This window comes from Chrysoperla carnea, chromosome 5, assembly GCF_905475395.1.
Source record: "Chrysoperla carnea chromosome 5, inChrCarn1.1, whole genome shotgun sequence".
Taxonomy (NCBI): Eukaryota; Metazoa; Arthropoda; class Insecta; order Neuroptera; family Chrysopidae; genus Chrysoperla; species Chrysoperla carnea.
Window position 1 is genome coordinate 69911500 of NC_058341.1, and position 72089 is coordinate 69983588.

The 72089-nt window shown below is 29.0% G+C and overlaps 2 protein-coding genes and 1 long non-coding RNA gene across 3 annotated transcripts; 2 read left to right on the forward strand and 1 right to left on the reverse strand.

Moving 5' to 3' along the window:
• Positions 1-14228: 14228 nt before the first annotated feature.
• LOC123301364 (ornithine decarboxylase 1-like) lies at positions 14229-17973 on the forward strand (the record flags this gene model as incomplete). The annotated part of the gene is made up of 4 exons (XM_044884101.1): positions 14229-14299; positions 14375-14423; positions 16197-16526; positions 17576-17973. Coding segments are annotated over exons 1-4 (786 nt in total), but the record flags the coding sequence as incomplete, so codon positions are not given.
• Positions 17974-17989: 16 nt separating this feature from the next.
• Positions 17990-19420, forward strand: LOC123301470. Its single transcript, XR_006535433.1, has 2 exons — positions 17990-18024; positions 19070-19420. It is a non-coding gene; the product is annotated as an uncharacterized LOC123301470 (long non-coding RNA).
• A 20961-nt stretch (positions 19421-40381) lies between these two features.
• Positions 40382-43318, reverse strand: LOC123301365. Its single transcript, XM_044884102.1, has 2 exons — positions 42135-43318; positions 40382-41993 (listed from the first exon to the last, which is right to left on the reverse strand). Exons 1-2 carry the CDS (start codon positions 43316-43318, stop codon positions 40382-40384), a joined length of 2796 nt encoding a protein of 931 aa, XP_044740037.1.
• Between the last annotated feature and the right edge of the window lie 28771 nt (positions 43319-72089).

Sequence of the window (72089 nt, forward strand, 5' to 3'; positions counted from 1 at the left end):
TCTTCGGTAAATTTTCTCTTTAATGCAACCTCACAGAAAAAAATTTAAATCGGCTGCTGTCGAGTCAGATGCCTCCTTACCATTGCAATGGAGTCAGCTGGAGGTCCATCATGTTGGTATATGAGACATGTATCTGTGTCGCTAAAGGACTGTCTTCCAATAGTACGGGTAATGTCTCCTATAAAAAATGCAGTTAAGATTCACCATTGAGTCCAGTGCCGGATTTACCTCTGACGGGGCCCCAAGCAACCTCAAGTTTTTGGGGCCCTCATTGTAAAATACCCCCCCCCCCCGATATTTCAAAATAATGAATAACTTAATTTTGCATAATCAATATATTTTACAGTTAACTTATAATTTACTATCTAACTTACAACTTTTTTCTATTTTTCTCAGTCGCAAATTGATTAATGACATCATCAAAGTCAAGTTTATCATTATTAAGGTTATGCGATAACAATGAAGTAAAAGTGTTTTCATTTTTTAATCAATCATAGTACAATTCTGGTCGTTGAACTAGTTTTGATTCAAAGTTGAAGTGAGTTTTTTTGTGTTATTGAAATCTGAGGTACAATATAATTATCTATTACTCTGTGTGTAAGAGACGATGATGCTTTTAGAATTACAGCTGTTCAGACGAAGACACAAATACGAGCGACCGAAGCGGCAACTATACGCGGGAAATACAGATTTAAACTAATTTCAAATCGTTTGGGGACAATGAATGATCGATATTGTTGACATGGATTTGTTCTTTTTTTCATGTGTTATTATTATTTTTTTTTTTTCGAATGTGTTTTCAAAATTTTCCATTTTTTGGGGCCCCTATCCAAGCGGGGCCCCAAGCAATTGCTTCCTTTGCTTCCCGGTAAATCCGCCACTGATTGAGTCGAGGGGGTAAGAAAATACGGCCAATCTAAAAGTATTTTATTATATTAAAAATACCCTATAAAATTTGTCAATTTTTGTCAATGTCAATTTTTCGAACCAATTAAAACTACTCTGGGTTTTTTGTACCATTTCATATCAAGATTCAACTAAATAGTCCACTTTGAAATAATCGTAGACATTCGATTTCGAATTAGAGGCATCTAAAAATGATCCAGCTCAATATTTCTTCAATAGAGCGTTTTTGGGAAGTAATAACTGTATTAAAAGATGTTCTTGCTCAGTGGGTGAGAAGAACGAAGAACCTAAACATGCAACGATTTTTTTTTTGGCCCAGTTTGTACAAAAGTACATTTGTTTTTTGTATTTCAAACCACTTTTGACTGGTTAAAGGTGTTTTAATATATATAAGGATTAATTATGGCCAAGACATTGCTTGGAGCCTGGTTTTCGCAAGTTTCATGAAAACTTTATCACGGGCCTGAATTTCCATACAATATATTTTCTCAATAGCCTGGTGAACCAGGACCTTCTGGCTGGGCCATGGTCTCTAAATATGGATTTCCGAAGAGTACCTGATTTTTAATAATCTATAAACTTTTTGTTGCCTAGTCCATGTAATATTGCGATTGGTCATTGAGATAGATATGCTATCTAAAATTTTCGACCAAAATTATGGTCAAATTTGAAAGTTCCAATTTTTTTGGCGTAGGTGGAACGCGTTGTTTAAAATATTCTGAAAGCTATTCAAAACCTATTTTCTCTTCTTTATATATCAAAAAGCTATATAATAATAATGGAGTTTATCCACCGTTTCTCGGACATATGCCTATAACAGGGGCCACCCACATCATTATTTGTTAATCTTTATTTATTTAACTACATTCGTATATATACAATTACATTTTATAATGTGGGTGGAATCGGTTACTTCGTTCTTATCCAAGCGAGGACAATGTATTCAATTCTGCACCCCCATTAATTATAATTGTTCACCCTGCCGCTGCCTGGTCTCGAACCCGCATCCTCCCAGTCAGTAGCCAAATGGTCAAAGACTAACGCCTTAGAGCGCTGGATCACTGAGCCGGTTCGATCAATCAAAAAGCTATAAAAGAAAAAACCACCCTCATAATTTTTTCTGGTCAGCGAAATTTTTGACGACTTGTAGATCCTTTCCTAAATCTGTGATTTCAATTTTTTTTAAGTACCTGCATATATATTGATACAAAAATTACGTAATCTGAAAATTTGTTTTTTATGGATATGATTTTTGTAATCGACATCTTTATATAAACAGTCGCACATAAGTAGGAAATTATATTGCAAGTCTTTACAAAAATTTTAAAATTTTTAGCGGGGAGGGGGTTTTGCCGAGTTTTTTGAAAGGTTAGGAAATGTTAAAGTTCGGATTTTAAAACATTGCTTTTATAAAAAAAAAAAAAAAAACTTTTAGCCAAACGAAAGCCGACTTCAAAAGAAAAACTTTTCCAAAATAAATTAATATCCACTAAAAAATGAAAATATAAAGGTACTATATTGTAGTTAAAATTATTGTTATTTTTGGAGTCGGTGTCAGCCAAAGAAACAACTCTGACAGAACAGTTTGCTATATCAGCCTGGCTGACACCGACTGCAAATATAACATTAATTTTAGATACATTATATTATCTTTATTTTTTTATTTTTTAGTGCATATTAATTTATTTTGGAAAAGTTTTTCTTTTGAAGTCGGTTTTCTTTTTGTTAAAAGTTTTTTTTATTTTGTGATTTTTAGTGAATCTGAAGTACATTAACTAATTTGTCACTAAAAAAAGAATCATCGAAATCGGCTGGCGTGATATTGAGTTATTCGTCTTCTTGTCGTGCATACTTAATGCATATTTAAGACTTTTATCATTTTCTCATGGATGCCGGATGTCAGAACTGGACCAATTCCAATTTAGTGAATTGTTTAAAATGGCTGCCATTTTATGCCATTTTGTCCTACGGGGTTAAATTTTTTTTTAAATGTAGCATTTTTTATTGTCTTTTTATTTTATAATAAGTAACTTACCCGTAAAATGACTCCATGATCCATATTTTGACGAAAAACGGAAAATTGAACACTTTCTGGAAATAATTGTTTGGGGGGTGTATGGACTGGTTTTGGGGGGTGTTATTTGCTTTGGCTTCAGAAAACTATTTTTCAAAAAGGTCTGTACGGTTCAAAGCAAAATTTTTAAGTTTTAACCCCCGCGCTATTAGGGGAAAGGGGTGTATGGAATAGATGTATTTTAAAAGATTTTAAAAAGAGGTCAAAATAGTTTTAAATGCTAAAGTAACCCAAAACTCTAGATGTTTGTCAAACAAAAGAAATGCCAAAAAAAACAGTAAAAAAATTTGATAATTTTCACTTCGTATTAAAAAAGAAATGATTGTGACAAATGACAAAATTTTTTTAAGAAATGTACCAACACTGTATCAAATCTTTTACTCGACGAATTAGACGAAAAGTAAGCATAAAATTGTTTTAATATCTGCTTTAGTTTTAGAATTACCGAAGGCTGAATAACTAAACCAATATTTTCAATCTTCGATAATCGAAAACTGAACCAAATATTATTTGTACTTTTCGTATTTTTTCATTATAACATAGTTCATTATCAAAATTGAAAATACCCATAATTAAAAAATTATATTCCTGAAATTATTTTGGAGTTAATTATGAATTTTACATCCTCGACAATAATTTTCATATTTCTTAAAAATAAATTAAAAAGATAGTAACGTATATCAGGCGAATAATTTATAAAAAATATAGGTACTGGTAGGCACAAGTAACATTAGACCACTATACACTAATATTAGGCAAAAAAATTTGCTAATTGCAAGGTCAAAAAAAAAAGAATGATTTATGATTTTAAATACAATAAATTTCCTTGTATTATATTTACGTACATACTTTGCATACTGGTTAGGAACTTGAAGATTATATCGTAAATATAGACGCGGATTTAATATGTTTCTATATTTCGTTGTAATTCAGGAGAAGAGTTAAACAGAAACGAATGACTTTATATCTTAAATCTTTCTTGTTGAATTAAATTTAATGAACCCTTTTGCATTCGCTTCACTTTTGGACCAATAAAAATTTATCCATTTTTCATACGCTTAGTTGCTAATCCAATAGTTGTTAAGGTTTCTTTTACATGTATTTTTGCGCTGAATCGAATAGAATCGGCCCTTTATTTAAAGAGTAATTTCATTTAAAATTTGATTAAAAAACGAAATTATTTAAATTATTAATAAATTTCAAACAAAAAAATCATTGCATATTATATTGCTGAATACTTACAAATGGTAATAAATCACAGGTATTATAAATATTATTGTTATTAAATTAATCTACTTAATAGAAACTGTTATTTTATAATTCTTTTAATAATTGTTAAATCTATTTTAACGTAAATAATCATCGAAGACTAATTCAAATAATAAAATATAGGTCAAGTTTTAATTTTCTCCTTTACAATGTGGTACTCCCGGAATTGCATACATGAGTAAAAACTCTGCTCATTATTCCGCGAGTTAAAAGCACATTAGATACTTATCATAAAAAGCAAGTATTTTAGAATTAATAAGACAATTTAAAAAAAAAATGTATCCCGTAATTAATTCACAAAGATCTACGGTATCCCCTGCTTCTATTGGTATAAAATATTTTAATAATTATAACACCAATTTAAAATAAAAGATAAATATATAATTACTTTTTATTTTCCCTTATTACGGTATATTCCCGTAATATGGTTCACTATCACTGATTTAAGAACATAATTGCGGGATGAAAATAATTAATTAAAATAATTTGAAAAAGCTTTCAAACGATTTATTTATTCATTCCAATCAACATTTATAATATTTAAATATGATAAACTTAAATTTTTCGATTAGTATGAGTATTTGTAATTAGGTTTATTCAAAATTCGATTTTTTTTTTTCATATTTATGTTCTAGAGACTCTGTTGTTAGTTAAAATTAAGAATTTATTAAGTGTTTCTAATTTTTTTATTAAAAAAACTTACTACGTTCTACCCCGTACTACCACGGAATAAAGTACTACCCCGTAATAATGTACATTTACCTTAGTTAAGAAATATCTTCAATTGCTAACGTATGGTTGATTTAATTAAAATAGATTGTATTAAACCACATAGTTTGAATTTTATTGAATACTACAGGTAGTCTTCAGTTGACACTTGGTATAGGGTATGTCACCTAATTAGATCATGAGGGAAAATCAAAATTCTTTCTTTCTGTTGTAATTTCGATCCAACTCCTTTATTAACTAACGATGAAGATTCTTTATTAACTAAGTATGAAGAGTCAATTTGTGTTACTAACAATAAAGGAATATTTTGAATGCGATTAAAAAGAAATGCATATACATGTACAAATTTATTTAATGACTGCGTGGTATTTTTTCTTAATAAAAATACGAACACTACAATGTATAAAGGATTTTCACGTCCACTTTCAGTTCTAAAGCAGATTTTTGGCATAAAGAAAAAAGGAAAATTGGCCAAGTAAAGCAGTTTGAAGTTTGTCTAAAATTACCAACCAACGTTAAAAAATAACTTTTTTTCATTTGTTCATCCATTTAAAACCAATTTATTCAAACATCGAATTTGTAGAAAACATAAAAATAGTCGAACAGCAATCAAGGTCACGAAAAAGTTGATTTTGACGGCTGGATTTTGGATATTTATTTTCTTCAAATTAAGTAAGGGTAAAGTATGTCCGGCGTCTGAGAGTTGTTGCGTTTACTGCATGACAGTGTTCATTACCGAAAAATCTTGCAAAAATTATTAAATTTGAAATTAAAAGACAATTTTTATCAAATTATTTTTCTTGTCCTTTTAGCAATATAAATTATAATTACCAGACAGTTTTACAATTACTAACATCGCGCCAGATATTAATCTAATAATTGGAAGAAAAAACGCATTTAAGGTATTTAAGGTAGTACGAGCACCAAGGCAATTTTAGATTAAGGATTGAAATTATTTATTAACTTATATTCAACTTTGATGATGAATTTTATTATGAATACAGACGAAAAATAACAATAAAATTTTTCGATATTTGCCTTGGTATTTGAAATATCGAAAGCTAAATAATTATAAAAAAAATTCCCATTTTCGATATTTTGAAAATTACTCCAGATATCGAAAAATTTCTCAAAACATTTTTTGTTAATTTTAACCCTAATCTTATATATATAGGAGACTTTCTATAGATATAGATAGTCACTCATCACGATATCTCTGGAACTATAAGACCTAGAGACTTGAAATTTGGCAGGAATATTCCTTTTGCCAAGTAGAGGTCAGCTAAGAACGGATTTTACGAAATTCCACCCACAAGGGGGGTTGCGGGGGTGTTCATGAATAAAAAATTCATATTTTTCAATTATGGCTTTTAATAGTTCAAAACTTGGTCAGAATGTTTTAAATTACATTTAGAAATTTTTTTAACCTTCGGAGGGTAGAAAGGTGTAGCGAGAAAGTGGGAAGGAATTATCGAATATTTACAAATATACTTAAGTGGGATATCAAATAAAAGAGCATGACGTGTACATTACAAAACTGTTATCCAACGCAAGGAAATGTGGAGGGAGGGGTGCAAGTGGGGATGTTGCCCAGCAAAGCGGGCGGGTAACAGCTAGTTATATAATAAAATTCGAAGCGATTCGCTCAATATTACTTATAAGTTAAAAAAAAATTAGTCTAAACAATATCCTACCGGGTTACCCAACGGAAATCTGCTCTTTTATGTTCAGGAGCATGTTTTAAACAGTATCATGCAAAAATTTTCCATGCGAAATTTTCCATATAAACTATTATATTAATAATGACAGTCTTTTTAGGCAAATTAAGCAAATCATAATTTTTGTTAACTTTTAATACTATTTTTTAATTTGTTCATAGTATGTAAATAATCAACAAAGAAATCAAAGTTTAATTCAAAGCTTTTCCTCATAAAATGAGCTTTCAGAGATACAAGAGCATTAACAGCATCATTTGATAGGCGGTTTCTTATTTTATTGACAATTAGTGTTTGTTTTCTTGGGAAGAAAGGACACAAATAAAGTGTATTTCATTTGTGTCCTTGCTTCCCAAGAAAACAAACACTCATTAACATTCAAAGGAAGAGACAACGTTATTATTTATTGGTAATGTATCCCGAAAACGAGAAAACACGCTCATTCTCCGTCGATGCTTGCATAATAGTTATTACAGCTTTGTACATTTTTTAAAGAGTAGGCTTCGTTGCCCAGTAGACTCTAATTACTGAATATATATGTTATATGCCGTTTTTTTTTAAATTACCCAGCTCACGGAAAGGATTTCTCGAGTTTCGAATTTCTCTATTCTTGGTATCTATAGCTATATTAGAAAAATTACACATCACTACTGTGGAGGCCACGCTCCAAGTAGCCAAGAAATGTATTCATATATGATAATATATAATTAATATATAGATAATATATAATATTGAACATCGATAGTTCAATAACGCAAACTACCTAGGAAAAATCTTTGCATAACGAGGAATCACATTTGAAACAGTAAATTTCTTTTAACAAGGCAACCTCAACGTTTGTTAACGTCCTTAAAACATTTTAGATCGCAATAGTATCAAAAAGTAATCCTAAAATATTTCTGGGGATAAAAGAATAACGTAGTTTCTGTGTTGATAATGAAAAAATTACAAAAGTAGAGAAAATTAACTTAAATTTTCAAAAATGCATTACAAAAGTATTGCATTATCGATTTAATAACCACAACGTATAGATTATGCACATCGCCGGCCATGCTATTAAAGTCATTTGTCATAAAAATCCTACTTAAATTTGAAATTAATTAATATCCTTAATTACATTACATAAACTTTAATTTTATCTTTAATTACAAAAAAATCAATGTGAATAAGACTTTTAAAAGCTAGATCAATAATTCTCTAATAAATGTATTTCCTGTATTTATTCGATGCAATAATCAAATTTTTATATAGGTACTTTTAATTAATTATGTCACATAAATAGCATATTAATAGCATAAATTAAAAATATTGGCAACATGTTGTTTAACATAGTAGACATCTCACAACTTTCTACCAAATTTTAACTTAGAGTGACTAATAAGAAAACAGAATTTAAAGGTGGACTCAAGAAAATTTTATGTTTCTCTTCAAATTACCAAATATTTCGATAAACAAGGTATTCATGAAATACGTCACGCAAACAGGGACAAGAAAAGGATCTGCGTGACGACATTTGATATGCTGTAGGAGGCTTTAAGAAAACATGACGTGACGTTTGCAGTTAGTTGTCATTTTAATTTTAACGTTTGTTTTTGCTTGTACGTTTTTATAAATTTTTGATTATTGGGGAGGTCTAGAAATAGTGACGTAATATTTTCGGGATGAGGGGAGAAAAAGGAATTCAAAAAAATGAAATTTTGTGTGGCGTATTTTATGGACAGCGAAGCTGGCAAAAGAAAAGTTTGATAATAAATTTCACTTCCTACACTTTCGTTAGTTAATTAATGTTCATACTTTGACTTAATTTTTGATTCAGTTTTGAACTGTTTCGAAGGTCGACGGAGAGGGAAGAGTTGTGCTATAAATCATTATATTATAAGTAATAAAGTTTTTTGTCGCAATATATAGGTAGGTACTACTCGAGGAGATGTAATAGATGGCTTAGGAAATGATTTGGAGCTATTATTTCATTTCCTTTTTTCGAAAACTGGTGGATTAATGGATGTTTGTAATCAAATGTGAAGTTATTTACAAAAATTATACTGTTTTTTTTTTTCTAAAAAGGGACATGTAACGGAGAACAATAGTTACTAAGTACTGAAAACTGACCTTAAATTGTGTGCTAAGATATTCAAACAACAAACTGTGAGCTCCTTACATCGAAATATTGAATTACCTAGTAATAGACTTAATATTCACTGTGTCGAGTTCCTTGTATATTCCTTTGAAGAATTGAACCTTTAAGGTCAGCTTTCATATCAAACCGTGGCTGACTGATCGATCAACACATAACTCCAACAATTAAACAGATTGGGCTGAAATTTGGCATTCAGATAGTTATTATGACGAACGCATATGCTAAGAACGGATTTTGAAATTCTGTATGGAGAAATGATATAAGACAGATCAATCAAAAACAAACCCCCCTAAATGGGAATAACACCTCTAAAATTCATTTTCAATTTTTTCTTTTATACATGCGAGAAAGATGTTGTTAATCTCCTCTCCCTCGCAAATCTAAAAAAGCTTCCGTTACAATTACTTTGGTTTTTTCACCTCATATAATGTCTTTGGCCCCCGAAAGAAGGCTGTAACGTGGATCAAGATTGAGGCCCCTTGCGAGCACAGCAATTACTTAGACATTCTAAACTAATATCCATGCTACATTACAGGGAGCTCCGTGGCCGAAGGCCACTTAATTGTCTTAGGGATAGAGGTAAATTTGATGTTTTTATTTATGGGGCGGGCTAAGTTAAGGCAAGGAAAAGTTGTTGAAAGATAGCATTTGGCGGATTTGCCTTTCATGCGAGCATACGGTAATAAATGCATAGCATTTATTTCATCTGTTTTTTGGGTAATTTGCGTCAAAACATGTCCCGGCCTGGCTTTTCTGAAGTTTCACCAAAGTCAAAAATATCTTCCCTCTTAAATCGTATCTAAATATACTGGTGTTTTTTTCGGGAGTTTACGAGTATGCACGATGTATTTTTTTTTTTTTTATTGGTAGTTGGTATTGTGATAATTATCTGTATTGCATACGTTGTAAATAAAAGTTTCGAAGCCGAGGTCAATCTATTTTGTACTTTAAATTAAAAAAGCTGCAAGAAGGCGACGCATTGATTGATAATAATTTATTTAGTTAAAAAATATTTGACTGTTTATCATGTTAATGATTAATGCGTCACAAATTATTCAACCGTTAATATGCTTCGATATATCACGAAAAAAATGACCACGAAACCACGAGCGTACGTACGTAACCACACACACACACACATATACTTCATTCCAAATTAGTGTTAATGTCATGGCTTAACCATGAAACGTAAAGATCTGTTGAAAATTTCGTTTTCGAAAATCGGACCCATTAAAATTACTTTCATATACTGGGAAATTAATAATAAAATTAAATATAAAAAATAATCACAAACCAAAAAATACTACAAATAAAAAATTAAATCCAATCAACAAAGCACAAAGTACGTCATAACTAAAAATCCTAAAGGTGATTCTACGTTAGTAAAACCATGAGAAGATAATAATCAAAAATAGTTTTTTTCTTCAAAAATTTGTTATAAATAACAATTCGGACTCCTTTAAGAAAAAAAAGAAGAAAAAGTGAATGATAAAACAAAACATCTTGTTCTTTATTATCTACTTATAAATGTATCTAAAGTAAAACTCTGAATATCATGTTTGCATGTGTTTTAATAAATTAGAAATGATTGGAGATAAACAGATTTCGCTATTTGTTTTGGTATTCAATAATTTAAAGAATTTTTTGAAGTATTCTCTAGAATATTTAGCTGGCGTTTTATGGAATCTACATGCTTGGAAATGAATTTTCATGCTTCGAAAATGGACCCCATCGATTCCTTTAATATTATAAGACGGGTTTGGTATGAAATTGAAGTTCACAAAACTCAATACATGAAGATACCTACAAATTTCCAATCTCTATCTTTTATGGGTTTTGAGAAAATGAACCCAAAAGTTGTTTATTTTGAATAAAGAATAACTTACAATTAGACTTTTGTTCTATCTTTTACCATTTAACAAGACTCAATTGCCTACGCTATAAAAATTTTAGCTCGATATCTTTTTTCGTTTTTGACTTATTGTGTTGATGGAAAGACGGGCAAACGGAAATGGGTTAATTACGCGCTTTTATCAACATCCATACCAAAATTTTGTTTGTAGCGTCAATATTTCTAAGCATTACTTGGAACACTATGATATATTTCATATACAGTAGTAGGGCAAAATTTATGAATATGGGTTTAACAAAAAAAAGTCGCATTTAGCCCTGCTTAGTTAAAAATAAGATTGGCAAAAAATTTATTGAAATGTGGCAGGATGGCCAAAATTTAGAAAAACATCAAAATTCTTTCAGAGAAAAGTACTTTTATTAACTTCCCAGTGGGAACATATTGTACTGGGTCCGATTTTGCAAATTGAAAATTTTGACATATCTCCACGTTTCAAGGCCTTTCGAGTCGAATAGTATGGTTTTTAAAAAGATGTCCGTGTGTGCACATGTATGTATGTATTTATGTATGTTCGGATTCAATTTTCGCCTCGCGTATCTCGAGAACAAATGATGATATTGACATGCCGTTTTTTGTACTGAATGAAAAATTGTACAATTGACATTATTATCACTTATCATTTATATAGTTTTAACGTTATCGGGGGTGCAGGGCTTTACAAGGGCCGAAGCCTCCGCTGGAGGTTTTCAAAAACGCGAAGTGCCCTAAAATGAAAAAAAAAATTAAAAAAAAAAAAACGATATAAAATAATAAAAGTAAAAATAATAGAGGATCTGCAATAGTTTTAATAAAAAAAAAAATTAAAACATGATATTTTTTATCTTTTCACTGGGAAGTTAGTCGTGTGGACCTTTCGGGTCGCAGCTAGACCGCTTTTTTTTATGGAAAAATTACATTAGAGAAAGTTGTTAACAATCAAAACTACAGACAAAAAACGAAAAAAAAGAAGTTATTTGAGTTATAAGGCTATGTTAATTTCTTAACTAGCAACTTTCTTAGCCAACTGTATTTTATTTTTTTTATTTTCAACTCAAAATTATAAAGCTAAAATGATTACAAATTTTTTTTTTATATGTAACTAATGTATTATGAAACTCAAATTTTGTATTTTTTTTATGTAAACAATTTTTATGTAAAACTTTTCAACCACAAATAAAAAAACAAAAAGAAAACAAAATTATTGAAATTTTGGTCCAAACCTTTATTTGATACAACCAGATAATATCAAAATCGAATGAATTTAAAATGTTGACAAAATATTCAATTTTATTACTTAATGAAGATCTAGATAAATTACCCGGTCAATTAAAAAAAAAAATGAGTCAAGGTTAAAAAATTTGCAGCCCTCTGAAATTTGGTAGGATTGTTCAAAACACCATAATAATAATAATAATAGTAATAATAAGACAAAAGAGAGGTACTGCAAGTGGGTCCATAGCACCTAAACCAAAAGTTCTCTGTTCCCTCCTTGAGAACGATCTGCCACCCGAAGACGAGGCGTCTTCAGGTAGGAGGTGCTATTAAAATCAGATGAAGCTAAAGGATTCTGCCACACAGAAAGCCCACAGCTTCTCCGGCGGGATCTCTATCAGGATAGATGGATCCAAGGTTTCGGACCCAAACATTCTAAATCTAACGTCCTGCCGATTTCTGCAGGTGCAAATAACATATAAGGAGGTCTCGTCATCCTCCATACAGTCTCTACAAGTGGGACTATTAGAGTTCCCCGTATTGGTGATGGTTCAATCGACACTGCTCTGTCAAGAGTCCCACCACACTTCTCAACTGTGCTCTACTAAGTTTCAGGCGAGCATAGTTGAATGGCCTAGCTGTGGTTATACAAAGTTTGGCCAGTCACATGCTGACATGTAAATTACAGAGCATCTTGCTATGGTAATGACAGGCTCAGGTGAAAGGGACGTTTAAGACGACCCCTCTCGTGCCAACGAGTCTGCTGCTTCATTCCCTTTAACGCCAGAGTGATCCGGAAACCAGATCAGCCTGACTGTGTTGTTCAGTGTCAAGTGATTCAGCTCCTCGAGGCATTCATGGACTATCCTTGATTGGAATCTTGACGCTTCAAGGGGCCGAAGAGTGGCCGGACTATGTGAGAAGATGCTTAAATTGGCCGGATAAAAATAACAGAGTTGGACTTAAATTCTTCCCCACCTACTTTTTTAACATTTTCCTGAAATATGGGCTTTATTCGTGTCTTTTTTCAAGTAAAATGTGGGCAGGTTATGAAGTGTGTGTGACCTGAGTCAAAAGCACAGCCATTATATGGCTGTGGTTCAAACTTTATTTATTGCTTGCTAGAATGATACCTACCCGCTTCGCTGGATTTCTATAACACTCGAAATAATGGTGGGGATTGTTTTACACCGGTAAAATATATTATTTTTAAAATATATAATAGTTATTACTCATTGAGTAATTGAGTATACCAGAGAAGATGGCCTTGAAGTATTTTATATTGACTATTTTTACAGAAATCTGTAATTTATGGTAATTTCAAATGTCAAAATAAATTAAATTATAACCTTCACTTCATATGCTGTCCCTTATCTTCCTTTTGTTCACAATTTCGTCTATTTATTATTTTGGTGTGGAACCCTAGTTTTAGGGCAAAAGCCATAGCTGAATCATACTTCGCTGTTGGACATTATGGTTGTATAGAAATTGTATCAAGTAAATTTTATGAAATTTGAGAAACCCCCTATAAAAGAGTTCACTCGCTACTTTAAAACTTTTAAAATTTCATTCATGTCAGTTCAGTAGTTTAGGCGTGATTGCGTAACATACATACATTCATACAGATAGACGGGCAGGCAGACAGGCAGAGTTTCTTTTGCATTTAATATACAGGGCGTATTGTCTAGTTGGCCATGAATTCTTACCTATACGTTAATCGCTTCTCGGCACAATGTGCTAAGATCAAAGTGTAGATCGGGAACGGGGATAAACGGTGTTCGGGAACGGGCATAAACGTTGTCGACGCTGTGGTTATATCAATGAGACATTACCGAACGTCCTGAATCATTGTATCGTCCATTCAGCGGTGTGACAACGGCGACATAATGTTGACCGTCTTGTTCGCGGATCGCATCAACCCCCGGGTGCTACAAATTTTCAGATTTCTATTATGTCCGGCTCTCCCGAAACTTCTAATGGGCGGTCACCGTGGGCACCCTGTATAAGGAAGAAATTAAGAATAGATATGCAATATTCTTTCCTGTCAAATTTAATCTTTACTGGAAAAATATTGATGCAACGACTCAGATTACAAAAATCATTCATCTTTAGACACGGGCCAACCACAGAGTGTGTGATATGTTTCTAAACTAGATGTAGCAACACCCTTAAACTATGGTATATCTTCTTCGGAGAACAAAGTGCAAGGTTAACTGAAATTTTGCTCTTACCCAAGTATATAAAGCACTTGACGCAATAGATGTCTTCAACTTCCTTGTTTACCCTGCTGCTTGTTCGTTCCATACAGAGAGAATAGAGTTAGAAATATTAGTGCAAATTTTGATTCAGAAAATAATATGCGAAAGGTAATACAATTAATTATTGATAAATTCGAAGAAGAAGAAGCATTTCATTTAATTAACATAGATGATATTATTAAGAAATATGAAGAATTTCAAGAAGTTTTACCTCAAGTTCTTCCATTTTATGGTAAGAATTTTTTTTTTTTTTTTTGGGAATAGTAAGCTAGGTTAGGTTATATTGGCTGTCCATGAAGGACACACTTAGGCTATACTGCCTTTTGTGATACCATATATGTGTTTTACCACCTTTCCACTGATAATTTCATTTATCAGTTCCTCAATTTCAGAGGCTGAGTGCACCTCCTTCATGCATATACCATGCACTACACCAGCCTATCACAACTATTAATTAAATTAATTTTGTTGCGACGGCGGGAATCCTACCCGCTACCCTAAACATACCGCGGACGGAATTGATTACTCCTTAACCAACTGAGCTAATAGGGTGACTTGTGAATAATACCCAGATAATTTTTCTCCAAAGCATTTATTGCCAAAAATATCTATAATATATAATATTTTATGTGAAAAACATTTAAAATATGAACGCGCTAAAATATTTAAAGCTAAATTTTCAAAAATCGACTAAATTACAATCACTTTCGACAGACAAAAATTGTCTGGCTAAATAGGATAACAAAATTTTTACCGCTTTTTTGTATATTCATAATTTTTTTAAACAATACCATCGAAAACTCATTCGATTTCCAATTTTTTGTCATTATAATGTTCATATTCGCCGCTGTTAGTATTTTGGTTTCCTATCAGAGTGGTGGCGTGCGGATTTCTATGTTCTGCATATTTTTGTTATATAATACTTTTCATTTAGAACCAAGAGCATCCTTTTTTTAAAAACCATGTAACCCTTTATTTACCCCGACTATACTATGGCGAGGGCTATGTGTTTGAGCGGTATGTATATTGTTCATCTGTTCTCACCTAGCTTCTAAACTAAGTATCATAATTTGATAATTAGGTATCTTTAAAAGCGTCTTGATTTTCCGGTGTTAATAGGCTATGTGTCGTCACAACGTCAAATAAATTTTAATATGTCGACCGCTAGACGATATAAAATAAGTTTGAAAAACAAATTTCGATTTAACGATAGCGTCTTTGATTTCTACTGAAAGGGCGTAATTAGCACTTCGCATACGTTCTACTGACTTAGTAATCTAGCGTCATCCGGCTAACCGTTAGAAACAAAAAATGACTTTGCGCTTAGTTTGTAAAGAATTTCAAGACTTTTTACACAGTTTCACTGGATGCCCAAACAGATTTGTGAAGAAAAAACTTTCATCAGTAACAGAAACCTCACTAATAATATAAATAGCAACTAGAAGAACAATATTGCGAGGCCAGACCCGCACATATTCAGGCGACTATTGAAGAAAGTATTAACCACAGAAACGTTTATAAAAGAGCACGCGTATATATATGAGCTATTGGAATTTACAAAAAAGTTTTTTTATCGATAAAAGCGGTTTTTGCAAACACTTGTCAATATTTTTCAAATTTGCAAAAGCGCTCTTCTTTTCACCAAATTTTTACCAAGTGTCGTTTAAAAATATATGTTTTTCAAAGAAATACGGGAGTTTTGAAAAAATGCTATTTTTAAGGTTTTTTTTTTTTAATAAATTATTTATTTAATAATATTTTGACATTGGAGATCGATCCGAAATAAAATATTACACATTTTTTGCACGAAAATTTATTTTGATACAAAGCGTATTTTAAAAAAAAATCGTTTTTGATCAACTTTGGCCGCCATTGAAAGAATAAATAAACTTCTAATCCAACCTTTTCAATTGTTTTAGTGTTCGTTCTACTTCCTATATTTAATAACTTATTTCCAAATTATAATTCATACAAATTACCAAATAACATAATTATAATGTTTTAGCTGTAAAATGCAACGATAATATGATGATATTAAGAGTTTTGGTTGCTTTGGGCATTGGTTTCGATTGTGCTACGAAAAATGAAATACAAACAATGCTATCATTAGGCGTTTTACCCAATCAAATCATATTTTCACACCCAATTAAACAAGAGTCACATCTTCAATATGCTGCCTCCGTGAATGTGGAAACAATGACTGTTGATTGTGTAAGCGAATTGCATAAAATTAAAGCGATATATCCAACGGCAAAATTAGTTATTCGAATCGCCTGTGATGACCAATCGTCTCAACATAAGTTTGGCGACAAATTTGGTTGTGATGCCGATGATGGTAAGTAATCTTAATGGGGTAGATTTTATGTAAGGGAGTACCAACCAAAAAACTTAATAAAGAAACAATAATCAAAGCTAAAAGAGACATTATCAGAAGCTCTGTAACTCTAAGATTAAAGCATTACTCAATGTTATGTCCTAAAACAGCAAATTGCTGCATCAGGAGAGCGGAAAAATATGATGGATACAATTCAAGAAAGTTTTTTTCTCACCTTCTCGAGAAAGTGTAAATTTTTGTCCCATTGGAGAGAATAATAGTACACATTCCAATCTTGGCTTCGTCTCGGACAATGAACATGAGATCTGAGACATTCTTCTTTACTTTTGCTCCCCAGATGTGAAATAACCTATTTTGCAGTATTTGGAGCTAAATGACTATTAATGAGGATTTAAAAAGGATATAAAAATAAAATTTACTATAATTTAACTTCTGAACATTTTTATCTTTTTTTTGACTAAAATTCTGAAATACAAAAAATTGAACATAAATAAATCCGTGAATATTCCTGCTAAGAAAAGAAAGCTCAGAAAATAAATTATAAGACACTCTATTTAATACAACTTTAACTAATATTAGTCCAATTTTCAAGAAAATAAAAACTATGATTCTATTGTATTCAAAAATTGAAAAATTATTTTTCCTTAGAATTCTATGCTCCATACTACGCGAAACATAACGATGAAATAAAATTTTTTCACATTTCATACTTTTACTATCTATACTTCAGTACTGGGGCTGGGTAATGACAATAGACACTTATGCAATAAATTTTATTATTTTCTGGGGGGATTATGTGGTAGTATTTGTTGTTAAACTTATATTACAATCTAATAGCCGGTATTTTACAATCAAATAGCCGTATAGCGACAAGTACAAGACCAAGACTTCGCTTTTCATTAATTAAAATATTTAGGTATATTACAAGTATTTTTCCAAAATTTTCTAATTAACATATTGGCTAATAAGGAATAAATAAGGAATAATAAGGAAAGAAGTAGCATCAGCTAGCAAACTGCTACGTCTATAATACTGATTTTACATTACAGAAGCATATGAACTACTTTGCGTTGCCAAAATATTAAAATTAAATATTATTGGCGTATCCTTTCATGTTGGATCTAGTTGTTGCGATTATAACACATTCACATATGCAATAGAAATGGCTCAAAAAGTATTCGCATTAGGAAAAACTATTGGATTTGATATGGTTTTATTGGATATTGGTGGTGGTTTTCCTGGAACAAACCAAACAGAGTTCCGTAAAATTGGAAGAATTGTTAATGACGCCCTAGATAAACATTTTTCATGCGAAAATGTGCATGTAGTAGCAGAACCTGGTCGATATTTTGTTGAATCGGCTGTGTCTATTGCATGTCGAATAATTTCGAGAAAAAAACGGAAGGAAAAGTTTTCAGTTTATTTAAATGATGGACGATGTGGGTCATTTTCATTTTTAAACTTTTGTTATGAACCATTTGAATTTAAAATTTTGAAAGTAAGTTACAAAAAATGAATACTATAATAACATATTTTAATCACGTTAGCAGAAAATCGAATAATCATAAAGTTTTGAATTAGAAGTACACTCGGTAAAAAAAATAAAATAAAGTTCAATAACTGAAACCCCAACGACTGCGAAATCGCGCTCTTAAAAGTATGAAAACAAGAAAATATTCTCATCTGAAATTATTATAAGTAAAATTGTCATTACTGTCGGGGGACCTCTAAAATTAAACAGTTTTCCATAGGACGGAAAAGAGGTCCCCCAACTTTAATGACGCTTTTACTTATCATAACAATTTCAGATGAAATATTTTCTTGTTTTCATACTTTTAACAGCACGATTTTGTCGTGCGTCGGGGTTTTAGTTTTTGAACTTTATTTTATAGAGTATATTGTTGTGTCCCTTGGGTCCAGGGAATGATGCTGCCACCAAAGTTCTTTGTATTTAGAAAGGAGAGACCTTATGAATCCTTTGTAGAATGAAAACGACTTTTGTATTTGATTATTTAATTTATTCGATGAAGTTTAAAATATATTTTATATTAATCTATCACTTGTATTGTTGTGATTAACGTTATTAGATCACAGTATTGTAGAGATGCAAAACTAAGTTGTAATAATCACTGTATTATTAAGTTGATGTCTAAGATTGTATAATCACTGTATGAATTTTGAATATTTTAGTTTGCCTTTAAATATAAAACAATTAGGTCAAAATATAAAATATTATGACGTAAAAATTGAATATTGAATATGAGTTTTTGCTGACAAGTAATATAATCAAAACCATGTCGTTGGATTACAACTTAGACCTCAATTCAACTATTTTGATTGCTAACATAAGTAACTAGCTTAATGAAAAAATATTTTAAATTAGGTTATTTAAAATATTATTACTTAATAATAATATGAATGATTTAGTGTGCTAGAGCCACGTTTTTAAGGATAACGCTGTCCAGGGCCTAACAATATATTTGAAGAAAAACTGTTTATTTTAAGAAAGCTAGACAAAGTCTGAGTCTTTTCATTTTTAATAGGATGTAGTAAATCCGGAAATGTATCAGTCAATAGTTTATGGGCCAACTTGCTGGGGTGAAGATATCGTTGAAAAATCAGTTTATTTACCACAATTAAAAATACATGATTGGTTATATTTAGAAAATTTCGGCGCTTATAAGCAAGTATTATTTACCAAATTCAATGGTTTCTCAAAGCCAAAAATATATGCAATTTGTAGCACAAATAAATGGAGTTTTTTTAAATCCAGTTTTTCGATTCGTGAAAATAACATTCAAGAACATGGTACATGTATGATTATCAATAGTTCTTAAGAAATTTGTATGCCACATCATTTTTATTGTGAATAAAATTTTTATCTTTAAAAATTATTAAATATCTCTTTATTAAGGATGTATCCCTGATAAAAAAGTTGAATTCAATTCGAATTAAAATTTTCGAGTTCATTTCGCTTTGATTTCGAGTTCGAAGGGAATAGAAATTCAAAGCGAAATGAACTCGAAAATTCACATAAAATTTTTTTTTGTTTTTAAAATTACAATTTAGTGGATTGAATTCGCATTGGCCCAGTTTATACATATTGAGTAATTTAGTTCATTTTAAAATTTGTTTATGCAACACCAATTACATGTTTGGTGTAATATTTTATAACTTTCTGCATTACCATCTGAGATTGCAAATTTCTAGTACTCTGCTGTCGCGTTCAGATGGCACAATTTTTTAATTTTGATAATTTTAGACCATGGTTAATTTTAGGCATTTTTAATTGCAACACAGAAAAACTATGTTAGTGATAATATATGTACAGTTTTTATAAAATAGAAAATTCTTCGATTCATAGAAAATAAGGTTTTAATTTTGGTAATATTTTCGAATTGAAACTCATTTCGTTTGACGATTTTTACATTCAGATGTTTAATGTTTCTTCAATAAATGAACTAAATAGTATTATTTCTATCAAGCGTCTGTTATTTCAATGAAAATCAAATGCAGTAAATTGAGTTTAGGAGATTTTCAGATTTTTTTATGTACGTGTACAAAATGGAAAGAAGGTCCCTTTTTAGGTTTCTTTTTTAGAAGTCAATAATTATCTTATTGCGTATCCTATGCTTTTACGCCTCTATTTTATATATTACCTCTATGGTAAGAACTCTTACTTCATATAAAAATAAATGGCTAACGATATGGTTTACAAATAGTTTAACATGATCAGATTATAGGCTGAATTATGGACGGTAGAAGTGAGATTAATCGCTTTAGTTAAGAGTCAAAAAAAAAGTGTACATCGACAGTAGCTTGTGTACCGAAAGGTATTTGATTTGAGCTTCTCTATCCTTCTATAACAACTTGTTTAGATCTCTATCTTACTCTTATTACCTACTTAGTATTTGATGTGAACTACTCTATCCTTCTGTAGCAACTTGCTTAGTTCTTTATTTAATAAAATAATATTTAACATAAAATTACTTAACATCATTACTCTTATATTAAAAAAAACGTAATATTATATGATACATGAACGGATTTACCAAAGATAGGATTATCGTTTTTTGAGAATGAAGCGGAGATACGCAATTACCAATGTAATGTGTTTCGGATCGGCCATACATTGATAATGTCCCAGGCAGTGAAAAGTGGAATATTATTCACTTTTTGTTATACCATGTATATATCAAATATGCAAGGTATATTAAGTTTAGTCTCAAGTTTGTAACGCTTATAAATATTGATTCTACAAACAAAATTTTGGTACCTTTAGGTGTTCACAAAATCACCTAATTAATCCATTTCCGGATATCCATCTGTCTGTCAGTCTGTCTGTCGCCACGATAACTCAAAAACGAAATATGATATTAAGCTGAAATAATTACATTATATACTCAGGACGTAAAAAGTGAGGTCGAGTTCGTAAATGAACCAACTAAATTCATACATTCAAAAAATCATTCATTCAATACACCTAACGTTCCCTCATTCAGTCTTATAACGATAGTTGATCGCTTTCTTTATACTGAGATATTCAACTCTTCTGATTCCTAGTTCGATATTAAGCATTGACTTTATAGTTATACATAGACTAAGCATCGCCTATTTTTCTGTACAGTGAGAAGCGTGCCAACATTTGAGATGATATGCTGAGGTCAGCTAGGGACTTTAAACAAAAGAATATAGGGACATTTACCAAAAAAACTTTCATTGAATATCAAATTTTCATATCACAAAATGTCAGAGAATATATCGGTAAAGAAATGTTTTACATAAAACATCATGATTTTAATGAACTTTTTCGCAAATTAACTTAAAAAAAATACTGTTCTCGTATTTTTTCTTACGAATCTACAATGGATTTGACCAATCTGAAGCAATTACCTCAGATTTTGGCACGCTTAAAATCATTTGACACTCAGTCTATGTAATGTAATATCAATGATATTTAAATAAGAGTGTTACAGTTCACAAATTAGTATGATGCCGTTTTAATTAAATGAAACAACATATATTACCTTCCACTAAAATTTTTAGTAATTCGTGATACTTCAAACTAAATAGAAATTTGGTTAAAATAAAGTATAATTCATATAATTATAAACATTTTTATAATTCAAAAAAATTTAAGGATATAATAATATATACATAATTTATAAAAAACAATAAAACAAATAAATAAATATTTAAATAAATAATATACATAATGTAATTTTATAAAATTTCTTCATAATTCAGGCACCAACTTCATTGCTGCTTCTTGAAATGAAAACTTCTTGACCGCGTTAACTGACTTTTGGTAGAATTATAACTTATGCATTCGCGCCAGCAGGTAAGAGACATGCATACCACATTGAAAAAGTGTCTACAAAATAGTATTAAATATAAAACATTTTAATAGAATAGCAAAAGAGTATAAATTAATATAAACTTCTCTATCCTTCTCTAATAACTTGTTTGATCTCTATCCAACTCTTATTACTTTGAGCATTTTTTTGAAAACTTACACTTTTGCGACAGCTACGCCATCCTTATTTAATGCTTTTCTATGTACACTTTTTGGTATATTCAATTGGACAAAAAATGCATCAGATTACATATAATATTAAATGTTAAAAGAGCATTTTTTGTGACATTAAGATACATTAAGATGGCTCTTCTTTACTTCCACATTTCCTATGAGTGAAACTTTGGGGTTTTTCTTTTCACATCAAAATAAGTATTTTTTTGAAATTTTTTACTTTCCCGGAGTGGTGCAAAAGGGTTAAAAAACAAAATGTCGTCAAAAATGAAATTTTTTTCAGAAATTTTATCATTTTTATTTTATATTCGCAAAAGGAGACACCGGTGCATATCCAAATTTGGTAGGTTTGTAGTCAATGTTAAGAACTACTCCTCATATTTTTTTGGTGGGGTTTCGTCCCTTCCCCTCCCAGTTATATATATATGTATACATACACATGGTAAAACAGTTCATTTAACTATAACTTGAAAAATATTCGATTGATTTTAATGAAACTAATATCAATAGTAGGTTTTATTACTTACAACTTTCGGTTAAAATTTTAGAGAAATCCGTTCAATAGTTCGGCCAAAATTTCCAATTTAGGGAATTGAGTTTATAATAAGTGGCTTACCCGTAAAATGACTCCTTGATCCATATTTTTGCGAGAAACGGAAAATTTAACACTTACTGGAAATAATTGTTTGGGGGGTGTATGGACTGGCTTTGGGGGTTGTTTTTTGCTTTGGCATGAGAAAACTACTTTTAAAAGAGGTCTATATGGTTTAAAGCAAAATTTTTAAGTTTTAACCCCCGCGCTGTAAGTGGGAAGTGGTGTATGAAATAAATGTATCTTAAAAAATTTTAAAAAAAGGTCAAAATAGTTTAAAATGCTAAAGTAACCCAAAATTTTAGATGTTTCTATTAATATAGCTTTTTTTACAACATCCACCCCTTCCCCTCCCGCTTTAATATTTTTTTGCAAATTCGCTGGTCTCGAACTTTTAGCCCAAATAAGTACACCCCCTAAAAATATTACAATTGTTTTTGATAATCTATTGCAAAATTCGAGATCAGCGACCCCAAAATGATGTTGACCACCAAAAAAATATGAGGAGTAGTTCATAACATTGACTACAAACCTACTAAATTTGGATATGCACCGATGTCTCCTTTTGCGAATATAAAATAAAAATGATAAAATTTCTGAAAAAAATTTCATTTTTGACGCCATTTTGTTTTATAAACATGTTGCACCACTCCGGGAAAGTAAAAAATTCCAAAAAATACTTATTTTGATGTGAAAAGAAAAACCCCAAAGTTTCACTGCTCGAGGCGTAATTTCACTCTACTAATTGGGCACCACACCGTACAGCCAGTATTGATTTATGGATTCCTTTGTTTTTCTGTGGGAAAAAAAATTTGTTTCATTTTATTTTGCAAATAACATATCAGTTAATATTATTTGACACAGGTTGAAACAACATCTCATCACACTTGCTGTGGGTTATTAGTTTTGTCACAAAATTTATTACTTAATATTATAGAGAATCACCGACGGAAATAAAATTGGAATGCAATTGTTTGTCATATGTCTGTTCGAAAGGCGTCCTGTTTTGAAATCTCGAAAATGGTGAATTTTACAAAAAAAATCACTAAAGACCTTTTTAATGAAAAATAATCAGAAAATCTAGAAATACGTTTTTGGTTTAAAAATTATTAGAAGAAAATATCAAAATAAACTCTTTTCCAAAAGAAAATTAATTTAAAAAATGGGCCAGATTTAAGCCTAGCAAACAATAGACCCTAATTAAAGAATGTTTTTAGAACGGAATTATGCAAAAAAATAAAATAAATTCAATCCGAAATTTTCCGACGATGAGTGCGCCCTTATGTAGGTACTACGCTATTCTAAGATTTGAATTGTCTGAAATTGAACTGATCAAATATAATATGAACAATAAATACATACTTGGATCCTTGATATCGGCAATCAGTTTGCTTATCCATTTGGGTATATTTTTTAATTCTGCTAATATTTGATTTTCCGTTAGTTCAAATCTTTCGTTCAAGTAAAATTTAAAGGCATCTAAAAAAAAAAAAAATATATATATATATATATATATATATATATATATATATATATATATATATATATATATATATATATATATATATATATATAAATAATAACTACAAACAAATTAATTCATTGTTATCAAAAACGAGTAAAAATACTTTTTTTTTACAAATTGGGCTGGTTTGGCTAGATTTAGCCAAGAAGCAAACACCCCTTCCGCTACCGATACATTTTCACCCAAATAAATCTACAAGGGAAAGAAAAATTAAATCAACAAAAATGATATATTTATTTGTAAGAGTAAAGAAAGATTTCGAATGTACTTTTTCAGCAACGGTTTTGACGGGTTGTAGCAAAGTTTGTTATTAATTAAATTTATTATTATAGGGCTAGAAAGTAGTTAAAATTTGATGGTATTCTTCTGGTTGGCTAGTGCTAGCGACAAATTTCTATTTGACTGTTATGCCTTATGTAAAAGCAAACTTACTAAATTCGGCTAAAATCGTTTGTAAAATTCTTATGTAACATTCTATTTCTGTCGAATTTATACGGAAAGTAGGTTCTCTATAAAGATTATAATTTAAATTTTCCTGATATATAAATTCTCCAAACAGATAACAACGTATGCAATTTTTTAGCCCTGTGTATAAGGTAATACCTACATTAAAATTCAAATTCTGCATTTTGAATATTCTTAATTTTGAGTACCGAAAAGGTAGAGCTGTATTATGTCAATTGATCTCCTCTTTAAGATTGTTTGATTTATAGTATTAATTTGATTTACCTGGCCCGTGTCCTGGTCAAAACTGCCAACTTTTTTTTTTAACAACATTGGCAGCAACCGGCCTTATGTGGTTGTCTGAAAACAAATAATTTAAAATTATTATTCAACAATTTAATATAAAGCCAAAAATGAAATAAATGAACAGCAGTTACCTCCCCCCCCTAATGTATTTATAAATATAAATTGGAATTTTAAGTAATTACTAAACTGTAATTTGAATATACCTATAAATATATTACTGTCAACTGTAACTGTAATACATAACACGTCTGTTCTTTTTGCCCCACTCTCCAACTTATTCAGAAATTTTGAAACCCGTTGTACATAGAAAAAAATTCGTATTTTTGCATGTATTGGGAAAAATAGACCGAAAATTTTATAGACCTGGAGTATTGTTGTGATTTTTTTTTTTTCTAAATCCCTTTTTGCAAGATATACTATACTGTGTGAATTTTCTATTGTGACTCTCTGCGGCTCATTAATTTACATTTTTTGTGTTTTAGGGGGCGTCCATAAATTACGTGAGATGATTAAGGGGGGGGGGGAGGGGGTCGAGTCAAATATCATCTAATCTCACGTTGGGGAGAGGGGGGGTCTCGACAAATATCACGCAATTTTTTTTTCTGATTGAAACAAAAAAATATTATACTATTTTGTTGAATTTAATCCAAATTGTATGTACATGTTTAAAATTTAATCTTAAGCGTTAACGTTACTGTGCGCAAGCGTCAACGGCTTGGAGTGGCTAAATCAGAAGTTGAAGGAGCGGATGATTTTACTGAAAATCATATGGACATGTTGGTTCCAATAGTCTCTCTTGAGACCGCGCATAATTCTCCATGGACTGAATTAGAGTAATTCTTTTTTTTTAATCACAGTAGACATAATTTAAGTATTCTATTCTTAACTTTTTATTACATTTATAACTCTCAGCAATATTGATTGGTAGTCTTAACTAGTCGTAAATAAAAGCAAAAACCAAATTGTTTTTTTCTTTTTACAATAAACAATCTAACGCGTTTACGTAATAAACCCACATTCTGAAAAATCTCACGTGAGATTGGGGGACGGGGGAGGGGGTTGACTAAAACCTCACGACATCTCACCAAGGGGGGAGGGAGGGACAGAAAATTAAAAAAAAACACCTCACGTAATTTATGGACGCCCTCTTATATTATTACACTAAATGTTATTATAAAATGATAGTAAGTAAGCTATGTAATATAAAAGAAAAATGTATCCATTACCTACAATAAAATTTTTCCACCTTAACTCCTCTTCGAGCTTTTCGCATCTCTCTTCTAATTTTCGATATCTTTCTTCCAATTCTAAATATTTATTATCATTATTTCTTTTTAAATATTTTTTTTTTTATAATCAATGTCTTCGTTTGGACTCTAAGGAAAAAAAAATAAAACAAAAGTTATTAAGAACCCACGTATTTAATTTTTATTTGCGTTATTAATTTTTTGAAATCAGTAAAAATTAGAAAGTGTTTGAATCGAATAATTTTCAAAATAAATATAAAAAAATAAAATAAAAGGTATAAAATAAAAATAAAATAAAGTATTAAGGCGGTTGACTTATTTTAAATTAAAGTACAGTTTTTAGTAAGCAAGTCGGTTTCAAAAAATTACGCTTTTTGAAAAAAGCAAGCACCGATTGTGAATTCACTTATTACATCAAAAATTAACATGTAGCGAACATTTTTACCAAATTTTGTATTAGTCCTCAAAATATTCAAATAATATGTGTACAATATAAGTATTTAAGGAATAAATACTTACATCTTCTTCTAGAATTAATCTATTTTCTTCGGTGACAGCCGCAACATATTTCCGGGCATCAACCACATTTGTCATAGTTTCCTCGTCAATTTCATCGATCATTTCACCCTGAAAAATAGTATAAAATATATACTTATAAGTGAAGTCGCTTCTAATTATTAATAAATTTAAATAAATCAAATCAAACAATTTGGAATTGTGTAAATATATACCCATAATTTATATTTAGAGAAATGATATCTGTACTATTCTCAAACGTTGCTTAAATAGAGCCTATAAAAGGTTGGTATTCCTATGAGTTTAAGAATAGGGTATGTCTTTATAAGAGCACGTATCTTTATTTTGCGTCGCTGAATGTGGCACCTAAAATAAACGTAATGGGTCATATTGCTAAACAATTTAGAAAAACCTTATATATTTGTTATCAATACGAATAGGACTCAACTTTATAGTAACTTTTACGATTACTTTCGTCCCTGAATACATAGTTTAAAATATTTACCGTTCCTCTTGAAATATTCTGTATATTTTCACAATAATACCATATGTATTATGTTTTCAGAAAACTTTCTTTTAAGAGCAAATTGAAAATTTTGCCATAACCATCTTCAGGATTATACCAATATTGTAAATAGTTTAATAATAATTGTAAATAGTTTATACTGTCACTGTATCTAATTTATTTTATAAATCGATTAAGGAATGGACAGTTTTAGAATTACGATTGTTTATTACATTTTTTGAAAATTAAAAGGGTATAAGTACCCCAAGATATTATTTAAGGTTGTATTCAGTGAAATATTATTAAACTAACAGAGTAATAAGTAAGATTTTAAATATCCCGAAAATACTAAGTTAGATGTCACACCTTGATAATACTAAAATAATACTTGACTTAAATACAGTGTCCGTTTATTTTCCGAATTTTGTTGTTAAATTATACAAAAATTGTAATTTTAGATAATATTTTAGGGAAACTATACGGTGAAAAATTTTATATTTTATTTTTAAAGATTTTTTTTTTTTTTTTGAAAAAACGGTAACTCTCCTTTACTAGAAAAAATTAATTGCAAAGATCTCATGTTAGGAGTGTTAAATTGTCTTTAAATTTTAACAGCGTGTGTATTCTCAGGCTTTTAATTACTTATATTAAAAATTTGGAATATTTCTTAAGATTTTGCTTAAATGACCCAACCATGTAATCAATTATTTGCTTTATATTTATAAAATGTATGAAATGCATACCTGTGTGATGTTATCCATTTGGTGTTGTATCCACCCCTCACTCATGAACCCGTTACTGGTGGGTATTGGTGAGTTCGGTGTGTTTTCACTTTCATCGGTGTCACTCGACGCAGTTATTATAGTTTTTGCAGTGGGAATGCTTATTCTCTTCCCCGTATCAATTTTATTTTTTACATCAATTCTATTTTCTGAAAATGATTTTATAATTATCTTCTTTTTTACTGTGAAAATTTTTAGGATTACTTACCCTCTAAGAACAAAACAATCCCTTTATGTATTTTCTTTCGTACTTGAAACTTGTACTTTTTTTTTTACTCCAAGATTCCTCTTTAAATTTATGTATGTGGCGCACCTCCAAAGGGAATATTTTTTTTGACTCAATTATCTTTACACAAGCCCATAATTTTTTGCCTGGTGTGGCTAAAAAAGAATGAATATTTAAACTAAACAGTTTTACTGATAACAAGGATATCAATAAGCCTAAAAACCCACTTTAGTTCTTTCTATGGTAATAAAAAGAAAGACATTATATGGAGAGCACAATCTACATGGAGAACTATTTATAAGTGATCCTAGATTTTAATTTAATTTGCTCCCTTACGGGTAAATAGTGATGCGAACTACAAACTGTTTCAAACAAAAGTTGTTTTATTTATAATATAGTTATATGTTTTTAATTTTTAAGGGACATTTTTTTTTACATTTTAACGGGTCCTAAGGCTGAATAGACCTATGTTGCTCATTTACGATCTTAACATCATTTTTTTACGTTCCGAGAACGTTATTAAAAATTTTCAGTTCGATATCTCTTTTCCATTTTTAGTTATCGTGTCACGGACAAACAGACAGACAGACATGAAGACGTAGACCACAATTTTGTTTATAGCAATATAAAATTATTACAATATTTTTAAGCGTTACAAACTTGAAGCTAAAGCATTTTATGAATACACTTATAATCGGAAAAACTTCCTTTCATTATAAGTCATGATTTAATTCTTATGGTGATAAATTAAGAGAATCACTTGTGGGTGGTTTATACAGTGTGTCCCCGGATAGAGGTGACTATACTTGTAAATTTTCTTATTTTTCATTTTAAGAAAAAAGTCATTCTTTATAAGAAGTTTTGCTTATTCTGAAAAGTATGTAGGAATATTTAAAACTTCTAAATAATGTAGAGGGTTGCAAAAAATTTGGTATCACGATTGTTTTTTGGTAAACTACCCTTCCTTTTTACAAGTTTACAAAATATTACTAAAAAAAATTACTCGAAATTAACAATAACAAACACAGATCCAACTTTGACAATTCCATTCTTAGTGAATATGTTTATCCGACAAAATAAATTTCCTTTTTAATTATCTAAACTAGTCCACAAAAACATATACAGTACTACTATACAGTCTATCATAGATATGATAGACTGATATGTCAATGCCCAGCCTAAATCGCATATGATAGAAATATGCTACTAGTTATTTATGTCTGAGTTAATTGTTAAAATACCATGAATAGACAGTGTTGATTAAGCAATCGTTTGTTTTTTGATGTCACAGAAGTAAAGAAAGATATCCACTCTTAGATAGCCACACATTCAAAACTGACATTCCCATATAATAAAATTTGCACTTAATTAGCGCCGTCGAGACAGTGTTGATTAAGCAATCGTTTGTTTTTTTATGTCACAGAAGTAAAGAAAGATGTCCACTCTTAGATAGCCACACATTCAAAACTGACATTCCCATATAATAAAATTTGCACTTAATTAGCGCCGTCGAGACCCAATTGATCTATATTGCTCATTGAGTTCATATGACTTTGCTACTCACTTGAAACTCCCGTTAATTTCTCATTGAGTACGAGTAGGTAAGTAAAGCCGAGTCCCGACCACTTTTCCATAAGATTTAACATGGAGAAAAATTGTGATTTACTTCCGGTGTAGTATAGAAATAATATGAATATGTTTGTGGTTAGAAGCTGATAAGGAAATGATTGTGGTTAGTATTAATTCAAAGCCGCATGTTTGTGGTTAAAATAAAAGTATGCATTTAAAACCGCAAAATTTGATAAGGCATTGTTTTAATTAAATAATTTTGGGATGCCGTACCATTCGCAGTTGATGGTGGCGGCCGGCTGCTGACCGCCAGCGTTTTTCGCACCCAGTTGTGAACCAGAATTACAACTGAACCGATTTTATATAGTTGTGGTTCATTATAACATCAAATCACAATATTTCAATACCATTTGCTAATACTATTTCTTATTAAGATTTATTTTACTTCTGAATAAATTTGAGAGGTTTACATATAAATTGTGTTTGTTAAATATCTGTTTTATTTGAGTTTAATATTTTGATAGTGACAGATCAGTTTAAAGAATGGATTATGAATATAATAGTGCTTGGTCAACAGAAAAAAATATGTTAAATCATCATACATTATGGAATGGAAATTCTTCAACACAACAAGAATCAACAATGACTCGTAAATTTGTGGAACATTCTCAATATATTATGGAGAAAACTTTTTATTTAAATAAATCAAAGAGTAAGTTAATTACTATTTGTATTGAACTTAAAACGTGGAATGTTAGAATTAAATTATTATCGAAATTTCGTTCGTTGGTATTAAAAACAGAAGATTGGTATGATTTATTGAATCAAAAGTCACAAATTATGTTATTCATGCTAAATGATTTGGATGATGTGCAAATGGAAATTGGTAGTTTTAAATCATCTCTAACCCAATATCAAAATAATAAAGTGTTAAATTTGTGGGATGAAAATGATCAAATTATGTTGGGTGAAGTAACAGTGTTTGAATTATTTAGAATTTCTGGACTTATGAATGTATTTATAGAAGAATACAAAAACTTAAATATAAAACAAATGATCAACAACATAATATTTACGGCTTCGAAAATTACTGGAGGAATGCTGACTTACGAAGTTATTGAAGATACAATACAGAAAGTTGGATCAAAATATGGAGCAATTAAATATTTCGCCCTGAATGAACTTTTTTATTATTATTATGAGATTTTTCAATTATAATAATAATGTATTTCTATTTTAATGTAAACTTATCAATAATTAGTGTGATTTTTCTGACTATATTACTAATATTACTTCATATTCTAAAAATGTGTTGGTATAGTTTTTTAAACGAAAAATGAATTTAATAAAAGGAAATATAAATTACACAATTAATTATTAAAATTTCAAAAACTTTATTAAAATATACAAATTTTATGTAAAAAATATTTATTTTAAATAAATGGTAATAATGATACAAATGTTTTTTTCGTTAAATTTTTTATACATATTTTCAGCATTTTCTAAAGCACACATAGTATTGGAATATTTGTGATTTGTACATCTTCGACTTGAGTAATTATTTTTTAATTGCTTCAATGTTTCATAACATTTAATATCTTCAAAGTTGTATATTTCTCCATCAGTATATTCTTCAACCCATTTTAGTTTTTCTAATCCTTTTACAATGATCACATCAAAATTTTTTAAAACGTTTCTTATCAACTGTTTACGTTCACTGTATGCGCAGTGTCCATCTATCCAACATATTCCATGATAAAATTGACTTAGATACCGCACTTGTTTTTGAATATTTAGAGTTAAACTTGACAATGGTTCCGGTGATTTGAAAATAAAATGTTCAACATAATTTGTAGAAACCATAGCAAATTCTTTAATAATAAATTTTGTTTTTTTGATTTTTAAATCCTTGTACATCTACAAAACAAGTCATAATATATTTTGTTTTAAATTTCTACTTGCAATTGGTTCCGGAGGGACACTGCTCTCTTCTGCAAACAAATTTATAATGATGATAACACAACTAGTACTTTTTTACTTCATTCGTTATCGGATTGTATTCTACAACTCGATCATGTAAGATCAAACAAAATGCTGATGTATTCTCTGGTATATTTTGCAAGCATTTGAATTCTAACCTAACATCTACAGGTCCATTTTTTATATTTTCAGCTTGATGTGAACAATCCAAAACAGTTATTGGAGCCATGTTTTTAAACTGGTCTGTAGTAAGCAATGGTTGATTTTGTTTTGCATAGTAAGATTGTTGAAACTTGGCATACATATCATATAATAATGCAAATTTATTTGAGGCTATATCTAAGTTTAGTTGATCATAAGGAAATGAGTCAGAGTTTAAAAATAATTTGATGTCTGACAGATTGCAGTGATCAAATTTGCTTGCATCTTTTTCTTTTTTATTTGTACGATTGGTCTGCATTGCAAAAATAATAAATCTCGGTTTTTCCAATTGTGTAGATGTTTTAACAGTCCAAACATGATGAGTGGTGGTTGGTAGTATTGGATATTCATGCATATCCCAACTACGAAAACTTATTTGAATTGAGCTTCTACTTTCGATATATTTATACAAAGCTAATTTTTGTTCGTCTGAAACCATTACGTGTGGAACTTTCCACTGTATTTTACCTATTTCAAATTTAACATCATCTGTTGATGATATTATGGCATTTAAATCAGTACGTGATCGAATTAAAATTAATTCATGCTTGGCTTTAACAATAATTTTCTTGTAATCTTCAGCAAAACCAAGCAGCATTTTTAATGGAACACAAAAATTGAAATTTCCATTATGATGTTGTATATTATTTTCAGGACTCCATCCTGCATTTAATAACATTTTACTTTCATTTTCATTCAACGATATATAATTTTTTAATGTTGAAGTGTTACCAACATCCCTATTTTTATCGATTTCAAGTCCATTCAATTCGTATCTCACCTCTTCCAGTAATTGACAGATACAGTTGTTAACTAATTGTGCTGTTGTAGATACTGTACCATCAGTTTTTACAAATTTACCCTCAATACAAATAAAACTTTCACAGGGTAAAATGATTAAATCTTGATGTTGAATAGATATTCTTATTTCATCATTGTTCTTAAACGATGTGAGAAATGGTGAATAAGTAGGATATTCAATTTTAGTGATAGTATCATCATATTCTACACCGTTTTTAATATTCAAAATGTCATTCATTTTCTCAAGGTAAATCCTAAACTTTTTAAATATGCAATATTTTCCGAGGTTAATTTTTTAGGTGTTGACTGTACTGTAGTTGTAGGTACACTAGTTGAGATTACTTTAGATATTTTATTATAAATCAGCATTACGTAAATGTAGTTGCACCGTTATTGTTTCACCTCGAAAATTTACTAAATTTCCGTTTTGGTCCAAAATTTTTATTTTTAAAGAAGTTAACCTCTTGACGGTCACAGGTAAATAAATAACATTTCTGGGGACTTGTACTATTTTATACCCGGGTCCTACCAATGGATAAAACTCATATAGCGTATGCACTGGCGTGCTATTAATATACGCACCTGTAGTAACACTACTCTCAATACGTATTGCATTAACTTTAATAATATTTACAGGTAGATCTGATGTATGCCACTTATTGGGTGTGAGTTCACGCTTAGTGAAACCCAACAATGAACCTATTGAATTTGATTTATTAAAATGTATTGTTGTGTTACTTTTAATCTCACTTTGTAATGTATTGTTGTTTGCTCGAATAGTAATTTCTGGTTTTGGTTCTTTATCACGCCAAATTAGGTTACCGTATATATTATACAGATAATCTTTTATAAAATTAATAATATCATTAATTTCATATGAACCCACAGATATTTTAATAACATTAGTATCACCAAAATGCAACAAATTATTTGTTTCATCAACATTTGGAATACTATTGTAACTTTCAAAATTAATCAAACCACAAACATAACTTCCTTTGAGTTCTATTGGAGGAAAATATTCAGCAGTAAGTATACTACTGTTACCACTTAATGTTAATGTGAATGACATTATCAATAAAAACAAACTGATAATTATTTTGAGGAGTATTTATTATTTATATCAAATTTATACATCAAGTTTAATAAAATTTTGAGTTATCATATAAAAATTGAATACAAACATGACCACAATTAAATGTATTATAATTCTGATATCTATTATAATTATAATTTATAGTACCACCTACATATTTAATTAATTCACGGGGTGGAGCCAAATTTCCAAATGAATCAAAATATTCAGTTTTAGCACCATTTTTTATATATGCTACCCAATGAGTGCCGCCACCTGTGGAAACATCTAAATTTATAATACCACATTCATTTTTGTTTGGTTTTCTTGGTAAATTATCACGCATAAACACACCACGAAAATATGGAATAGTTTTACAATATTTATATAGATCTAATTCATTTAGTGGTCTGTTGGGTAGCTTCGTTATTAGTTTTTTGGAGTTCAAAAACAAACCAAGTCCTTTTTTATATGGTTGTAAGAATAATCCTTTGCCCATTGCAATAGCCTCCATTGTTTGATTATGACGTTGTTTTTGAGCTAATTCTTTTTTTGCAGCACTCGCCTCATTTATAGCTTTTACTACACCTGATGTACCACCTGCTAATGCACCAATTGCAGAAAGTCCAGCAAATAATGGTAGTAGGAATGGTATAACTCCACCAACTTTGGGTATAGGAATAACTCGAGGTGTTCTAACATTTTTCTTTTTCACAACATCTTTTGCTGCAACAACAGCAATTTTAATGGCATCGTTTAGATTTTTAGGTTGTCTAATTTTTAAAACATTGCTTGCATTCCTTACTGCCTCTCGAAAAGCAACAGTTTTTTGTTTCTTTTTGACTGGTTTTGTTTTCTTCAGGTTGTTCCTGATTTTCTTTGTGCATCCCATGCCCAATTTAACTTTGGCTTTCATGGCGTTTGTCACAGCCCAAGCAGCAGCTCGTTCTCCAAGTCCGGCGTTCAAAGATTTTACGCGACTCCAAGCTTTATCGGCTAATTCTAAATCAGCCTTATGACGGTTATTTAAATCTTTATATTTTGAGTATGCAATATCATGCTCTTTGCATGCACTATCCAATTTGTTGATTCCAGAATCACCTCTTGCTAAACGTTCTTGCAAACGAGTACCAGGACCACAAAATTGATAGCCGGGTAAATGTAGCTCAAATGGTAATTTGTTAATTGCAGAATTAATTAAACCTCTTCCTCGATGAGCTGTTTTGTATCGACTGAAATAACTACTTTTTGTTTTCATTTTATATACACTCTCTATGCTGGTTACAATGTAAATAACATTTAATTTTTATAAAGAACACTTTTATAATGAAACAAATCACTTGTTCCAATATCAATTATATCATCAACAACTTCACTCCAAACAGAAAATCCAATCACTTCATCATCGTTGTATTTTAAAAGTATACTCATTGTTGTGTTTGGTTTAATATTTGTGAAACACAGACAAATTTCTTTTCTAGAGACATGACCTGAATCCACAAGCCCAGTTAATATTACTTTATTTTCAAAAACTAACGGGTCCATATTGAGCCTATAAAAATCTATTTCACCAGTTGTTAATCCAACAAATCCATCGCTTTTCCATTCAACACTGAAATCACACATTTTTACAATTGATGAAAATGTTAGAAAGCTATCAAATGAAATTTATATAAAAGTAATAGTTTTATAACATTTATTCAGTATTGAAAATGCGTTTTCTAAAACAACATCATATCCTTCCAATCAAAAACGTTGATTTTACCCCCACCACTAATCAGACGAAAAAGCATGGACATTTATTACCGGACACTATTTGGTGTATTATTTGCGATCCATCAAACTGTGGTAAAACAAATTTATTAATTACACTATTGGAACACCCAAATGGTTTAAAATTTGAAAATATTTATGTTTATTCAAAATCGTTACATCAACCTAAATATGAATATTTAAAAAAAATACTTGAACAAATTAAAGGTTTAGGATATTATACGTTTTCTAATAATGGTGATGTTATATCACCTGAAGAAGCAAAGAAAAACTCGATTATGATATTTGATGATGTCATATGTGATATTCGGTCATATTTTTGTATGGGTAGACATAATTTTGTAGACAGTTTTTATTTATGTCAATCATACACTAAAATTCCTAAACATTTAATTAGAGATAACTGCAATTTATTAGTATTATTCAAACAGGATGATTTAAATTTAAAACACATTTTTTCCAATCACGTGACCCCTGATTTATCATTCGAAACTTTTAAAGACATGTGTGCAGAGTGTTGGAAAGAAAAATATGGTTTTGTAGTTATTGATAAAGATAGTGACATTAATATGGGTCGCTATCGAAAAGGATTTGATAATTTTATGATAATATAATTAAAGTGCATGTCTTCAATCGAACATCATTCAGTTATAAACTGTTGAACACAACAGACCTATTAAACAACTGAAACTTTAAAAATCTGTTATAATCACAACAGACTTGTTCATCAACATAACAGGCTTGTTCATTAACATAACAGACTTGTTCATTAACATAACAGGCTTGTTTATCAACATAACAGATCTTATTAAAAACGTGTTCAGAATGGATGAAGAGTTAACAAAAAATATTATTAAATCTGCAAAGGCTATACGTAAAAAATACAAGCAAATAAAAACAGGTCAAATTGAATCTGACATTGTGTTGGAAAAAAATTTGAAGCCTTTAACTGAACCTTTGAAAGAAATTGTTGCTGAAATTAAACAAAAACCAATAAAAAGTGAAGTGTTAACGCCTAAATTACAAACAAACAAAAGTGAAACACCAGAAACATTTATTAAGGAAAGTCCATTATTTTTACCATCTGATGAAGAAGAAGTTTTCACCACAACACCTACACGTCCTGAATCAGCGCAAATTTCAGCGAGACGATTATTATCTGAACCAAAAGGACGTGAAGAAATTGAAAATTTTTTTTCACATGGATTTCACTTTGGAGATTTAGCTGGTGAATATCTTAAACGCACACTAACTGCTGCTAATACTATTGATAATACATATGGTCCCCACTTTGACAATGATAAATGGTACATAGGTAACTCAGAGTTCAAAATTAATGGAAATGATTTTGAAATTAACGATACAAAGTATAATGGTACACGTGGTTTGTATGAGTTATTATTTATGAAAATACCAGATAATGATTTGTATACAGAGAATGATTTAAATAAATATGGATATATTTTGCGAACTACTAATGCCCATAAACGTCAATATGACATTAACAAACAGATAAATGCTAACAAAAGTTATAAATATACACACATTATTAGTAAATTATTTCCAACCATGCATCAAAAACGTGTACAATCTACCTCTATTACTAAACCATTGATGAGCAGGAAAAGAATTAAAACCACTGAAGGTATGGGCTTAATGCAAGTAACTGATAACATCAATCACACTTATTGGGACAATCCAAATGAGTTGGTAAATAGGCTTCGATTACTCATTGCATCACAAGAAGCGGGCAATACAAGTCATAATAATAAAATTGTATCAATAATTGAAGAGCTGAAAGAGGCCAAAATTATAATAAAAATATCCAATACATGAAAGAAATGTAATCATTATAATTATGAGTGTTGATAAGTTTGGTCGATCAAATAAGCGTACCTTGCAGGATCTGCATGGTTTTCATTTAACTGCAAACGGAGATTATGATTTAATAAACAAAAGGATTACAAATTTAAACAATCCTCAGCATGATAATGATGCTATAAATAAACTGTATTTGGAAACTACATTAAAAACACTTGAATTGAATAGTGACACAGTACTTGAGACACACATAGATAAAATTGGTAAAAGTATAGATGAAATTTCTAAAGTTATCTTAAAATTAAATCCAAATTTAAGCAATAATGTAGAAAAGTGTTTGAAAGACGTTACATTAATAAAAAATAAAATTAGTGATCTAACCGTTAAAATAAATAATTCATCAAATCTAACAGATAAATTTCAAAAATATATTGATTTTATTTTCGTTCATCTAAAGATTGATAAAACTAGAATCTAAAAAATAAATTATGAGTAAACAACAAATTGTAAACGAATTACATAAACCAGCGCGTAGAAATTTTAAACGAAGGCGGGTAATTATAAAAGGATTAGATGACTTATGGCAAGCCGATCTTGTTGAAATGGGTCGACATGCACAAGAAAATAAAGGATATAAATATTTATTAACTGTTATCGATGCATTTTCAAAATATGCATGGGCGGTGCCAATAAAAAATAAAACAGGAGATGAAGTTTGTACTGCAATGATGACAATTTTTAAAGATGGCCGTCTGCCAGCCAATTTACAAACAGACGATGGAACGGAATTTTTTAATACAAAATTTCGAAAGTTAATGAATAAATATAATATAAACCATTATTCAACGTTTAGTTCATTAAAGGCTTCAATAGTTGAACGTTTTAATAGAACACTTAAAGAAAAAATGTGGAAACAATTCAGTTTAAACGGGTCATACAATTGGTTGAAAATTATTTCAAAGTTAATTAATAAGTACAATGGAACAAGACATCGAACAATAAAAATGAAACCGTGTGATGTTACAACTGATAAGGAGAAGATGTTAATTTCAACTGTTTATAACAACATAAAAATTGTGGACATTCCCAAGTATAAAATTGGTGATTTTGTTCGTATTTCAAAATATAAATCACTTTTTGATAAAGGCTATTTACCATCATGGACAACTGAAATATTTAAAATTAAAAAAGTTCAAATAACAAATCCTGTAACTTATCTGCTTGAAGATTTTAATTCTCATCCCATACAAGGTGGATTCTATGAATATGAATTACAAAAAGTAAAATATCCTGATGTATATTTAGTTGAGAAAATTCTGAAAAGAAAAGGAGATAAAGTATATGTTAAATGGTTAGGATTCTCATCAGAACATAATTCATGGATTAATAATAAAAACATAGTTTAAAAATATAATTATTTATTTTTGTATTTGATTACATAATAAAAAATTTTTTCTTAAAAACAGTGATTTTTGTAAATAATTTCGAAAATTTTAAAATGTTCCTCTTTTATACTTTCAGGTAATTTCCTCCAAACTTTTTTCATATTTCTTGCAAAGCTATAATAATTAATGCAATTATCTTGAATTTCAGATATCCATTTATCATTGTTAAATAACTGTTCAGTTAATTTCAACAACACATCCATATTTTCTATGCATACATACAGCCACGGTTCTGATGTAAATAGATCTTCAATACATGTTGCTAACTCGCATGCCCAAATCGAATTATAGTTAGGAAATAATTTTGACAACTCATCCATACAAAGATCTTCATACAAAGTTACATCTTCATACAAAGTCGATTTACATAAATAACATTTACTTTTTAAACCTGGAGGCCCATCCCACTGCGTATTCCCTATGTTATAATGTTCATAACAGGGTTCACAATGTTGAAACACTTGTTGTATATTATTTGGTAAACTATTCCAAGCACGTGTAATTATTTTATCGCCATAGTTTTTTAAAGTATAAAAACTGATATTTTTATATATTTTTAAAAATGTTTCTTCAGTCAAACAATTTAATAATTGCGGTTCATTATCAAATAAATAAGTTATATTCATTTCGTAGTTAACAGTCGCTGCATTATATTGTTAATGCTTGGATGTTGACCCAACAAGTTAATAACTTCATCTAATAATTCATCGATTTCTTCATCTGTTTGTAATTTAAAATGACCCCACGCGAATGTATCCGAAGAGTTATCAATCAAACTTCGTTTATCGTCGTGTGGACTCAAAGCAATCTTTGATTGATTTACTGTATATACATTATGTTGATTAGATATAATGCATTGTTGTCTTTTAATAATTTCTGTACAGTTTGTTAAACACTTAATATAATCATCAAAAGTAATTGTATTTTTAATAACCGAGTTTTTTACTCCTTTGGCCTTTTTTATTTTATCTTCACCATTCACTCTTACACTATACATTTTAGATCTTAAACCAATAAATTCGGTAATTATTTGTCCATTTAGCTCATCTTTCATTAAACCTGGTACTTTCTTGTTAACTAAAGGTATGTTATAAATATTATTTAGTTCATAGTCACTAGTGTCAAATCTTTGTACATCACGTTTCATAATTTTGAATATATCTGGTGTTTTTATCTCGTAAATTAACGAGTCCGTGTCGGTATACAAAACCTTACACTTATCACCAAACACCCCTTGCATATAATTGTAATGAAAGTCATATACACATGTCTTTGAAATGTCTAAAATACACATGCCTACATATATTGGTTTATTAAAAAACACCTCACTTTTATTTAATTCAATCGCTACCAAGTTTTTTTAAAAATTGTCCTACTATGAAAATTTGGTTTGGCAATGAGAACTTTTGCTCCAAACCTACCCGACCACTTGGTTTTTAATTTTACAATGGTATGTTTTCTCACATTTTCCATCGTTTTGCCAAACACTGCATTGTTCATTAGCTTATATAAGTTCATTAGCTTAACTCGTTTGTTGCCTTGGCACGCATTTGAGTATTTAAGTCAATGTAGTGTTTTAGCCAAGGAGATTGATTAAATTTCAAAATACGATGCACTTTCTTCAATTTCATTCCAAGCTTGAGACACTGTTTCAAATTCCTGTAGTGAATTATGTATTTTTCTTTGTCATGAAGTGTTGTAAGTAACTTTTTTTGTTTTGAACCTGGTGGCTTTTCATGTGTCGAACATAATGGAAGATCATTATGTTGATCATGAAGATGCTGAGGGTACGCTAAGTCCACTTCCAGTATAAAACCTTCTGAGCATTCATCAGGTATCCGTTGCACGTTCAGTGATGTGTCAGTGTACCATTTAAATCCCCCAGTCGGCAAATATTGCGACATGGCCCAACCATACAAATTGTTAACGTCATAATACATTATGAATATGGATTCTTCAAGTTCATTATAATCAGACATATATTTATTGTTTGCTTTCGCATAGCGATTGCAGCACTGGCTTATTCCTCCCCTGATCCCCCGCTCCACAAACATCAACATATCAATATCAGTTAACAATTCCAGTTGAATTTGTGTGTATTTTAACATTGCATCCCATGTAAATCCCGGTGTGGTACAATAGTGCGCAGGATCTAAATTGTATGTCTTAACAGAAGTATCACGAAAATTTTCAAAAATGTCTGCTAGAAGTAATACATCTGTTTTCAAATACAGGTCCGAATATTCACCTAAAGTTTGAATTTTGAATTTTTTCCAAATATTTTTTGCATGCTCATAATCGTTTTGTGAAATGTTTGAATCGTTCAACTTGCTGTAAAATGCTCTGATAGGTGGTAAATGCCGATCTTCTAATTTATTCCAACCGTCAACATAGTCATACGGAAACACCCCCTTTCTAGTTAACAAATTGTACTTTTGAACATCCCCATCAAAACAATTTTTGTATAATATCTTACATTCTGGTAAATATGATGCTAACTTTTCCAATGATGATGCCATAAATCGGAATGAATCAACAAATTTAAATTTTACATCACTACCAACAATGTTTTTGGTGAATGATATATATTTTTCTTTATTTATAGGTAATAAATCAACTCTGCCTTCAAACGCTGTAGCCAATTCCATAATTACAAAATGTGCATCGTAGCCACTCAAATTATGGAACACAACAGGAACTGTCCGTGAATTTTGGTAATTTAAATTACACTCGCTAAGTGCGGCAGAACGAAACTTTCCCGTTAAGTGATCATGGTCTCGTACACGATCATTACCCAAAGCTTTTTCACAAATATGGCACACAGAAGCTTGCCGAAATTGTTGTTTTTCAATGTCACTAAGCTCATTCATAGGTACAGGATTTGCATATATATCTTCAACTTTTTCAGCTATTTCCTTCAATTCATCTACAAACCATAGTTCGGGATTGACTCCTCTATACGAATTATAATAACTAAGAGTATCATCATATGAACAACAAAAATAATAACCTACACTATATGCTTCATGTTGTTGATAACGTTGTGATTTTTTATTATTTTCTGGAGCAAGTGGTTTCAATAAACATTCAAAATCGGCATAGATAATAAACGGTACTCGTTCCTTATTACTAAAATTTTTAAAATATACCATGTTATTACCTTTTGTAGGCAAAATAACTTTGCAGTCATTCATTTTTTCACACTCGTCACTATGTTTTAAAAGTTTTTGTTCTTCACGAAAATAATGTAAACATCGCTCACAAAAAAACTTTTTATGGCCATCTTTATTCAATTGATTTGATACAAGTCGTGAAAAATTTTTAATCCAACAATAATGGTATTTGATATCAATATTCTCATCATTATTATTTTCTTCATCATCATCTTCTTCATCAAAATACACATCTTGAACCATAAGTAAATTTACATGTCTATTTCTTTTATTATTTGTTAACAAAGTTGGCACAACACTGTACATAGATTTTTTTAATTTTAAAACAAACACATTTATGCTTATATCGTTCAGTTTTTCAAATTTTGGTATTTGTTTTAGTTCCATCGGAAAGTTTATACCATTTAAATTTAACACCCGCGAATAATGTGGATAAGAAGACATTCTATCAGAATGCTCTGAAGCTTGGTGTAAAGCTGATGTAACCGCCCATGCAAAGCAAGCATCATCATTATTTTTAACGTTTATGCAAGCGTTTTTGGATTTTATTTGTTGAGGTAAATCAATATATGATGAACCTCTGAACGATTCATATTTGTTAATATTAATCATTAAGTTTACTACTGCATTTAAGGCCCAACCACTGTCACGTTCTTGAAATTCTTCTAGCTGTACTAAAATTGGTTTTTGTATGTTTTCCTGATACCATTCCGTTAAATTTGAAATTCGATCAATAATTTGATTCTTACTATTAAAATATTTGAATTCGTAAACTTCATCATCATTCTGTAGCTTTACAAATTCACCGCAAAATGTTGAATTTACTTTGATTTGATTGAAATCCTTTAAAACATTCCGGATTTGTCGTATAAACATACACAGTGCACCGTCCAAAAATAATTTTGGGTCTTTGTGCGTCAAATTAATAATTATACCAGTCTTAATTCGACTATCAAACGCGGACTCCATATTCTTCCATTGAATACGTTTTATATTACGTTTTATATTACGTTTTATATTATGTTTTATATTACCACCTTGATGTAGCATTGCCTTCATCATTACCCGAAAACCAATCATTTCACCAATACTTGTTTGCAAATGTCGTTTTGTACCAACACAATCACATTTTTTTAAATGTTTATTCAATTGTCGAATATTCACTGTGCATTTCTTAATCCATTTTTCCAAACCACCTTGATTTTTATTTTCATTTAATAGAAGCAAAGCTTTCTTCATATTCTCTACCATTGATTTGCTTAATTCCACTACTGAAGCCATTTTTAACAATAGAAGTAATTAAATACAATATATTAGTATTAAGTCCAATATATCAGTAATTTGAATCCAATACAGACATTGTATTTATACACAAAAATCTAGTTTATTTACGTCACCTCTTATCGTTCAATTTTTTACATTATTTTTCCTTATTATTAATTAACCACATTCCTATATTTTTCAAAACGGATACCACTAACCACAAAAATATACGTCAACTTATTAACCACAAACAAACAACTCTTATCACTCAATATTTTATTTAAATTTTTCCTTACAAGTTAATTAACCTCAATTATATAAAATACTTAATCTTAAGCCACAAACATTTCCTCAATGGGACTATGTTGGCGGTTGTAATTCAGGATCACAACTAGGTGCGAAAAACGCTGGCGGTCAGCAGCCGGCCGCCACCATCAACTGCGAATGGTACGGCATCCCAAAATTATTTAATTAAAACAATGCCTTATCAAATTTTGCGGTTTTAAATGCATACTTTTATTTTAACCACAAACATGCGGTTTTGAATTAATAATTTCCTTATCAGCTTCTAACCACAAACATATTCATATTATTTCTATACTACACCGGAAGTAAATCACAATTTTTCTCCATGTTAAATCTTATGGAAAAGTGGTCGGGACTCGGCTTTACTTACCTACTAGTACGCTGTAAAAATTTCAGCTTGATATCATTTTTCGTTTTTGAGTTATCGTGTTGGCAGACAAAAGGCAGGCAACCGGAAATGGACTAAATAGAAGATTCTATCTAACACCTATACCAAATTTTTGTTATTAGCATCAATATTTTTAAGCGTTACAAACTTGGGACTAAACTTAGTATACCTTGGTATGTATTACATATATGCATGGTATTATTATATGTATGGTTATTTGTCATGTCATATGTACATGTAGTATTAAAAGTGAAAAAATTTATAAAAAAACGTAAAGATATTTTTTTTTTTAATTTATGTTATTAACAGAGAGCCATAAGGAGGTATAAATATCTCAAATTTCGGAATCCATTACCAGTTAATAAATCTTTATAAAAACTTTTCGACTACATTGTTTAAAGCTTACTTAAAGAAGTTAAAAACAAAAGTTTTGGCTATCTTGCCCAGGGGGTGGGAGCTACCACTTAGAAGGATGAATTTTAAGCAAAAAAGTCAATCAAGCATATTCCAAAAAGTCAATACTCTCCGAGTTATTAGCGATTGTATTTAACGTCAAATAACTGAAAAATTTGCTTGTTTTTTGAAGAAAGTATATCATACACTTTTTAAAGTACTTTTAAAAACCATGAAAATGAAAAAGTTTCAAGTCATTTGCACGAAAATTAACGGAGTTATAGGTAATGAAAAGAAAGTTTCACGTACTTTTCTTTTTATGTTTTATTCAGCACAAAAAAACTGGTGAATTTATCACGGTAATACGGATATATAATTTTTTATGCATTGCAATTTTAATGCAAAAAATATCTTTATCGTTAAATAAACTCGAAAAAAAATAAAGGTTAGGAAATAAAATATTTTGCTGAAAAAATGCTAAATTTTTTTCCCTCAATTTTTTTTCTATACCTTTATTATTTTACGAGTTATTTAACAAGACTTTTTTGTATTTTTCGAAAAAAATTCTGGCATTTAAATTGCAATATTTCAAGAAATAAGTATCCGAAACTGCTAGAACTTTTTGAGCATGTCGTCATTACCTAAATAAAATTATATGGAAAGCAACAAGCATTAATTTTAGTTCCCGTGGTAAATTCATCTATTTTTGTGCTAAATGAAATATAAAAACAACGGTCCGAGAAGCTTTTTTACTCACTTGAAACTCCCGTTAATTTTTATATAAATACTTCTTTAACTTACATTCTTTTTTTATAGTATTTCTAAAAGTCTACGATATACTTGTTTTTAAAAAAACGCCAAATTTTTCAATTATTTGACGTTAAATACTCATTAAATACTGAATTTCATTAGACAAAAACTCGGAAAGTATTGACTTTTCGAAATATGTTTCAATGGCACTTTTTTGCTTAGAATTTTTTCCTATATCGAATCCCGTCATCATTTTTAAATAAACTTTTCCACCCTCTGGACAAAATCGCACAAATTGTTGTTTTTAATTTATTTAAGTAAACTTTAAGGAATGCAGTCTAACAGTTTTTATAAAGATTCATTGATTGTTCCTGGAATCCGAGGTATAAATCTAACGGCTCTTCATTACATTTCTACAAAAAATGTACAAAAATGCATTTTTTAAAGCACAAACTAGGAAAATTATCTTTCCATAATTTGCAAAATTCTCAAAATTTATAAATGCCTTTTAGAAGCTAATGCAAAATACCGCATCTCGATCCATCTTACTTTAGAAATTTTCATGCTTAAATGTTAAATTTCCTCGCCTACAATGAAACTTCCAATGATTTTATAAGATGATACCGTTTTAAGTTATAAAATACAAAATTTGAAATTGTACTCGAAATGTAAATGTCAAAAATAGGTGTCATTCGATTCGTAATTTTATGTAGAAAGTTTACTGAAAAAAATGAAATGGCGCTAAAAAAAATTGAAAAAGTTATAAACAATTAAGTGAAAAATAAAATAGGGGGCTCAGTTTTTTTTGAATAACTCAAAAAATATTGAAAATTTTCGAAGTCTGAAAAAAGATCCAAAAAAATTTCCTAAAATAAAGTTTCTACTGCCGAAATTGTATCTCTAATATTTATAATTTTTACAGAGCCTTGAAAATAGCACAAAATATGGCAAGTTTGGCTCTCGCGCGCGTTCTGTCTTTGAGACCTACTAACAAAAAAAATTATTTAGGCATATGAAATATGAATATTAATAAATAAAAAAATTAATGTAGTTTTGAGATACATGAATAAACAATAATCCGTGGTTGAAAAATTTTTTTCCTAATTTTTGCATTAGTTATGTAATTGTTAACTAACAATTTTTTCTATATAGAATGTTAACATAAAATCTCCGATAATTATTAAATTAAAACGCCAGAATTTTTTTCCCTCCGTGAAGTTATTCTTATTAAGCTTACAAATAAATTACCGTTTTTAAAATTTTACAATTTTCATTTTTCAATTTGTTATTAACAAATGAATATTAACAATTGAATATTAACAAATTAAAAAAAGTTATGAAAAAATATATTTTTTTTAAATTTTTTTAATTTTTTATATTTAAAAGCTACATAAAAATAATTTTTTCAAATTTTTGCAATTGTTGTTTAAAAAATTGTTATAAACAAATACATTGTTTGTGAGTAAATCGAAAATTTTTTTTTTTGCAATATGTTCATTAACACAAATTATGATTTAAAATAAAAAAATTTTTTCTTAAAAAAATTTATTTGTTGCTTAAAAATGCGTTTGTTAATTAACAATCTTTTTAGCTACTAATTATTAATATTAAGAAATATTATTATTTTTTTAAATTTTTTAATTGTTTGAATTTTTTATAGTTAAAAGCTACATAAAAATAATTTTTTCAAATTTTTTATTCATAAACAATGTATTTGTTTATAACAATTTTTTAAACAACAATTGCAAAAAATTTGAAAAAATTATTTTTATGTAGCTTTTAATTATAAAAATTAAAACAATAAAAAAATTTTAAAAAAATTTATTTTTTCATTACTTTTTTTCATTTGTTAATATTCAAAGTTAATAACAAATTGAAAAATCAAAATTTTAAAATTTAAAAACGGTAATTTATTTGTAAACTCAATAAGAATAACTTCACGGAGGGAAAAAAATTCTGTGGTTTTAATTTAATAATTATCGGAGATTTTATGTTAACATTCTATATAGAAAAAATTGTTAGTTAACAATTACATAACTAATGGAAAAATTAGGAAAATAATTTTTCAACCACGGATTATTGTTTATTCATGTATCTCAAAACTACATTAATTTTTTTATTTATTAATATTCATATTTTATATGTTTAAATAATTTTTTTTGTTAGAAGTCTCAAAGACAGAACGCGCGCGAATTATATATTCTCTAGTAGTTATATTTTTTTTAGACTTAAAACCATAATATAATGCAACATGTGCATGTTACGCATTTGTTTATTAGTTAACATAAATTAGAAGAGTTATTTTAGAAAGTTTATTTTAAATATTGCTATACTCAAATATTTCTCAGAAAACTGTCCTTTAAATATTACGAGAAAGTTGACCCTTAATAATATTAATGTTATACCATCTGGACGGTCACAAGTGTTATACAAAAGATCATATTACAAAAAGGATCTTTTAAAAAGACATCCTTTAATTACAAAGTAGTACTTTAAAAGCATATATAAAGTAAACTATCTAATGTACAAACAATACTTAGTATCCAAACTTTTTGACGTATGTTCGGGTTCGGATAACTTTGTTTCAATAATACTTATTATTACAATCGTTTGACATAAGTTCGGATTGTTAAATAATTTGTTTCATTAAAATATTTATTTTTAATTGTTGTTACTTAACATTTTGTACAAGTGTAAATTAAATTGTAAATTTAATTAAATAAATAAATTTTTATTTAAATATCTGGTCCACAAGATATTAATCGCGAAAGCCAAACTTGCCATATTTTGCGCTATTTTCAAGGCTCTGTAAAAATTATATATATTAGAGATACAATTTCGGCAGTAGAAACTTTATTTTAGGAAATTTTTTTGGATTTTTTTTCAGACTTCGAAAATTTTCAATATTTTTTGAGTTATTCAAAAAAAACTGAGCACCCTATTTTATTTTTCACTTAATTGTTTATAACTTTTGCAATTTTTTTTAGCGCCATTTCATTTTTTCCAGTAAACTTTCTACATAAAATTACGAATCGAATGACACCTATTTCGTAATATTCGGAGAATATACAAAAAAGTTAGAAAAAATCGTAGATGTTAACTAAACTAATATACTTATGTTTTCTGCAAATTTGCATATTATAAAAATTTCATTTAGGTAGTACAGATAAAATAAATAAAAATCTTAATAACAAAGAAAAAAAATGTACGAACGATATAATTTAAAAAATCTTATTTCCTTTTATGCAGGTTTTTCCCATAAACTATTTAACAAATGTTATTATTTTTATTATTAGTAATGTAGGTGTTTACTACTTATATTCTCTCCTCTGTCACATGTTTTAACATAGTCTATAATCTATATCTATTCTCTCTATTATAACAACGCTATATTTGTGGCGACATTATCAAAGGGATAAATAAAAATGTTTTGCAAATTTGAAAATAATATTTACATTTTAAAATCTCGTCTATAATATAGACATATTATAATATAATTAAATGTTCATTTATTAGGGTCTTCAGGTATGAAATTTATATTATTTATGTTTTATGACTCTTATTAGGTATGTAATAAAAATAAACACACAAAATGTAGAGATGTAAAACATGCATGGGCAAACGTGGCTTAAAGAAGCCACTCGGACTTCTGTAACTAACATACCAGTAAGACAGTGATACCCTAATCAAAGTCAGCCAATAATACGAGTAAGACAGGGAGACAACATTTTTTTCTACCTATCTCATTACTATTAGAGAAACTGAGATAGGTAAAAACGGCGTATACCCGTCTCGCTTCGTCCTCTATGAGCAATGTAGACTTATATAAAGAGACACACAATAAACTTTAAGACACGCAAAAAACTTATAAAAATGGTTACTTTGACTTAAAATAACTCGTCCATGCCTGATGTAGAATATTATGTAGATGAAAAATACGAAAAAATTTAAAGGTTTATCCAACTTGTGTGTTTGTACCTATTTATAAAAATTACCTCACACAATGAGATTATCTTTTAACAAATTCCGATGTTACCTATTTTATATTTGAAGTAAATACAAAAAAATACACTATCATCCGTTTTAATCCGACGCTAATATTTTATTTTTTATATCAGATGCCGCACTTCTTTAGTAATTCGATTCCCACCTTTTTTAAAATTTAAAAATTTTCCGTATATTCTTCATTTTGTTAAAAAAAAAAAAAGTAGCGTGAATGGCTAGCTGTACAAAAAACTATTGGACTTGGTAGTAAACGTAGGATGAACAAATCGAATGAGTTAAAAAATTTTTGTTACGTGTTATTTATCTCGAAGAAAATAAATCAAAAAAAGTTTTTATACACTTGATATATGCAATTAAGGAAAATTCTCAATCTTTAAATTTTTCATGTATAAACATGGTCGGTTCATTTATAGTACTTGATAAATTAATTATTTTTAAATAAAAACTGTTCATTTTTTGTATATAGATAATTACAAGAAAATCAATCTATTTTTGTTTGTTTATATTTATTTGAAAGACAAAAATTATAGATTTCAAATAGAACTCTCCGTTTATTCCGTATGTTTGAATGCAAATGAGAAGACGGTAACCAGGTAAGCGGTCGCTAAAATAATTCAGTGTGGTTTCAATTAATAATAATATATTAATATCTGTAATTTTTTTACGTTTAAATGAATAAAATAGCGAATAATAATTTATTTAGTCTCTTATCATTTATTTATGCTAAAAAAAATGAAAGAAGTGTATTTTTCTCGAATTTTGGGTCGTTCCAGGAACAAGCCGTCCACTATTTAGAAAATTTATTAGTTGAGGAATTTTTTTCTTACATGTGTCTGCCAAATATTTCCGTGGTTTGTTTCCCTACATTTCTCACTATTTGATGATTTAATACGTGTTTAAATCATCATATTAAAGGGGATAAAAACTCATTAGGTGTTAGTTACATGCTCTAAGTAGGAAAATTAATTTTTGTACCACTAGTTGCTTTTGCCATAAAATATGAAGCATATTTAAAAAATTAAATGTTCTCGACATAGACCTGATAAAATCCATCATTGAGTATGAATAATTTTCGTTTAGAAAATTATTGCAGGATTTCGTTTGAAAAATGGTCCTGAACAGAAAAGTACAGGTTGCCGGAATAAAAAATTCGTAAAATTGGAAAAAACGCGTTTTTTCGTTTTTCATCCCTCAAAAAGTGAAAGAAAAATCAGAATTTGAATATGTATATAATTTTTATTTGCCGAGTAATGCTTGCCCAACAACATCGCGCAAAAATTTTTGATCTAATTGTATTTTATGTGCTTGATTCTTAATTGTTATAAGACAACGCGAAAAATCACCCAAAAATAACGATTTTCTGTTCTATACATGCTAGCAAAATGGGATTTTCAACAATCGACTAGAAGTAATGTCAATTAAGCAGGAAAGTTAAAAAAATTTCATTATAGAAATGCAACCCCAAAAATTGGGGAAATCTACAAATATATTTTGTATACATATTAAAAATCTGATTTTTTCATACTATTTTTGACGAATGAAAATCATAAAATTTGCGTTTCTTAAAATTTCACGAATTTTTTAATAGAAAACTGAAAGGCTTGAATTTCGAAGAACATTTTTTGTTAATTTTGAGCACAATTACCTATATGATAAAAATTTCTCCGAATTTAATGAATATTGTTTAGTTGTTTTAGAACAATTACTTTTAAAACAATATCCAACCGAGTTATTCCCAGAACCTACACTTTGACGTTCAGACTGCAAAAATTTTCCATACGAAAAGCATTCTTGCTCAATGACGGATTTTACGGGGTCAAACACAACATAATGTATAAAGATTTTTAAACAAAATTGGTTTTTCCAAGAAGGTGGCTGAAAAAATATTATACATTTGCTTTGCCTATATTAAGAAAAAAACATTCTGAAAACGTCCGCTTTCCAATGTTTCCAAACTCATACCAGAAAGTAGCGAAATAAACACTGCAAAATAACTATTTTTTGCCTTCTGTACAAAATCAAAACAGTGGATTACTATTGGAATAAAAAAATAAATATAATCAATTTTAGATTTTACTTAATATTAAAAAACAATATTTATACATTGTAGTATCCTGAATTATCCTATATTTCCCAAATTATTTCTTACAGAGCATGATCAATAGATCATGGCGACATATTGCTGAATAAGCAATAATAATTATATAAATTGAGAAACAAAATCCAATGTAAATCAGATTAGTATTTTTATTCAAAGTGTAATATTATTTAATAAATAAATAATTAATTAAATACAGTCTCCGGTATATTTTTAATTACAATACAAAAAAGTCAACAAGTGTTAAATTGCAAAAAGGAAGGAAGTTTCATATAACATTAAAATCAATATAAAAATTGATTTAAGTAATAAACTGAATTCTGCATAAGTCAACAATAAGTTTGACTTTAGTAAATTATAATAATTTACTTGTGATTGGAAGTAACCGTCCGTTTTGGGATCTACGTACAAGGATCAACCTGGTGACAGCAAGCCCTGCCCTTGGTAATACCAAGTAAAATTAATTAAAGGTTCAACCGTTTCCTGGAACAACTCCTGGGATACGACAACATAAAATACAATATACATCATAAAATACATTTCATCAATTTAACAAACAAGATGGGAATGGTTAAATGGTGTCAAAAAAAGGTCTTAAACATTATTATGAATGGCCATCTGCATATAGTATTTTTTTTTTTTTTTTGTCTTTGAAGTAGACCGCATATAAACATTTTTATTAGCAAATAATATTCCAGAAAATATTTTTTTCAATAATAAATAAAATTTCTTAAAAAAATCTACATATTGTAGATATTAAAATATCCGATTAACAGAAAACACGATCCGAAGATTTTGTAGCAATTTACGTTGAATAATAGTCGAAGTAAACTGTGTTCCATTTTCAAATTTAATAAAAGATGGATAATATGTAAACTTTTTTGGATAATCATATCAAAATGAAAAAACTTAAGTATACCTAATCATACAAATTGCTTATAATATTCCCTAAAACCAAATATCTGGGTGGGTAAATATTAGATTTGAAAAAAAAGGATATAATAAGTTATGGAAAAATTGATTAACGTTTTCGAAAATAATTAAAGGGACGGTTAAATTTTACAATAGGTGCAGAAAGTTTTAATCTATTTTAATTATAGCTAGTTTCTAACTAGGGTATATAGTTTTAATGCTAAAATAAAAATAAAATATGAATTTTAGATTTATGGTTGAAATTATTTGTACCTTATTTTTAACTTTGATAATGAAATTTGTTATAACTTCATGAATGTAGACGAAACATAAGAATACAATTTTCGATATCTGCCTTGGTTTTCGAAATATCAAAAGCTAAATATTTAAACAAAATTTTCGATTTTTTGAAAATTACTGCAGATATCGGAAAATTTTATTATTACCTTTCGCTTTATATTGATCTTTTATAACATGATTCACCTTCAAATTTGGAAATACAAACTTTTTTAAATTTGTGTTTTCACTACCATGCTCACACATCCTTAAAAAGTCGGGTACAACGGGTTTTTTTTGTTTTAAATAATTTATCAGTTTTAACTCTAATTTAAATAACTTTTTTTTTAATTTCCACCAACTAGTTTTGTAGAAATCTATAAAATCATATCATCCATCTACCATTTTACCATAAAGCCAATGTTAAATATTCCTACTTTTTAAGTTATTATTTAAATAATCGAGCAAACCCCCCTAAAATTTTCAAAATTGATTTAAACTTAGTTCAACTTAATATAAAAAAATCAACTTTTTTATTTAAATTGCCTTGATGCTCGTACATCGTTCAAACACTTATCGAAACTAAAGTTTAAGTACATGAACTAATATATTTTTATTTTTCTAACTTTGTGCAAGCAAGTCTTCTACAAATTACAATACACTTTTTTTTTTAATTATAACGTTAATTAACGTTAGTCGATAAGACGAGAAAAAAACTACTTCAAATTACATATTTAATTAAATGAAAATAAACTTGTACATTGATTGATTTTCTCTGTGTAATTTTCCCAAAAAATACAAATATTTTTTTCGATTATAGCGTTAAATAACGCTACTAAAAAAACATTACTTCAAATGAGCATCTTCATAAATATTTTATTGAGGATGTAATTTTTTTTCAAAATAGATTTAAAAAAACGTATTTTTTCAAAACGAAGTATCTTTCTCGAATATCCATAATTTTTAAATTCCGTGTAAGTGGATATTGTTGTAAGCAATAGGTAATAGTACGGTAAATTAATACGGTTATATAAAAAAAAAGCAGGTATACTTATAAAATGTTTGGTGTTGCGCCCATAGGATACCACTGTCCATAGTAAATTGTCATAATTAACACTTCAATTAAGTATCGAATTTTTCTGCTTTAGCATTGAAGATTCTACTGATAACTTCTTGAGTTATTCATGCAGGTGGATAATTATGATGTTTCTGATAATACAATATACATAGCTTTATATAGTGTAATATTTTGTTTAGCATCAAAAATGGTTAGAAATATCGAAAAAATATTTATAGGGAAAAGTTGACCCATTTACCGATTTTCATGACGAAATTCGCATTTATTCCATTATTTTGATCTTCATTCAGAATTAATTTTTAATTTGATAATTAGTATGTTATGGAATGTTACAATAGGGTAAATTATCTAATAATTTATTTTTTATTTTTAATTGTTATGTATTCAATTGTTATATTGTTATGTATTTGAAATTTTTTTTAAACGGGCTCGATTTTCACTACCGGGAGACTGTCTTAGAAACCCAGTTTATAATATTAAGTATTGACGAATTTAGAATGTTTAGTAAACCAAAAGAGTACAGTAAAATAATTTCTACAACTTAAATAATTTACTATTATAGAAAATTATTTATTATGTAAATGGGTTAAAAAAATTCATAAAGTGTCTATAGGAAATTTTTTATTTAACAAAAGTCGCTTAATAATAATGACTTTAAAATAGTTTAAATTATTTAAAATAGATATTATAAATTTGTGATCCTGGTTCAGAAACTTATCAGCTTGGTAGGCTGTACGAAATATGTAAAAGGTAAAGGTTGTAAAAGTGACCATTATATGCACAAATATTTCTTTGAATAAATGTTACCTGTTCTTCCACCAACCAATGAATAAACGCTAAAAAGAAACTGGTCAATTAATGAAAGTTTCTTCGGTACGAAATATTTATTCGTAGGTCAATCTATAAGCAAAAGTATTAGCATATTGTTGATGTATTTGTGAGATAAACTATTTTCAGAATTTAAGTATTGAATTTCTTGAAGTATATTTTGCTTTATTCATTCTATGTACGAAAGTTTTCTGTGTAATATATTCGTAATTTTTGTTTCGTTTTGTGATTTAAATTCGGTATTTTTTCCAAAAAGTACAGTATTTAATTTACTGGAACAGTGAATTGAGTGAATTATTCAACACAAAGGTAAGTCTCTATATTGTTTATTCTTATTATTTGATATTTTTTTACAATTTGTGCATCATTGAAGGAGTGTGGAAAAATATATTTTGAATAAATATAGCAAAATATTAAATATTATATATATATATGTTATAATATATTACATATTATTTAGATATTAAATTTAATATATATTTATTCAAATGTGCGATAAAAATGTTACAATTTGTCTTGAATGCCTCCACACCGTCTGCTCTCCCGGAAACAGTATATATGTACTGTAAAATTTTATTATATTTCATGGCTATTTAGAATTTTTTAGAAAATATATAATATGTAATTTTTTGTTAACTAACGTAATTAGATGTCAATTAACATCTGCATTATAGTTTTAAGTAAATAAACTAATTGACTTGATTATTTTTATTAATTCTGTGTAATATTTAAAAAAAGTTAAAAAAAATTTATAGTGATTATAGTTATAGCAAATAAAGCTTTTAACTTTTAATATTTTAACTTTTTTAATATAAAGAATCTGTAAAGTCCCATTTCAAAAGTTTAAAGTTGGTCCCCTTCCCAGTACAGGGGATGAATGAGGTGGTTCGGGTTTTCATTTTATTAAACACATTTAAAAAATATTGCCCGAGCACTTTTCATCAAAGCACACAAAGTGTATTTCTTCGATACTGCAGTTCATTGACACTCTTTAAAAAAACCCTTTCCATTTCTTAACCAAACTAATGTTAAAGCAGAAGAATGATTACAGACAAACCCGTAATTATTTTTCGCATTTTAATTTAAACTTAATTATTATTTATAAGAAGTAATGGATAATTTAAGTTAAATTGTTACCCAAAAATTCAATTAACATATACAGGTATTTATAAAAATATCTGCTTTTGAATATATAAATATTAAGCTATTCACTCTTAACATCAATTGAACAGCGGGTCCAAAAATTGAGAAAAATATCGATAAGAATGTTAATGGTCGTTTAGATATGTAGACCAATTTTTATTCATTTAGAAATGTAGAACAACGGATCAAGATATCACTGCACTGCCTAGATATGTAAGAGTGTATATAAAGAATTTTGTAAAATAACATGTATGGAACACGAAGGTGAATACGTTGAGGCAAAACGATCTGAAAATAACTGTCTTACTTACGTCAACAATAATAATTGTAACGTAGGTAGGTAATGTATGAAAAATGTTATATATTAATTATTTTGTTATAAATTTTTCAAATTAGCATTTAAACATTTAATTACGACATTTTAATGACCCAATGAGGGAAATTTTGTTATCAAAAACAAAAATCGCGGAATGATCTTTTTGACGGGGGTTTTGAAAAGAAGATAATTCAAAAATACGTATTTTTTTACCCAATACTCAATCCTGTATTTTTAACAGTTCTCTAGTTTAGTCAAGAAAGTTTTGAAATTGATAAATTTTTTTTGTTGGAAACGGTGGGGTGGGGATTAATAGTTGATAATAATAGTATGAAAAGCTAGCAATTGTAGAATTAACATTTCTGGAATTTTTTAATAATTAATGAAAATTACACTTATAGTTAATAATCAATTTTTTTGATTCAAAAAAATAATTTAAAATCAAATAAAAATGTCCCAAACGTTATTTCTGCAATTACTGCCAGGCAAACTTTGATTATTGATTTTTTTAGAAACTTAGCCATAATTCGACCTGAAGGGATTCAGTTTGCTCGCTAGACCCCACAATTGTCAGCGGCGGTTCATCAATTTCAAAAACAAACAGGTATAGACCCTTTTCTATTATTCATACAAATTCGAAAAAAATTATTAGTACCTGCATAAAAAGTGTTATCTTTTCTTATAGCTATTTGTGCTTATTACTAGAGAATGAATTATGATACAGGGTCGAGCCTTAGCAAAAAATACGTATTTTTGAATTGTCTTCATCTTCCCATTTCCATTTAATGTTTTCAGCGAAAATAAAAACTTCCCCAAAAATGTTTCTTCAATTTTATTCATGTAATTGTTCTTTTATAAACAAAATTATTTATATACACTCCTACATATCTCGGGTTTCCCTTAATATCTGCTGTAAATGGTCTACATTGATAAAAGACATTCCCGCCGGACACCCCGTACATGCTATGTTTAAAGTGAATAGCTGACTGTTAACATTTTCCAAAGCAGTGTAGAAAATAATTTTTTTACCTAAACTTTATAAAAAAAATTTTTTTTTTTTTCAAATGTAGCCTACGTAAACGTCCTACATATGACAATTTGTGCTATATGATACCATTACTATGATATAACAAAAATTGTATTAGAAGGAAAATCGAGTTTTCTTTATTTCGCCAAAAAGTCATTTACAGAATAACCGTTGAAACAGAAGAGCTTTTTAATTATTTTGATTTTAGTTTTTGTATGACTATAAAAATTGACCTTCTGTTTAAGTAGTAGATAAGCTATATTTTGTATCGTTTCACATAAAATATACTATTTTCTATATGTTTAAGAATATTGTAACAGAAGTTAAAATTCCAAAAAAAATACAGTGTGATCATTTTAATCTATAATGGCTAATAGTTAGTTTTGTAGTTAACCAATCAAAAATTAACTAACATAAAAATTGCTGAGTTTAATGGGAAACATCATGTTCAGACATCGAATTTGGACAATTCTTCGGGTTTCTTTAATAGCCAATTAAGATTCTAAACGGTTAGAGATTTAAAGTTGATCCTCATAAAAAACTAACACTTTTGTTTAAAACATTTTTTCGAAAAACGTTTAACTTCAGAGAAAATGCGGCTTAAAATTGTCAATTGCAATAAATTGAAAAAAGTACGCTTTCAGTTTATCGATAAAGTCATGGGCAGAGAGAGCGAATGCCTTCTATTGACCTTGGCAACTTTTGGAAAATTTTTTTCCCGTAGTTAGCCTATTTTTTTTGTTGATAAATGTAATAATAATATATTTTTAACGAAAGCTGACGATTTTGGAAAAAATGGTTTTGATGAAAAATGAGGATCGACCTTCTAATTTAAAGTGTTAGATCTCTTACCGTTTACCGTTTACTAGCTAAATTGGGTATTAAAGAGGCTCCAAGAACTTAGTCAAATGTGATGTCAAATCATGACGACCGTCATCAAACTACAACTTTTATTAGAGTTATTATTATTTGATTATTACCTACAAAACGAACTATTAACCATTATAAAATAAATTAACCCACCCTGTATATCTCAACCAATTTGTATGTTAAAAAACCCCAAGAAAACTTTTTAAAAAAATTTGAAAATAATAATAGTTTTTTGTAAATGTCATTGTGTTCGAAAATAAAAGGATCAATCGACGTACCTTCACCACATAGTTTCCCACTGACTTTTGATCGATTTTATTATTATAGCAGAACTTCAATAACTTAAACTGCGGTAACGTAAAAGAATTAATAAATTTTATCGATTCTTCTTTCTCAGAGCCTTAAATATCTCTTACTTAAAATACAACCTCTGTAACTTAAACGAATAATTTTGTATTTGGATCTCGGTAGCTTCAAGTAATTAATATTGCTCAATAACTAACATCATTCATATTTTTATTGATTATTTAAACCAACCCGCATGCACAATAAAAAAATAATATATATACAGTATGTCGCTTAAGATGGACCCTCATATTTTCGCTATTTATAGGAATATCCATTTGAAATTTTGCACACAGTCATACAGGGTGATGTGTTACAATTTTTAAGATACTTAACCGAAATCAGAATTTTAAACTCCTACAAATTAACTAATAGTCTCGTTTCTTAATATTTTGCCTAGCGTCAGAGATGGTTAGAGATATCGAAAAAAAATTATAAGAAAAAGTTGCTTGGAATATTTTTTATATACCTATTTACCGATTTTCATGACAAATTTCGTATTTTTTAATTTTTCCACTATCCTTCCTTTTCTCAAAATTATTACAAACAACATTTTTTCAGTTTTTACATTCCATAGCTCAGCAGTATAACAATTTGTTCTTTACTTTTATGTTGAGTGTGCTATAGAGTGTAAAAACTGGACAAATGGATGAGAGAGGATGTCTTTCTTTACTTACATGGCGTCATAAAACAAACGATTACGTTATCAAGACTGCCTATACATGATATTTCAGCAATTAACTGAGTCAATTATTTGTTTTCATTTTTTTTTTTTAATTTAAATTTCCCTGAATAGGTATGCAATTAACATTAGATTATACTTTCAATAAAAAAATGAGTAACATTCCAAAAGTAATGTAAACTTTTATTTTTATTTCCAGACTTCGGTATCTAGTTGACAAATCGTATAATATATTTCACCAATCTCTGCCATTATACGTCACTAAAAGGTTTTTTTTTTTTTTTAATTTATTGCATTTTACTTTTATAACTTTCACTCCGTAACCGTAAGGTATATTTTTTGGAAATTGTTTAAGTAAGATTTTCGCAGTTTTTGAATTAAAAAATTTTCTAGTGACGACATTATGTCTGAATTTAATGAATTCAATTATGATGATGAATCCGATTTTGATGATGAAGATTTTGGCTACGAAGATGAATTTTTCGACTGCAATAGTACCTTTGTATGGGATTGTCCACCTAATGAAACATCCTATGATAAAGAAGTATATGCTAAATGGACTATGTTTGAACCTTCAAAGATTACTGTTTGGGAGGTTTTAAATATGATACTAGCATTGACCATCAGGTTCAATTTATCGTATGAAGCTCAACAGGCTATTTTAGAATTAATAAAGATTCTTGCTGGACCATCGTTTACTAATTTGGATGTTTCAAAATACTTAAATCGTAAATTATTAAATCCTGCCGAAGACCTAATAAAATATGTATTTTATTGTACTTTATGCAATAAACCATTAGCAGATCCGGTATCGAAATATAAATTAAAAAATAAAGAAGTTGCATGCTTAAATTGTAAGAAAGAATACAAATTAACAACCAAAACAGACAACTTTTTTATGATTCTCAATTTGGAACATCAATTACGGCAGATTTTAAATGACCCAGAGTTACGAGACTCTATTAACAATAATATTTTAAATCAAAAAAATAATCGCGGTGTCACTGATGTATGTGATGGTTATAGATATAAAGAAGACAACTTCATTAAATCAAAACAAAACAAGAACGAATTTGTTTTAACTTTAAATGTCAATATCGATGGAACATCCAAATTTAATAATAGTAAGCATAGCATTTGGCCAATCCAATGTATTGTCAATGAAATACCAAAATTACAACGGAATAAGTTTGTACTTCTTGCAGCACTATGGTGCACAATTAGCGAGCCAAAACCTCAATTTATGAATCTTTATTTGAAATATTTCCTTGATCAAGTTTCAAAACTCACGAACACGGGTATTAAAGTCACAACGGGCAAAGGTACTGTTATAACATACTTTTGCAAAATTTTTTCTTTTCCTTTGGATTCAGTTGCTCGACCCATTTTACAAAATCGTTTGGATTTCAATGGATATTTCGGCTGCAGTTGGTGCTACCATCGAGGAGTTTACGTAGCGAATAGCATCAGGTACCCACTCTTGCCCAATAATCCCGAAGAACGGAATCATGAAAAATATTTGCAAGATGTGCTTAGAGTAAAAGAGTCTTCAAATGAGAATCCAAGTTCTAATAAAAGGCCAAAACTACGATCAGATAAGGGGATTAAAGGATCTAGCATTTTGTCACAAATTAATGATTTCGATTGTGTCTGGGGCTTTTCTCACGATTACATGCATGCTGTTCTCTTGGGTGTAACTCGACAATTGTGGGAACAATGGAGCAAGGATCTTTTAACCGTTGCAGATAAAAAATTGATTGATGAACGATTAATTTCCATAAAACCTCCTAACGAAATTCATCGAGTTCCCCGTATTATGGAAAATAGAAAAAACTGGAAAGCTACAGAGTGGAGGTCGTGGCTTTTGTTTTATAGCGTACCAGTTTTAACTGGAATTTTAGAACAACGGTTTTTAGACTCTTATAAATTGTTTGTTAGAAGTATATTTGTTCTTCTAAAAACCAATATCAGTGCCAAGGATTTAGTGCAGAGTAAACGAGACCTTCTCAGATTCGTATATGACTGTCAGATATTCTATAAAGAACCGTTTATGACTTTTAATGTTCATAGCTTACTACACACAGTTGACAGTGTAAAAAAAAATGGTCCATTGTCCGTTACGTCTACGTATCCTTTTGAGGGCAATATGTTTCCTCTAAAAAAAACAGTGACCAGCCCAAAGGTTGTTCTATGCCAAATGGCTGACAGAACATTGCGAAATGCAAATTTCCAAAATCAAATGTGTCTTGCTTTGACCGATAATGAATCATGGAGTTTTTGTAGGACTTTGCTGAACAAACGAAAGTACGTTACAAAAAATTATAAAAAAACACAAGATGGGGCATTTTTAATTAAAGATAAAGATGACAATTCACAGGAGTTTAACCGGTGTACATTTAAAGGAACTATGTACCATAGTGAATTATATACGAGAACCAATAAAACGGACAATAGTGTAGTTTTTTTAAATGACATGCGTTATGCAAAAATTGAATCCTTTTTACCTCGTAACGATATCACTTTAGTTAAAATAAAGTTTTTACAAGTTTCAACTTGTGATAATTTGACACATTTATCGAAGGTAGTAAGTTATGACAACCAATCATCATTTATAAAAATTACGGATATTGCTGGCAAATTAGTTTCTATGTGTATTCCAACAACAACGGATAAATTAGAGTATAATACTTATGTATCTCAACAACCGAATAATTTTGAAACACAATAAATTATTTACATAACCAATGTATGATTTATAGAGCTCTATATGTGCGTATTATCATTATCCATTTTTAGCCTTACTTTTAGTCATAGAATAATCGACGAATGTGATGAATCGCATAAAAGTCTAGTTAACATGTACAAATTAGCAAATTAAATTCTGTAAAATTGTCTGTGGATAACTTGAACAAAAAATTTTTCTTTCTCGCTGACATCTCCACCTTGACGAAGATATTTTTTATCGGGTGAGGAAGCTTGTGTGCCTTAATGAATCTGAGAGCTATATCGACGGTAGCATAGCTACTGGTAGGGTCACCCTAGTCGAACAGGTCTAAGATGAAAGGCCAGACAAAGAGAGATGGCTTAGTCTTCTAACATAAAAAAAATTATATAAATTAATACTCAAATCACTAAACGAGAGTTTGTAAATTCGTAACGTAAATGTATTAAGGTATTCAGTTTCACGGTTACTGGTAAATACAGATTTGTTCAAAAAGTTTTTACCACGTATTTTTTGTATTTACAATAACAACAACTTGTATTCAATTAATTTCATTTCTATGGTAACATCTTTTTGTGCAATTTTTTTCTACCATTTATGTGGTAATTTTTTTTCGGAAACAAACGAATGCAAATATTTTAATATTATTATTAGAGAAATAACCCGTGAGTGATACATACATTCAACTAATAAAAAAAAACTTTTAACAAAAACAAAACCGACTTCAAAAGAAAATCTTTTCCAAACAAATTAATATGCACTAAAAAGTAAAAAAATAACGATAATATAAGGCAGTTAAAATTATTGTTTTTTTTGGAGTCGGTGTCAGCCAAGGAAACAGCTCTGACAGAACAGTTTGCTACATTAGCTTGGCTGACACCGACTCCAAAAAAAACAATAATTTTAACTGCCTTATATTATCGTTATTTTTTTACTTCTTAGTGCATATTAATTTGTTTGGAAAAGATTTTCTTTTGAAGTCGGTTTTCTTTTTGTTAAAAGTTTTTTTTTATTTCGTGATTTTTAGTGAATCTGAGTACACTAACTTATTTTTCACTAAAAAAGAATCTGTGATATTGATTTATTCGTCCTCTTGTCGTACATAATGAATGCAAATTAAAGACTTTTATGGTTTTCTCATGAATGGCGTTGTCAGAACCAGACCAAAATGAAATGGGACCATACGGAAAGCACCAGCTTTCAAATAGATAAAGAATCATCGAAATCGGTTGACGTGATATTGAGTTATTCGTCCTCATGTCGTGCTTAATGAATGCAAATTTAAGACTTTTATGGTTTTCTCTTGGATGGGGTTGTCCGAACTAGACCAAAATGAAATGGGACCACACGGGAAGCACCAGCTTTCAAATAGATAAAGAATCATCGAAATCGATTGACGTGATTTTGAGTTATTCGTCCTCTTGTCGTGCATAATGAATGCAAATTTAAGACTTTTATGGTTTTCTCTTGGATGGCGTTGTCAGAACTAGACCAAAATGAAATGGGACCACATGGGAAGCACCAGCTTTCAAATAGATAAAGAATCATCGAAATCGGTTGACGTGATATTGAGTTATTCGTCCTCTTGTCGTGCATAATGAATATAAATTTAAGACTTTTATGGTTTTCTCTTGGATGGCGATGTCAGAACTAGACCAAAATGAAATGGGACCACACGGGAAGCACCAGCTTTCAAATAGATAAAGAATCATCGAAATCGGTTGACGTGATATTGAGTTATTCGTCCTCTTGTCGTGCATAATGAATGCAAATTTAAGACTTTTATGGTTTTTTCTTGGATGGCGTTGTCAGAACTAGACCAAAATGAAATGGGACCACACGGGAACCACCAGCTTTCAAATAGATAAAGAATCATCGAAATCGGATGACGTGATATTGAGTTATTCGCACTCTTGTCGTGCATTATGAATGCATATTTAAGTCTTTTATGATTTTCTCATGGATGCCGTTGTCAGATCTTGACCAAAATGAAATGGGACCACGCGAGAATCACCAGCTTTCAAATAGATAAAGAATCATCAAAATCGGTTCACCCAGTCAAAAGTTCTGAGGTAACAAACATAAAAAAAAAAAAAAAAATACAGACGAATTGAGAACCTCCTTTTTTTTGGTTTGAAGTCGGTTAAAAAAATTGGAGAGTCTATGTAAATTTATGTATAAAAATTCGATTTTAAGTGGTCCTTGAGCCATAGTTAGAAAATTTATAAAACTCCTACAGTAATTTTTGATAGATATCCTAAAATGAACATTTTGACAAAATGAGTAGAAATCGTTATTTAACATCATGAAATTGTTAGAATTGTTACTGTTAGTAAAATAATTTCAAATAATATATAATTAGTTCGTTTTTTATAGCATAAATATATTATACATAAAAGTATCACTACATAGATATTTGGCGCATTGCTGTCGTCAGGTCCGGGATCTTAAACTGATTTTAACAATTTTGCATAAAATCATTGACAATTAATAATAATATAAACGAAATTAAGATTGTACAATAATAGAAATAAAATACTAATAACAATAAATTTAACATCAATTTTTATTAGGTGTCCGAATCTACTAATTTATGCTTATACATTCTCACCATACATTCTATTAAATTGTTTTCAAATAGCAAAAATTGTATTAGTGTTGTAAATACTTATTTATTTATTTTTTTTTTTTTTTTTTTTTTTGTTAATAATATCCATTTTCTTAGAGTTACTTCGATTTAAGTCCTATGATTAAGAAATAAAAAGACTTTTTTTTTGCATAAAATAACTAGTTGTTAATAATAATACAATCGACATTAAGATTGTAGAATGACAGAAATAAAAAGTATCTATATTAAAAAATATGTCATTGAAAATTTTCGTATGTGTTCAACGAAACTACAGTTTTAAATAATTTTTAATTATCACAACTTTTATTAGTTTTTTAATTATAGCAATTTTTTTTATAGTCATTTTGTAGTCATAATCAAAACTTTGTGATAGCTATCTCTACCCGTCTGTTGGCTGTCTGATCCAAAATTTGTCAAATTATTGAAAATATGCGCAATGGTGCAAAGATTTTTAAATTTTTCAGTAATATTTATAATTTTATTTCATATTAATTGACGAATCTTTAATGTTTGTATATATTTATTAATTTCGATTATGTAAATTGTTAATACTAAATCGTAAAATGCTCCTTAGATGTCTGCAAGTTCTTGCATTTGGGTTTTGAAATTGGCATTTTCCATCAAATAACTAATTATTAATAATAATACAAACGACATTAAGATTGTACAATAATAGAAATAAAATACTAATTACAATAAATTTAACATCAATTTTTATTAGGTGTCCGAATCTACTGATTTTCAAATAGCAAAAATTGTATTAGTGTTGTAAATATATGTTTTTTTTTTTTTGTTTGTTAATAATATCCATTTTCTTAGAGTTACTTCGATTTAAGTCCTACGATTAAGAAATAGTCCAAGTTGGCTTTTGAAATAAACGGTATTAATTCATTTTGGGAAAAGAGGCGATTTATATTCATTTGAATAACAGATTTTTTTAAAATATTATGTGTGTTTAATTATTTTAGCAAAAACAAGTCCAAATAAATTATTACTTTTAATTATTTAAATTAGTATTAAGCGGTCTATTCAATAAAACTTAATTTTAAATTTATATTATTTTTGAAAATTAAATTATAAAATTTATGTAATTTATTGTGTTAGATATGTAAATTTATTATGAATGTATAAAAACAGTATTAATAAAATAATTGTAAAGAAAATTTAGCGTACTATTTTACTCAAGTCCTGTACGAAATTAGCTTAAGAATAATTAGTTACTCATTCCCGGAGTTTCTTTTATTCCAGCATATGAGGGAAGTTTTTAATTAAAATGCAACATTGTTATAAATTACTAAAATGAAAGAAATGAATGTGCTGTCGTAAAGCATGATACAACTGTAGTAAAATATTTTATTTTCTTAAACACTAATTAACTGAAACAAAACCACCTAAAATACTCATACGGTTAAAATTTTAGAACTATTTTTAAATTTATTTCTCCCACAACAGTTAGAATGTTTTATATAGCATAGAGTTCTAGAGAGGTGAATGGGAAGATTTTCTTGGTTTATCTCCTCACAAAGCTAAAAATTATTATATTTCTCTCGCAGACACAGAGTATTTTAATTTCTTCTACGGCTAGCCAACATTAACAACATATAGATATGTTCTCTTTGAAAAAAAAATTGTTTTACGTTTTGAATGGAAGTAGATCTTTATAAAAGGTTTGCATTATTGAATCGCTTTCAAAGTCATTTAATCGAAAATTTTTCATAGCTTGGTTCTTGACTCTTCATCTACACAACAGAAACACCATATAAACATGTGCAAATTGCACAAAAATATTATTTTATGTCTTAAAAAAAGTCAAGATTTTGTACAAAGAATTGTATCATTTTTTTTACATTTCCTCTTCCTCTATATCTAGGCAACAATAGCAACATATAAACATGTGCAAATTGCATAAAAATATTATTTTATGTCTTAAAAGTAGGCAAAATTTTGTAAAAAGGATTGTATTAATTTTTTTAGTTTCGTTTACTCTATATCTAGGCAACAGTAACAACATATATACATGTACAAATTGCATATAAGTTTTATTTTAGATCAGATTTTTAAAAAAAATTTGAATATTTTTTCGAATTACTTTCACATTGAAGTCTTAATTCGGTTTATTTTTAAGAGCTCCAACTTTTTTTTAAGTTTTAGTTCATCTAAAATTTAAAAATTTGTAATTTTGATGAATCGAATTGAATCGCTTTCAAATCGAATTTATTAACTCGAATATTCGAATTGATTAATACCCTTTTTGTATCAGGGTAAACTATGATTCTATTGTATTCGAAAATTGAATACAATATCGCGCGAAACATAACGATGAAATAACATTTTTTCACATTTCATACTTTTACTATCTATACTTCAGTATTGGGGCTGGGTAATGATACCAAAAACACGATTGAAGGGACCAAAAAATGATTCCTATAATAAAATATTTACAATTAAAAGGGTTTTGCAATAAATACACTCGTTTAAGTAATTGTGACATTAAAACACTTCAGATTCGTGCGCCATGAATCATGACGCCATCTGCTATGACAATTCATAAAACACCAAAGGGTTTATACAACTTGAGATTGCCAGGGCCCAAAACTTGAGATATGATGAATGAGACAGGAGACTGTCAGTGAGGTCGCCTGTGTCCTTGTCTAATCGATATGTCATTGGCTATATTGTTTACATTAAGTAAATGGCTAAAAAACGATTCATGGAATATTATTGAATGCATTAAAAGTTATTCAAAAAGTAGAAACGTCAAAAGAAACTTTATTCACATAACAAACACAATATAACAGTTTAATTTGTAATCAAATTAACTACAAGTTTTATTGAGTTTACTTATTATTTAAATTTAAGTGCACTTTCATCTACCAATATTTCAATTACAATACTTCTGAAAAAACAAATTGTTTACTTAGTATAAGCTGCGGCCACATATTGGAGAATATGCAAAACTGCATATTAAACACTTTTTCATTTTTCAGAAAAAATAATACAAAACTGTATACAAATACATGTATAACCTCTTTGTACAAAACAAATATAATAGTAGACAAAAAATCGCTATGCATCATATGATTATGACATATGACTATGACAGGGACACAGGGAACTCACTAGCAGTCTTCTCTCTCATTAATCATATCGAATCCACTTCAGGCTAGCAGATCCCTGACGTTTTCTATGTACATAAACACTTTAGATTCAAAACCATTCATAAAAGATATTACCATGTAAAAATTTGAACTTTAACATTAAATTTTTATTAGGTGAACGATTAAAACGCGGTTTCGATAGTTTGGATTACATTTTTTGGACGTATATGTTTTGATATTTGGCATTGGCTATACAGCGAGTGAAGCGAATGTTGAGGCAAAGAACGAAGCCAGGCAGCAAGGTTGAATGCTGAAGACTTGTCCAAAGTTGGAAAAAGTTTATCCAAGGGGTAGAGATAAACTTTATATAAGCGAGTAAAGGGATTAAGTAAGGGTCGAGGGGGGGGGGATTATGTGGTAGTATTTGTTTTTAAACTTGATATTTTACAACCAAATAGCCGTATAGCGACAAGTACAAGACCAAGACTTCGCTTTTCATTAATTAAAATATTTAGGTATAATACAAGTATTTTTCCAAAATTTTCTAATTAACATATTGGCTATTAAGGAATAAATAAGGAATAATAAGGAAAGAAGTAGCATCACCTTGCAAACTGCTACGTCTATAATACTGATTTTACTTTACAGAAGCATATAAACTACTTTGCGTTGCCAAAATATTAAAATTAAATATTATTGGCGTATCCTTTCATGTTAGATCTGGTTGTCGCGATTATAACACATTCACATATGCAATAGAAATGGCTCAAAAAGTATTCGCATTAGGAAAAACTATTGGATTTGATATGGTTTTATTGGATATTGGTGGTGGTTTTCCTGGAACAAACCAAGCAGAGTTCCGTAAAATTGGAAGAATTGTTAATGACGCCCTAGATAAATATTTTTCATGCGAAAATGTGCATGTAGTAGCAGAACCTGGTCGATATTTTGTTGAATCGGCTGTCTCTATTGCATGTCGAATAATTTCGAGAAAAAAACGGAAGGAAAAGTTTTCTGTTTATTTAAATGATGGACGATGTGGGTCATTTTCATTTTTAAATTTTTGTTATGAACTATTTGAATTTAAAATTTTGAAAGTAAGTAAAAAAAATGAATACTATAATAACATATTTTAATCACGTTAGCAGAAAATCGAATAATCATAAAGTTTTGAATTAGAAGTACACTCGGTAAAAAAAAATAAAATAAAGATCAATAACTAAAACCCCAACGACTGCGAAAACGTGCTCTTAAAATTATGAAAACAAGAAAATATTCTCATCTGAAATTGTTATGATAAGTAAAATTGTCATTACTGTCGGGGGACCTCTAAGATTAAACAGTTTTCCACAGGACGGAAAAGAGGTCCCCCAACTTTAATGACGCTTTTACTTATCATAACAATTTCAGATGAAATATTTTCTTGTTTTCATACTTTTAACAGCACGATTTTGTCGTACGTCGGGTTTTTAGTTTTTGAACTTTATTTTATAAAGTATAGGTATATTTGAAGAAAAACTGTCTATTTTAAGAAAGCTAAAGTCTAAGTCTTTTCATTTTTAATAGGATGTAGTAAATCCGGAAATGTATCAGTCAATAGTTTATGGGCCAACTTGCTGGGGTGAAGATATCGTTGAAAAATCAGTTTATTTACCACAATTAAAAATACATGATTGGTTATATTTAGAAAATTTCGGCGCTTATAAGCAAGTATTATTTACCAAATTCAATGGTTTCTCAAAGCCAAAAATATATGCAATTTGTAGCACAAATAAATGGAGTTTTTTTAAATCCAGTTTTTCGATTCGTGAAAATAACATTCAAGAACATGGTACCTGTATGATTATCAATAGTTCTCAAGAAATTTGTATGTCACATCATTTTTATTGTGAATAAAATTTTTATCTTTAAAAATTATTAAATATCTCTTTATTAAGGATGTATGATCATAGCAACAATAATTGATTTAAAGGCTCAAAAAGGCTTTTTTATAGGAAGACTTTCACTCAGAAATATGTGGTTAAAATTTCAGTTTAGGTATCCATGCAAATTTTTTAGAAAAATATCATGGAAATTCGATTAAAAATACATTGACTCTTATGGAGCAATCTCAAAAAATGACATAATTTGAAAGTTTTTGATAATTTTCATTTGGAACGAATGAAAACAATAGAAAAACTTTTTAATAGAAAGTAAACATATTAGTAATGAAATAGAAAGAAAAAAACTAAGTGTCTCCTTCCATATAAAGGATGTACGAGCAGGGTAGAATAAGGGTTGAAATTATTTTTATCTTATTTTCAACTTTGATTATGAATTTTAGTATATCTTTATGAATGTAGACGAAAAATAAGAATACAATTTTTCGATGTCTGCCTTAGTTTACCGAATATCGAAAGCTAAATAAATAAACAAAATTTTAAATTTTCGATATTTTGAAAAATACGCCAGATATCGAAAAATTGTATTCTTTCTTTTCGTCTTATAGCGTCAAGTTATAACATAATTCGCTATCAAAATTGACAATATCAATTTTTTAAATTTGTGTCCCACTACCGTGCACAAATCCTTAATTTTCGATACCTGACATATAAACCCTGCCCATATTCGTATAATCAGCTACCTTAAATCATAGTTCTAATGTTAATTTTTTTCTTAATTCTCGATAATACGTTAGAACTAGGTTTTAATTTCATTGGTGATCTTTAGCCTCTTAGAAGTTATAGTTATTACAGGAATTAGAAGTTGTAGTTATTATTATTAGTTATTACAGGAATTTTTTTATGTTCCAAAATGTAACAACTTGCCATGAAATTCCGTATTCGTCTAATATACCGATACGTAGCCCAAAAGAGGTCTGAGATCACTGATACTGCCACAACTGACACCAATTGTTGAGATTCTTTTAAAAATATTCACGGACGTACAATATAAATAATGGAGCTCTGATTTTTGTGGGCTAGTTTCGGAAAGTAAGTTAGACAGTCAAAAATGGAAATCGAACATGGAGATCTTAGTTTTTTACCTTGTTTAGCAGAGAAGTTGTTTTAATTTTATTTTGCTGACCAAGATCCATATTTAATAAAAAAAATTTACGATTCTAAATACAATAGGCTTTTGTCCACAAAGAATAAATCGGTTGAATAAAAGTTTCTAATGATTAATCATAATATGTAGATAACAAAACAAAATTAATTTTAATAAAACTATCATCCGGTCACGTGACAGCAAACAAAACTCTGCACTTTCATGGTACTACGTTACATCATATGAAAGACTATGTAAACTTACAAATACAAACATATATAACTTGCAAATACTTAAAACCTGCATATGACAAGCTGCGTAAAGACTAGTGGCGCCTTTTTTTATAGGTTCCAGTGTTACTTAATTTACTACATCTTTTACATTTTTATAAAACGCAACTTAATGTTTTGATAATTTGCGTATTCACGGATTTCTGTATAATTGGTGTCAGAAAGAAAGTGCGACAGGCGACAATAGGACTTTTCATCATGTTATAAGCGCAAGTGCAGGGTTTATTTTTTCGTACTGACAGCAATAAGTAGGACTAAAATAGAAGATATTTGTTATTCATTTTATCACATTGGTTATAAATCACTTAGTACGAAACAAATGTGAATCGTGATTTTAAAATGAAAAGCCCTATTCAATTTTTAGTCAATTTCAATTTAATTTTACAGTCTTAAATAAAGTCAATAAAAAAACATTTTCTGTAATATTTTCATATCTTTGTTCTACCTCGCCTTTTGTCACTTTTAAAACTTAAAATTCAACGAAATTAATTCGATAACAGTATATTTTTTCTTTCTTAAACCATTTAAAGTAGGTAGAGAGCTATGATCTTTCGAATAAATTATTTTTAAATGGTAGTTAACTGTGACCCTTGATACTGCCTTACAACCTTAAAATTAATTAAGCTAGCACATATGTTGGTGTACTAAAATTTGTAGGTCATGTGTCCTACACATGTAACGTAATTTTAAAAATATTAAAGTTATAAATATTTTTCACATACTAAACTAGAACAAAATCTGTTTTATTTTAATACACTTTAATATTTTCGAAATTGTGGAATGTGTATGCTAGCTTTATAGCAAGCTAGCGCGCATACTCGCCATTTTAAAAACAATAAAGTTACATACTCCTATAAAATTTTTCGAAGTCAATTTTTGTTGTCTTAAGGACCGGATCGGAACTATTGTTAAAAACTCTCAAGAACCCCTTCTTTTTTCCAGAATCCAGAAATCTCTTCAGAACTTCTGAAACTTTTCATGGTGTTACCAACGTAACGTTTCGTCAACTTTTAAATTTGATTTTCGAAGTCTTAATGACCGGAAGTATTTTTTAAAACTATCAAGAACTCTTTATTTTTTCAAAGGAATTCAAAACTCTCATTAGAACTCCTAGAACTTTTCATGGTGGTGCTAACGTAATTTTACAGTTGCACCACCATATTTCAAAGTTTATTTTCGGTGCCATAATAAGAGGATTTTTTTAAAATCAAGAATTTCTTTTTTTTCAATGAATTCAGAACTCCTGGAACTTTTTATGGTGGTGCCAGCGCAACGTTACGTTAGCATCGCCAATTTAAAAGTCTTTTTTAAAAGTCTAAATGACCGAAACTATTGTTAAAAACTATCAAGAACTTATTTTTTCCAATGTATCCAGAACGCTCATCAGAACTCCGAAAACATTTCATGGTTGTGCCAACGTAACACACTCTAAGGTAAATGTACATTATTACGTTTTTCTTTTAATTAAAAAAATAGGAAACTCTAAATAAATTTTTAATTTCAAATAATAACAGAGCCTCTAGAATTAAAATTGGAACAAAAAAATCGCCTATTTAACAAATCTAATCACAAATACTCATACTGATCGAAAAAATGAGCGATCGGT

Excerpts from the sequence above, each read along its gene's own strand:
- LOC123301365 (XM_044884102.1), bottom strand. The coding sequence starts at position 43,318 with ATGGCTTCAGTAGTGGAATTAAGCAAATCAATGGTAGAGAATATGAAG. Across the intron at positions 41,994-42,134 it reads AATAAAGATGGCCATAAAAA|TAATAAGGAACGAGTACCGT; the intron begins GTTTTTTTGTGA and ends TAAAAATTTTAG.